The 61,162-nt window shown below is 44.4% G+C and overlaps 1 protein-coding gene across 1 annotated transcript; it reads left to right on the top strand.

Moving 5' to 3' along the window:
• The first annotated feature begins 16,044 nt into the window (after window positions 1-16,044).
• Window positions 16,045-17,320, top strand: LOC127318314 (probable carboxylesterase 8). The gene has a single exon (XM_051348782.2). It carries the CDS (start codon window positions 16,121-16,123, stop codon window positions 17,108-17,110), a length of 990 nt encoding a protein of 329 aa, XP_051204742.1. The 5' UTR covers window positions 16,045-16,120; the 3' UTR covers window positions 17,111-17,320.
• The last annotated feature ends 43,842 nt before the right edge of the window (window positions 17,321-61,162 follow it).

The raw sequence follows: 61,162 nt of genomic DNA, 5'->3' as shown, positions 1-61,162 counted from the left end.
AAAAAAGACCCATGGGTCTCTTAATGGTAAATTATCTGACCCAACGGGTCTAGCGGAGGCGGGTATGGAGGTATGAAACCCATACGCTTTAACCCGTGCACCCGTCTCAGACATGTAAAGCCCACCTGTCATTGAGTAAACAAACCCTAAGGCACCCCACCGGTCATCCCAAAAGGCCCAAACCCATCCCATTTCCCATCCCACCCCTCGCGTAGAGCCGCAGCGCGCAAATGACCCAGTCGGCCAGTCCCGACCCCATCATCCTCTCACGCCGCCGCCCGCACCTCCACCTCCCTTCTCCTCCCCGGCCGCCGCCACACGCACCTCCACCCTGCTCCTCCCCGGCCGCCGCACCCGCACCTCCACCCTGCTCCCCCACGGCCGCCGCCGCTGCCATGGAGGCCTTGCCGGTCGAGGTCGAGGAGGGGCGCGACCAAGCAGCGTCGCCGCCGCCGGTTGGAGCGGACGCCCGTGCATCTGGAGATGCCGCCGCTGGGGAGCGGGGCGAATCTGGGCTTCCTCGTCGGCGTGCCCCGTCGCGGCCAACATCCAGGGCGGTGCAAGGATCTGTGATGTCAACTATCAAGTCATTTTATTGTTGAAGCAATCTGCGAATCTGTGATGTGTATAAATTTTGAGAACGAAATTGATATGTACTGTGATGAATTTGGTTCCTACTGCTAGATCTGATTTGTATGTACTGTGAACCGCCTCGATCTGCTTTGTATCTTGCATATTATGTAGCTTTTGAATGGACAAAACTTGTATGGAATTATTCGCTGCCGCTTCTATATGAACCTCAAATTTGCTGCCAATTTTTTTTGTTGACTTGTTCTATACCGTTGTGCATGATCACGGGTCTCCACCGGGTCGCGGGTACCCGTCACGGGGCGGGTATGGTGGAGATCTTGACCCGCCAGCGGGTATGGAGGCGGGTGGTGGTGGCGGGGAGAGGTGGCCGGGGCGGGTATGGAGGTGGCATACCCGCCTCCATACCCGGCGGGTGCCATCCGGACTCATACGATTTTGCCACCAGGCTTTCGCTCTTTATCTCCAGCAGCATATCACGTCATCACCACGGTTGACCGGAGATTGTCTTAATAAATACAGTCAAATTGTTGGGCAAGATCGTTGCAGCCATGGCAGAATTACAGGCTTAAAGCAGGATGGCGGGCCATGCCTCCTGTCACATTGCCATCGTTCTCAATGTCCAGCAATAGTATCTTATGTTTTTACATATTTACTATTTATCAGTCGGATGTTTCTATTTTGTCAACACTCGAGTTTCTTGTTCCTCAGTTGCCCTGTCGATCGATTTATTTGCAAGTCGCTTTACTTGACTCTCGACGGGTATTTTTTTCGCTGGAGTTTTTATCACGAGAGAGCGCATACATGGTGTTAGATTATTAGGTAATTTCCGTGTGTGAGTTTAATTACCGAAAACAATATTACAGATGCACAAGCATACTTAACCATACACATCAGAATAAGCACATGCATCAGATTTAAACATGGAACAAGTAGCAGTGCAAGGTAGGAGAGGAAAAGCACGTACATCGTGACAGGGAAGGTCGCATCAGCAGCACCACCATGGGAATCGTTGATGTCGCCCATGGTGTAGTCTGATTTGTAGATGAAGCAGTCGAACCGGTGAAGAAGACCACGAACATCAGCGAGCAGTCGCGCCGAGACGCTCCCCAAAAACCTTATCACCCGCCTCCTGGTGCAAGATCTCAACAGACGGGGTTTCGAAGGCCTGCTCTCCTGGACGGCTGTGCACGCAGTCGCCGGGATGGGGAAGACTAGAGCGTAGCGCAGTAAAAGAAACTTTTTCGCGAGAGAGGCAGACTTGAGACTTCTGAGTATCAGAGTCCAGATCTGATCCTTCTCCTGGTATAGCCTGGGAGGAGAGCCGACCCGACAGCGTTGCCACGTATAGGAAGCCAGGGACACGCGTCGAGCATGCACATGCAGGTCGACACGTACCCAACTCAGTTGGTGCACCACGCAAAAATTTAGTCTTCCTTGAGTGTGTCTCGAACTCGAGTCACGAAACGCGATGTGCGTGCGAGGCGAGGCGGAGCGGGCGAAGGAGGAGGAGTGCGCGAAGGTTCCTTCTATTCTCACTCACTTGGAAGGACTAGAACAACAGTCCTTATATACCACTCCAACTCTCTCCCAACTAGCAATGTGAGACTAAACTTTGTCCCTCAAGGCTCTCCCACGCTGCCAACGTGATGGACCTTGAGATTTCAGGAATTGTAGACTACATGGGCTGTTTTATTGGGCTGCAGCCCATCTACATTCAACAATCCTCCACCAGATCTCATATGCACATCAGATGGCACATTAGTTCCATTCACTGTTTAATATACCTGCACTTCAGTGGAGACTGTTAAGTTGAACTTCCACCTAGACAAGGAGCTACGCTAGACTACAACTGAATAATGGACTATGCCTTGAATTGTCAATCTTTGTGCAGCAAGTTTCACTCAATGCCGGCACGGTACTAGGCTACCATAATCTTCCCCTCGGGTGGAGCTTATAAGTCATACTCCTCAGCCCTTCATGAGCTTACTAGAGATTCACCCAAATCTCCCACACTGTGACCAGCAGTGTTACTCATATATGTGTGTTCTTTAAAGATCGCCTTGTAGAAGAGCATCTTCGCTCATCAAGATCCACACAGAACACATTAAGACATTGTCAACCTGCCTTACAGTAACTATGAGAGCATTCGCATATGCAGCGGATTGGGAGTATATAAATTTTCTCTCAACTCAGTTGCTCCGGTTTGTTTTCCCAGGTCCTAGTTCACGGGATCTACGATCACAAGGTCTGTCATGTTTCTTGATAGTCATTTTGTGAAAGGATCTGCCAGATTTTTAGCACTTTGGACATAATCCAATGCTATCACTCCGGAGTTTTTCTTGGCTATGCTGCCCAATCAGGAGATGCGAGAGCTTCTGAAATGGTAGTGGGAGTATCATCCATAAGATACACAATGAAATCATTACCAAAAGACTTTGCAGTCCTTTGTCTCTTACTCCGTATGGGAACTTCATTGTCATCCTCATCAGAATATGAACTCTCATCATCAGATTCGCTAAAATCCATAGGAGTCTAATGAATTGGATCAGATTCCTAACTAGACATGTCGTACATATCTCTCATAAGAAATATATCCTCAAAGAATGTAGCATCTCTTGACTCAAAGATGGTGCCAACATTCATGCGTCCACTCCATATTTCAACACAAGAAATCTATAAGCAATGCTATGGGCAGCATAGCCAAGAAAGACAAAATCCACGGTTTTTGGTCCAAGCTTTCGTTTCTTGCTGATTGGCAAATTCACTTTAGCCAAATAACCCCAAGTTCGCAGGTAGGAGAGTGATGGTCTTTTCTTTTCCCATTCCTCATATGTGGTAATCTCTTTATTCTTTGTTGGAACACGGTTTAGGACATGACACGAAGTCAATATAGCCTCCTCCCACCATTCCTTGGATAAACCCGAAACATCTAGCATGGCGTTAGCCAAATCTATTAGAGTACGGTTTTTTCCTTTCCGCGATCCTATTGGATTGTGGGGAATTGGGAGGCGTCCACTCATGGATTATACCATGTTCCGCACAGAATAAATTGAACTCATTAGAAAAGTACTCTCCACCACGATCGGCCCGAACCATTTTTATCTTTCTTTCAAGTTGATTCTCAACTTCAGCCTTATAGATTTTAAAGAAATCAAGAGCATCATCTTTAGTTTTCAGGAGATACACATAACAGTACCTAGTGGAATCATCAATCAAAGTCATAAAGTATTTATTTCCACCTCTTGTCAACTCACCATTCATCTCACATAGATCTGAATGTATGAGCTCTAGTGGTGCCGAGTTTCTTTCCTTCGCAGGCTTGTGAGGCTTGTGGGGCTGATTTGCTTGCACACAAGCATGGCACTTAGAGCCTTTGACAAAGGTGAATTTCGGAATTAAACTCATATCAGCAAGCCGTGACATACAACCAAAATTAACATGACAAAGTCGTGAATGTCAAACATTAGTCTCATTAACACTAGTGCTTACATGGTTCACAACATTATCACAGAAGTCTTCTAGAGAGAAGTGAAACATTCCCTCACATTCATAGCCCTTTCCAACAAAAGTTCCATACTTAGACAGTACAACTTTAGTGGACTCAAACACCAACTTAAACCCATCTTTCATAAGACGGGAGCCACTAACGAGATTCTTCTTGATAGAAGGGACATGCACCACATTCTTCAATTGCACGATCTTGTCCGAAGTAAACTTCAGATCTACTGTGCCAACACCATGAACAGTAGCATGTAACCCATTTCCCACCATTACTGGGGAACCTCGGGCCTGATAAGAGGTAAACATGGAGATGTCAGCACACACATGAACATTAGCACCTGTATCAACTCACCATTCTGTGGGCTGAAACACCGAAAGAATAGTAGGTAATATATTACCATACCCTCTAGTTCCTTCAACTGTGTTGCCAATGACCATGTTGATAGAATTTGAGTTCTGTCCAGCCTGACTTTTCTTTCCTTTGCGTTGTGGACAACGATGACCCCAATGGCCCGTCTCGTCACACACCCAGCAAGGATCTTTCTTCTCTGTTTTCTCCTTCTTCTTGAAGTTGGTGGTCTGGGAGACTCCCTTGTTCTTTCTCTTGAACTTGTGGGTATTTTTCTGCACCATATTGGCAGCAGAACGTTCCTCGGTTCCTCTAGTGTGTTTGTATTTTGCCCTCGCCTTCTCCTCAACATCCAGCCAATGATATTCTCAACAGAGAAATCATGCCTCTAGTGTTTCAGAGAAGTGGAAACGTTCCCCCACAAAGGGGGGAGCTTAGTGACAATGCACCCCGCGACAAACTTGTCCGGTAGCACACACTTGAGGAGCTGAAGTTCCTTTGCCATGATCTCTATCTCGTGAGCCTGTTCTACTACAGATCTGTTCTCAACCATTATGTAGTCATTGAACTGCTCCATAGCATACAGTTCACCTCCAGCATCGGTTGCACCAAACTTAGCGTCCAGTGCATCCCACAGTTCCTTCCCATTTCGAATGTGTAGATAAGCGTCAACCAACTTGTCTCCAATTACATTTAGGACGTCACCTACAAATATTACGGTGGCATCCCCGAACGCTTTATCCTCATCAAGAGTAAGCGGACCTCTGGGAGTACCATCCGCAACTCGGTGCACGCCCATAGCAGTGAGCCATAAGAGGGTCTTATTCTGCCATCTCTTGAAATAAGAACCCGTAAATGGGCTCGGTTTGAGCGCAGCAGCAAAATAAGACGGTGAAAATTGCCTAAGCATATAAGGTTTTTGGATTGTTAGATTATTAGGCAATTTTCATGTGAGTTTAGTTACCGAAAACAACATTATAGATGCACAAGCATACATAACCACACACATCAGACTAAGCACATGCACCAGATCTGAATATGGAACAAGTAGCAGCGCGAGGTAGGAGAGGAAAAGCACATACATCTCGACCGGGAAGGTCGCACCAGCAGCACCACCATGTGAATCGTTGATGTCGCCCATGGTGTAGTCTGATTTGTCGGTGAAGCAATCGAGCCGGTGAAGAAGAGCATGAACAGCAGCGAGTAGTCGCGCCGAGACGCTCCCCAAAAACCTTATCGCCCGCCTCCCGGTGCAAGATCTCAACGGACGGGGTTTTGGAGGCCCGCTCCCGGACGGCTGTGCACGCAGTCGCCGAGATGGGGAATACTAGAGAGTAGCGCAACAAAAGAAACTTTTTCGCGAGAGAGGCAGACTTGAGAATTCTGAGTAACAGAGTCCAGATCTGATCTGTCTCCTGGTATAACCTGGGAGGAGAGCCAACCCGACCGCGTTGCCACACGTAGGAAGTTAGGGACACACGACGAGCATGCACATGCAGGTCGACACGTACCCAACTCAGTTGGTGCACCAAGCAAAGAAATTAGTCTTCCTTGAGTGTGTCTCAAACTTGAACTCGAACTCGAGTCACGAAACGCGACGTGCGAGGCGAGGCGAGGGGGCGGAGGAGGAGGAGTGCGTAAAGGCTCCTTCTATTCTCACTCACTTGGAAGGACTAGAACAGCAGTCCTTATATATCACTCCAACTCTCTCCCAACTAGCAATGTGGGACTAAACTTTGTCATCTAAGACTGTCCCAAGCTGCCAACGTGATGGGCCTTGAGATTTCAGAAATTGTAGATTACATGGGCTGCCTTACTGGACTGCAGCTCATCTACATTCAACACATGACGATCGGTTGGTCGATAGGTCGCGCATTGAGCGTTTTTTTCTTGTCATGGGCTTTTGTGTTTCTGAGGCATTTTAATGTGTTTTGGGCTGTGTTTTAGTGGGTTCTTTTCTTTTAACACAGTATATACCCATACCCGTAAATACTAACTTACTGTCAAGTATATACATTAGTTATTATCAGAAAACCAGAACTGATCCCGAGCTCAGATGAGCTCCTTTTATGGACCAACAATTTGCAGCCATTTGGTCTTGGGACCTACCTCTGTCAGGATACTTTAAGTTGCTACGGCAAGTAGAAATTAATAGAATAGGAGGATACGCCTATATTACGGTGGGCCAGGATGTGACGGCATGCGTTTCCCATCCAGCGTCGTTGTGACGGAGCCTGCGGTGGTGTGTTTCTCATCCCGCTCGCGGCGGCGGCCTCTCTCGCGCCGCCGGCCACATCCTTCTCGTTCCGGCACCAGCGTCCCCTGCTCTGTCGGCCCTCTCCTACTCCCAAGCTACTATGGGGTTTTACTCTGGCCTTGCTGGTCTCGGCCGCGGCGCAACCATCTGATCTGGATCGGGAATTGCAGACACCAGCCCCGCCGTCGGGCGGCCCCGCGCCGCTCATCTTCAACCTCTGCTTCTGCTCGAGGCCGGGCTAGGTGGCCTCCACCCCGCGCTGCAGCTGCAACCACGAGCCGTCCCTGCCGGAACGCCACTGCTGCTGCAAGGCCCGACGCTCGCCCTCCACCCCGCATGGCGCCGCCCAGGATGGGGGACCGGAGACTCGCCCGGCCGAGATCTTCTCGGTGGTTCACGCAACGCCGGAGATGCTGCACGAGAAGGCGCTCCTGGCCACCAACGCCGCCGTGGCGGCTTGACCTTGACCATGCCGTGTGCGTTGCCCGTCTTCCACATAAGGAACAGAAGACACAGATCACGGTCCAGTGGGTCAACCAAATCTGTACCAGTTTGTGCCAGCTGATGGAACCACATTGAATATGATGCACAGGTGGGCCACAATTCTGCAGCGTGTAACACACATACGAAACAGAATACTCTGTGTACCACCGATCTTGGCGCAAATAAACGGTCCAGAAAACGAGCTCAGATGAGCTCGGGACCAGAAATGCCCATGTAAGTTACTACCTACTGATCGTTGCTACAGGCATGGAACACGAATATGCAAGTTAGACCTACATGTATTCTTGATTACATGTATATACACAATGGTTCGACATGTAAATAATAATATTTTGTTAATATGTATATACAGTGGTCCTACATCTATATTACATTTTTTTGTTTATACATTTATACACAGGTCCTACTTGTAAGTTACATGTTTTTGTTAATACATATATACACTAGTCCTTCATTTAAATTACATGTTTTTTCTTGATACATATATACACTGGTTCTACTTGTAAATTAAATATTTTTTGTTAATGCGTATATACACCGGTCCAACTTGTAAATTACAAGTTTTTTGTTAATACGTATATATGCTTGTCCAACTTGTAAATTACATGCTTTTTAATATGTACTAGTGACTCGGGTCAATGGTTTCTCCCACAAATGCTTGAGGCTATGAAACATGAGAGGAGGCAGAGAAAAAGCTCAACCAATTCTTGTGTGATAAGGCAATGGCTTTTCAAGTTATGGATGTTTAAGCACTCCCTGCTCAAGGTATGGCTTTTCAAGCTATGCATGTTTAACGTATGCATGTTCAAGCTATGGTTGTTCAAGCAATGTCTCATCATCAGGCCGGGTAGACTACATTTAGAGGTTTCATCATCCTGATCCCGATGGGGGTGATCGTCAAGGCCATGTTCTTCTTATACCTACATCTATCTATGGTCGTATGTAATGTTAACCTCACCAAAGTATGAATGGGTTAACCATAGCACACTCAACTAGTTAACCAGACACCCTACTTTTGCATCATCCTTCTAGTAAACCAAGTTTGTAGGCAACCAAATAAATGGGCCAAAACTGCCCGAAAAATACAGCCAACTTCCATGTGAACAACCAGACGAAATGGATAACATAGCTTTTAGGACGTTTTCCCCGGCCATGCCCCATGAACATGCGCTCTGGGAGACAAAAATAGACCCAAGCAGCTAATCACGCCCCAAGATGCAAGGTAATAAAATTGTGAGCCTTGCGTAGCTGGTGTCTGCCAGCGTACGAGGGCCGAGTCACTAAATGTTCCTATTTTCGCACCGAGAAAGAGCAAAGCAAAATAGATTTTGGCAATGAGCTTTCATGCTATCGAAAGCTTAGGAACCTTTGCGCGCTTTCTGAAAATAATAGAAAAAACTGAAAATGGCAAGCTTTATTAGCATCCCAAAAATAGTTAGAGCAGACGCTTTGCGGTGATCTAGCATACCACTGCATGTTATAGCACGCAAGTCGACATAACAGTTGCGCAGTACCGATTCACAATATTACATTCCTCAGAGTGGTACAACATAAACATTAAGGTCTTTATTCAAGCACTTAATATTACAAGCCACATATATATACATCACACTCGAGTTCGTGACTTACGAACAACTGATAAAATTAAACTAAGTACCATGACTACTCGAGAAGCTTTATTCTATAAGGTTTGGTGCTGCCCGACTAACTATCTTAAGTGCCACTACTACTCCTCGGCCTCCTTGTTAATTTCTTCGGTGACATACTTGATCAGGTAGTTGACACCTTCGACTCCTTCGGAAAGGTCCGGTTATTCATAGCAAACATCATTGGTGCCTTCATCTCCTTCTGTTGTCTCCCTGGTGCTATTCTCACGGTCTAAGAAAGAGGTTCAAAAGAAGGATGAGTATAGTAGGAGTATACTCATCATTCATATAGAAATGAGTGTTTGATGCGCTAGCTACAATCATAGACCAGAAAATCCTAGGCAATGCATATATTCCTAAACATTTCTTCAAAAGGTTTCTTTTATTTTAAATTTTTTTACCCGCTAGCCTTCACAGGATTTCTAGAACTTCACGGAGTTCATTTCATATCGCGCTCGCAGTTCCTTCCCAAAACAAGGAGTCACAAGACACAATTTGATACACTTTGTAGAAGTGTATTATTTTTCTTATAAGAGAGCATAGGGTTGTTGCACAACCGGGCGTACTTTCATGTCCATACTTATGTTAGTATGGACCCTAGTCTAAGATCCTAGCCAACCACTGTCCTTCTGCCGACTCCACATAGCCACCCGTTATTGTAGCCATGACTGATTTTAGATCATGACTTCGGGGCTCCCACCCAGCTAGTGCTCCCGTAAGATGCAAATAACCTACCATGCAGTGTATCCATTGATATGTGAAAGGAGAAAAGGTACAACTCGCTTCTACATCTCACTCCAGACCTTACGGTTAACACGGGTATTACAACGCAAGAATCACTAAATGACATTTGTTATTAGTCCTATGTGGATATAAACCCAGTTGCAATGTAACCTCCACCATACTCATACCATGGTTTCATTGTCCACCACATAATCAAATTTATAATTGGAAAAGTAATATTTTGCTTTAGAATGCATGAGTGATAAATAGTACTTTGCAAGTAATTTGATAAAAGTAAGCAAATGACATGAGCAAGCAATGAAGTTGCCTAGATACTGCAAGGTAGTGCAGTTGGATGCTCTGGACTAACCCGACACCTCGAGTTCTGAAAATTAGCATCATTGTCTAGTAAGGGCAATGGTTAAAGATCCAGATGATGCATGCTAGAGTGAATTTTATTTTATTGATTATTTTAAGAATTTCCCATGTTTTTATTATTTTATTACTTAAGTATAATGCATTTATTTAATTCTTAAAATTATTTTAATTAATAAACTAGAGTTTTTAAAAATTATTAAAAATAACTTAAAGGATTAAATTATAATATTAAATATTTTTTTATTTTTTATTTATTCTATTTTGGGCTTTTATTTGGGTTTTATGATTTATCTAATTTCCAGGGATTTGGAAATGTCCGAATTGCCCCTTGGGCCCACTAGTTAGACCAACCCACTCGGTTAGGAATGCCTGACTCGTTCGCTTGGGCCATCGTCCTCACTCCCCTCGTGGAACCCTAATACCCTCTCCTCTCTCGCGATTCCGGTATCGTCCTCGCCGTCACCACCTTCCTCCGGCGAATTTCGGCCATCCTAGCCATCGATTGACGTCAGTCGTGTATGACACGTCGTGCAAGGCTGCTTGAGTTGATCCGCTTTTATTTGACTAGCACATCCTCGATTGTGCGTCTGCATCTTTGACCTCACCTAGGGTTCAGGGATGGTGGTGCCCCGCTCGCGAGCGTGCCACTACGGCTTAGTGCTTGGGTGGTGGCGGTGTTGTTGCTGCGCCGAGTGGCTGGCCGTTGCCTGGCGTAATCCAAGCCATCGGGCTTGCTGTGCCTCCATGGCCATCAACGCATCTAGTGCTGCTACCATGTACTGCTTCCCTTCTCCTCTTTCTGTAACTTGTTCTAGTACTGCTCTAGTAACTGTTGGTTCGGATTCTCTAGTTGATTTATGCATCAATTCATCATGGGCTTGGTGATATACATTTCGTTCTGTTGCTTGGCATCCTACTTTTATTAGCTCTAATGGCCTCCTTGGGTCATATATGATTGCTTTGGAGCTTGTCATGATTATGATTATGCAGTAGTTTTATTGGATATGGTGCAGGAGCTTGGCTTTCTGTGGGGTTGCTTATGGAATTCATAGATGGTTAAGAAATTATGCTAGGACTCCCGCAAAAAAAAAAAAGGAATTATGCTAGGTTCCGACCCATGCTATTAATAATGTGAATACTTCTAGGTACCGATTGCTCTAGTTTAACTAGAATCTTGAATCCATGTTTGTCTATGCTCAATCTACTAAGCTTGTTGTCTAAATTTATCTAGTTTGAGTTGAGTTAATTTACAGAACTCAGTGCCCTCTGTGGTGCTAGTGTGTGGCTTTCAGCTTGGCGTGCTATAGTCACTGTAGTGATTCACTTGATTTGTAGATTTACCTATTGTTGCCTGTTAATATATGGATTGAGTGGAATTAATAGTATGAACCATACTACTTCTTTCTGCTCTTCATTCTATGAGATTATGCATGGATTAAAATGTTGACTTGATGCTTATGGATGGGCTTGAGGTAGGTGATCAATATTTGATTGCGATTGCCACTTTAATGTTTGGATAAAACATGTAGACAAAATACATATGGATTCAATCATGAAGTTCTTATTTCATCGAATCCCAACTGATGGTTTCCATGGGCTAATTAAGCTAGGCGTCTTTTATAGTTCTTAGATAATCTTGTGCTAGCCTATCTCGACTCTTGCTGATTTTTGGTCAAAGATGCGTAGCAACATTAATAGGCTTGGTACTAATTATCTATTTGTTATTCTAGTTGCCAGATTAACTTGCCCCATAACCAAATGATGTTAAAATCATTTCAAACACTTTTGTTTGATTTTATAACTGGGTTTGATTCTATGATAATTTTGGAAATAGATCCTCTGGGTCTACTCTATGGTGTATGATGTGCCTCTATCAAGCTCCTAGAGTGTTGCTTGGCTTGTTGTTGATGATCCTGATACTTCACTTCTTTGAGCTTATCTGCTCCTCCTAGCTTCTGAGAGAATGTCTAACAAACCCCTCAAAACGCCGGTACCCCGTATTATTCCGGCGGGATAGGAGGTGAGGGCGAAATGGGCCATCTAGCAGGCTCTATATTCGGGCCGGCCCGTATAGGCAGAATACGGGGCCCGTGGGCTGTCTAGCAGGCTCTGTATTCGGGCCGGCCCGTATAGGCAGAATACGGGGCCCGTCAAACCCACCCCGCCGCCCCCTACAAATAGAGGGTGAAGGTGCGAATGGGGGTCCAACCCCTCACTCGCAACCCTAGCCCCGCCGTGCGCCGCCACCACTCCGGCAGGCAATTCCCACGCGCATGCCGCCATGTTTCCACCGCCACTAGCCATGAGAGCACCCCGTAGGAGCAGCCTCTCGCCCGCCGCCGGATCGAAGCGTTCCCGTGAGCCGACCACAATGAACGACACGTGGCGCCGCCACTGCAAAAACTCCTTCGCCGGGAGTCGGCGTGCGGCGTGCAAGTACGTCGGGTCCGAGTGGATGCCGCCGAAGCTCCAGGACTTCGCGGAGGGCGGCCGCTACCACAAGGTCAACCCGCCGTTGAAGCCGATGAGCGACGACGAATTCGAGAAGTGGCGGAGCGCGTGGGAGCAGCAGCGCGCGTGGAAGGCCGCGTGGGGAGCTCCAACGGAGGAGGCAGGCGAGGGGAGCTCCAGCGGAGGAGCGCCGCCAACCGGCGACGAGTAAGAGCAGGCGGAGGAGGGGAAGGACCCTCTCTTCTTGGAGGCGGTGGCCGTGTCGAAGAAGGCCGCTGCCGACAAGGCGCAGGCGGACGCGGAGGAGGTGGCGCAGGCCATCGCCGCCGTGGAGGAGCTGAAGGTTCGGGAGGCCACCGACAATGCCATCGTCATCATCCTCGACGACTAGGTGCAGGCCATGGCGCATCCCTAGCATTGTAGAAGTCGCGATCCAGTAGGATCGCGCAATTTTGTGTATCCTCTATCTATGATCTATGAAGAACTATCTATGAGAATTCTCCCGTGTTTTGCATTTTTTTAAATACGGGGTGAAATAAGGGGTCTAGTAAATGGAATGGTTCATGCGTGCCAATTTTTTTGATACAGGGCCTGTATTCGCTCGATGCGGGACGAGTGAATAGAGGGTCTGTTAGACATGCTCTGATCTTGTTGTTCTCCTTTAAGAGATCACCCTGATGCTAGTTGTTGTCTAGAAATGTTTTGAAAAATCAACTGAATATCCTAGTTAATTGGCTTGTCTTGATGATGAACTGAAATGATCTAGTGGTTCATTGGATGAACTATAGCTTATGTTCTACTGGGGTGTTGGTCGATCGATTGCTTAGCATGCTGTCCAAATTCATTTTGTAGCAACTTCTGCTGCTTAGTTGTGTGCCATGTGCCCTGTGACTCTTCACTATTCCCAGTGAGTGTGCTGTGTGTGCTGTGTGAAGGTTTGAGGTTGATGGGATCCTAAGCTACTATGGATCAGCTCGGCACAGTGAGCTTATCCAGACTTTGCATTTGATTTTGAATGCCACTTTGGCATTTCCACTTGTTTTTCTTGTTTTTGATGTGTTGTAGATTACACAAGATCAGAAAGATGAAGATGAAGATGAGAAAAAAACATTAGCTAGGGTTTTAACTTAGGGTTTATATTACTATTTTATTTTTATAACTTGTAATTTCCTCTTTCTTTATTGTTGTAATGTATATGGAGTATTGTAAAGACAATGTAACATGTGTGCATATTAATAAAGTTGTAATTTCTCTAATTTTTTTGAGGTTTAAATTATAGTTTCAAATTAATTTTTTGAATTCAAATTATTTCCTTAATTGCAATTCAAATTTGAATTCCAAAGTTTGTATTTGAATTTAATTCAAATATCTTCCCTCTCAAAACCTGAATATCAAAGAGGTCATGTCGAAATATATGGCACTCTCGCTGCGACTAACCTCTAATTCACAGCGAGAAAGAGACATATCGACTCCCTAAGTTTTAGTTTTAAACCCCCGAAAAATTTCCCTGTTTTGAAATACAGATGCACAAGCCTTGTAAAACTACTCATGGAAAAAAATAGCGCGATTCCAACGCTAATTGCACGCTATAGCATATCTGGAGAGCCGACGTTACGCTATTTCGGCGCTATAGCGCGCTATTCGCGTTAATAGCACGCTATAGCATGCTAATAGCGTATTTTTAAACCCACGCTATTTTGTTATAGCGCGCTATTTTTTTCTTGTAAAACTACCGGTATTTGTCCTAAAACTTGGGATGCTACACGCTTTGAGACTTTTAGAGCGCCTCTACGTCCATTGAAAATGTAGAGCATGCTCGCAACAACCATAGGGAAAGAAGTGAAAGAAAAACACATGGTTGGTTAATATATGGGGTCTTTTACGGTAGGGACAAAGACGCGTCAACCGTCCAACTATCCAGATCTAAGAGCTGAGATTGATCAATACTTGTTATGCAAAGGAGTAGTATTTTTTCATAAAAGAGTAAAATAGGTAAATTCCTGCCCATTAAAGGGTACTTTCAGGATATAGAAATTTGTCCACCGGTTAGGTTGGAGCCCCGATCCCATTCCATTCTGTAGACAAACGGATTCTCTTCACTTGCCATCTGTTTTCGTGTCAAAAAGGTTAGAAATGCCACGCGGCCGGCCACAGTGACTGCGCTGCATCCTTATATAGCACGTGACATCAGTTTGTTCTCCACTGGAAGTGCTAAAAAGCCACGCGCAAAGAATTGCCAAAATCGCCCTTCAGCAGGGGTGTTAAAATGCAGTGCCATAAACACGATTTTGCAAAGAAATAGCATAAAACAAGATCTAGAAAATATGATAAAGCTAGTTTAGATAGAAGAAAATAGAGATAGTTTATATTTTACAAACTAGTGTAGATAAAAATAAACCTAATCTAAAAACTCGATATCGGACGAGTCCGGTGTCGTGGTCGACACTGAAGTCGACGAGGACATGCCAGGCCAACGGGGGTTATCCTCGGAGATTGTCATCGGACCGGCCATCTACGCCTCGATGAAGGCCCGCCTCACCGCCTTGTCGGCCATCCGGGCGAGGCTGACCTCCTCGCGGCCGTCTGCGCCTCCTTGCAGTCGCAAAGTGCTTCTTCTCGGCCGCGACACCCTCAGGGAAGCCGGCCGCCACTCGAGCAACACATGCTCATCCCGCTCGGCGATGAGAAAATGGCGCTCCAGCTCTCGCTGGGGCGCTGCTCCTCTTGCGTGATAAGGCGCGCCGGCGGCGCGAGGGCCTCGGCCTACTGGCGCGTTCACACGTGATGGAAGTTCATCGTCCGACGCGGGCGCCCGAGCCGCCAGGCCAGGGCATCGTACGCGTGCGCCGCCTTGTGCGCGGTCTCGAACTTTCCGAGGCCGATGCGCTCGTCGCCGGTCCGGATCCCCACGTAGAAGGCGTCATTGGGGTGCCCGTGGATGCCGCAATACCCAGAGCTCGAATGGCGTCGCGACTACATTGTAGTGGTGCGATATCTGTGCGAAGGGGGAAGCGCGAGCTGAAATGTCAGACGGTTGGAGAACACGCATGGCACGTCTTTTATATAGCGCGCACCGGGGCATGAAAGAAAGCGTGTGCGTCACCGCTATTTCAGACGCACGGTAAATGTTTTAGCGCGCGCAATTTTACCGCGCCTGTCGGCCATGCTGCAAATTATTAATTATTTTAGCGTGCAATCCATTTAGCGTCTCCTTTAAAGTTGCTCTTAGCGAATGCATTGCACAAGATATTTTTTATACACGTGATTGATTCTCACTGAGGCAGTCGATCGATGGTTTTCACGTACGGAAAGGCACGTGCATATCAGCGGATGGACGGGCGTTTTGGAAGAATCCACCATTACCCCTAATCGTAATCTGGCCAAGTTGCCCTTACACGAAAGGAAAATACGGAAAGATTACCTGCCTAAATTACACTTGATCAATACTACTCGTCCATAGGACTAGTAATTTGTACCGTAAAAAGCCTCTAATATATGGTGTCATTTTCTTCTTTGTTTTGACGTGGCAACTGGCAAGCCGCGCACGCCAGCCCATGCAGCCGCCGCGCACGCCAGCGCATGCAACCGCCGCGCTCAGCTTATAAACGTGAGCCCTCTGCACAGCACTGCCAGTGTATCTCCAGCACCGTCGCCCTCGCTAACACTGTACCCGCGTCGAGCGTGCAGGAGGAGGTGAAGCAAAGCCTCGTCGAGCAAACCATGGCCGACGCCACCATGGCCCAAGACCTTGCCGCGGCCGCGCGGCTGCCGCCGTCCAAGTCGGAGAACATCTTCATGCAGATCGCCGTCCACCCGGACGGCACCATCACGCGGCCCTTCGTGCCCTCCGTCCCGGCCTCACTCGACGCGGCCGTGTCTAGCAGGGACGTGCCCCTGGACGCCTCCCTCGGCACGTACATCCGGCTCTACCTCCCAAACCCCGTCGACCCGCCGCCATCCGCAAAACTCCCCATCATCCTCTACTTCCACGGCGGCGGCTACGTGATCTTCTCCGCGGACACGGTCTTCTACCACGCCTCGTGCGAGGCCATGGCGGTGGCCGTCCCGGCCATCGTGGCCTCCGTCGACTACCGCCTGGCGCCCGAGCACCGGCTTCCCGCCGCCTACGACGACGGCGTGGCCGCCATGATGTGGCTTCGCGACGAGGCGCACCAGGATCCCTGGATCGCTGAGCGTGGCGATCTCTCCCAATGCTTCCTCATGGGCAGCAGCTCCGGCGGGAACCTCGTGTTCAACGCAGCAGTCCGGACCAGGGGTGTCGACCTGAGCCCCGCCACCGTGCGGGGCGTCCTGATGCACCAGCCCTACGTGGGCGGCGTGGAGCGCACGCCGTCCGAGGCCGCGTCCGAGGATGACTTCATGGTGCCGCTGGAGGCCAACGACAAGCTGATCGCCCTCGCGCTGCCCCTGGGCGCGGACCGCGACCACGAGTTCAGCAACCCGGAGAAGGCGATGGCACCCGAGGCACTGGCCGGCCTGCCGCGGTGCATGATCTCGGGGAGCGACGGTGACCCGCTGATCGACAGGCAGAGAGGGTTCACCGCCTGGCTGCGGGACGGCGGCGTGGACGTGGTCGACAAGACGGACATCTCCGGGTTTCACGCCGCTGAGCTCTTCATTCCCGAGAAGGCCGAAGAGCTCTTCGCGGCCGTGCGAGAGTTCGTCCACGGCGGCGGAGGTGACGCTTGACGCTCATCCGCTTGCTCGCCGGTCGGTCCTCGATCGGCCTGGTTGACTTGATGATCCATGTCAGGCAATGTCCTGTTTCTGAACTTAAATGTTATGTCTTGTGAGCAATAATTCGCCACTGTTCGTAGCGTGGTGCTGTCCATTATTGAAGTGTTGTTGAAAACGTTCTTATCTTGAATTTACTGATTTGTGGTGGTTTGTGGATCACAAGTTGGCGCCATAGCTTGAATTTACTGATTTGTGATTTGCGCAAGTTGTCTCCCATCTATGGTTGAAACCAGTGGTAGTATCGACAACCCAGGGTGATTAAACCGGTGCAGAGTACTTTGGAAAGATGCATGCGCGATATGCCAGCTAGTGCTATAACGAAGATGATGAGTCGATCATAACGATAACGGCTGGCTAGTAGCTTCGGCAGCGTAGTAGACTCCCGAGTCCCGATAGATCGCCATGGCTTAAAGAAAGGAACGGAGACATTGAACTTCCCTTCTATCCGTAATCATCGGGGGCTTTTTCAGAGCTGCCCACTAGTCATAGTGGGGAGTAGTAGTGTCATTGGTACGACACTACTCTATGTTACTACTATCTTCATAATGCATATACTAGTAACTTAGATGTAGTATCATGTATGGGTGTATTAATTAGCTTGTAGACTCATTCAATCTTGAAAAGTGTGATGTTATGGTAACATAGCTAGTTACCACAACCATCTCTTTCTTCATTTAATATCATGTCATGTCATCAATTTGCCTAGTTGGTAATGCATGTAGCTCTATGTTACTACCTTAGTTACTCCCACTATGAGTAGTCTAAGAGCAAGTACAATAAATCCTAGTTCAGCTGGCTATAAAGATTAAAATAGTATATTAGTGCTTAGTTGGAGGAGAGAGAGGAGGAGAGAGAAGAAGAGTGGGCTCTTAGAGCAATTCCAATAGTGTAGCCAGCTGATGGCTATAAGCCAAATGCTATGTCATCTATAGCCAACTTAGAGCCAACATATACAATAGTGAGATATAAAAATGTAGTACTTAATCAATGTGTGGCCCACCTTTCACTCTCACAAAGTGCCTAGGAGCACGTGCTAGAGCTGGCTCTTGCATAAGAGCCCACTCTCCTTCTCTCTCCTCCTATCTCTCCTCCAACTAAGCAATAATATACTATTTTAATCCTTATAGCCAGCTGACTAAAACTTATTGTACTTGCTCAAGATTCAGCTCTAGCACGTGCTCCTAGGCACTTTGTGAGAGTGAAAAGTGGGTCATACATTGATAAAGTACTACATTTTTATTGCTCACTATTGTATATATTGGCTCTAAATTAACTATAGATGACATGGCAATTGGCTTATAGCCAACAGCTGGCTACACTATTGGAATTGCTCTAAGAGCATGTACAATAAGGCTTACTCAGCTGGCTAGAAATAAAATAAGATATTCTTGTCTAGTTGGAGCAGAGAGAAGAAGAGAGAGAAGGTAAGTGAGCTCTTATGCAAGAACCAGCTCTAGCACGTGCTCCTAGGTAATTTGTGAGAGTGAACGAAGTACTACATTGTTATAGTCAACTATTGTACATGTTAGCTACAAGCTAACTATAGATGATTTGGCAACTTACTTATAGTCAACAACTGACTATACTATTGAACTTGCTCTAATCTTCGGCTTTCGGCTGAATGTCAACTCTCGTGTTCCTGTCGCGTGTCGTTATCTCGGCCCGCCTCCATTTTCAACGGCCTGCTCTTACAAGTTACAGTACAACATTGCCACCAGGTATTGAGCCCTTCGTCTCCAGCAGCATCACCCAACGGTAACTGGCCGAGATTGTCTAAAGAATATAACGAACTGTTGGGCAAATTATTGCAGCCATCGCAGAATTATATGGTGTCAACAGCACCACGCATACACGAACTTGTTCAGGAACATGCAAATACCTACAACTAGTTGCAAAATGTGTTCCACTTGCCAGTGAACTTGATGAAGCGGATGCAAAATACAACCAAAAATGTTTGAATTGGACAGCTAGACGCCACGCTGGCGACGCACCTCTGTACTTTTGCGGAAATCCCTGGAGAAAAATTGAATAGCAAGTTAGAGGTCCTCCTGGCACTCTCCAGCCGTTGTCGACACCAACAGCCAGCCCTTGGACGCGGACCGCGACCCCGAGTTCAGCAACCCGGAGAAGGCGATGGCGCCCGAGGCACTGGCCGGCCTGCCACGGTGCATGGTCTAGGGCAGCGACGGTGACCCGCTGACCGACATGCAGAGAGGGTTCGCCGCCTGGCTACGGGACGACGGCGTGGATGTGGTCGACAAGACGAACATCTCCGGGTTTCACGCTGCTGAGCTATTCATTCCCGAGAAGGCTGAGGAGCTCTTCGAGGTCGTGCGAGAGTTGGTCCACGGCGACGGAGGTGACGCTTGATGGTGATCCGTTTTTCTGCCGGTCGGCCTGGTTTATAGGATTGATGCGCTAGCCAGTTCAACCAAAAGACCAATCTGATGGAAGGAGCCTAGGCATTATATTATATTCAACATTCCCCCTCACATCAGAATCTTTTTTTGTTTTTTTATACTGCGCGAGCAGGGTCTTGAACTCAAGACCTCTTGGCTCTGATATCATATAGGATTGATGCGCTAGCCAGTTCAACCAAAAGACCGATCTAATGGAATGAAGGTAGACATTATATTTATATTCAACATGGTTGACTAGATGATCGATGTCAGGCAATGTCTAGTTTGTGAATTCATGTGGCTGTCGGTTGCGCCTATTCCCCTTCTGGATCTTGGCGCGGCGGATCCAGTCGACGTCTTTGAAGCCGCTGGTGGTAAAGCTCGCGGGTGGAATCGACGGAGGAGGGTGGAGGTTCCCAGGAGCTCGAGGCCCGAAGACTTCCCGTCTACAAGGGGACATCTCTTGATCCAAGGCTTGAGGAGAGATGCAGCAGCAGCGCGCCATCGGCACGTCTTCCTCCGCTCCGGTGACATCGAGTTGCTCAAGGACCGGGCTGTATTTTTGTTCTTTGTTGGGATCCTTTTTGTAACTGTCGTGCTTTAATATCACCGGCAGTTTCCTCGCAAAAAAAAAAGTGTTATGTCTTGTGAGAAATTTGAAAATGTTCTTAGCTTCAATATACTGATTGGTGGTGTTTATGGATCACAAACAATATATGGCCGGAAACATTCTGAATGGGCACCATAGCTCTGTCGAGGTTGCTCAAGGGTCCTCCCATCTATCGTTGAAACCAGTGGTAGTAATAACAATCCAGGGGCGATTAAACCGGTTCAGAGTAATTTGGAAAGATGTATGCACGACATGCCAGCTAGTGCTACAATGAAGACGATGAGTCGATGATAACTATGATGGCTGGCTAGTAGCTTCGGTGGCGTAGTACGCTCCCGAGTCACGACCAAATTGCCATGGCTGAAAGAATCGGAGACATTGAGCTTCTATGATATCTTTGGGTTTATTTTTTAGAGCTGCCTTAATCTTCGGGTTGATGTCAACTCTCGTGTTCCTGTCGCGCACCATCGTCGTGTCGTTATCTGTTATCTCGGCCGGCCTACATTTTCAACGATCTGCTCTTGCCGCCAGGCTTTGACCCCTTCGTCTCCAGCAGCATCACACCCAACAGTAACTGGCCGGAGATTGTTTGAATAAATATACTAGTTGAACTGTTGGGCAAAACCATAGCAGCCATCGCAGAATTAAGGCTTGCAGCAGGATGGCAGGCCATCTCGAGTCGCGTCCCCCAAAATAATTTGGGGCGCGCCAGACCAAAAAACGGTTCCAGCCGCGGCCTCCAAAGTCGAATTTTGTCCGGCGGCCCCGATACGGTGTCCAGCGCCCCGAGCCCGTCCAAGCCCCACGGGGGACGCACCGGGGACGCCGGACACACCAAAAAGCGAGGCGGGGAGTGGCGGAGCCAACCCGTCAGCGGCACAATAAATTTTAACCTAACCGTCGCCTACCTCGCGATGGAAGTTATTGACGCGCAGCGACGGTGCAGTTCCCGCAGAGGCGCAGTGACGCGTCTCGTCGCGCCTAGCTCTGCGTGCCGGCATTAATGAGCGCCACCGCTCCCCCGCCTCCCTCCGGCCTATAAAAAGGGCCGCCTCTCATCGTCCCTCTCACACACAAACCCTAGCGCCTCTCTCCCCAACCCTAGCCGCCACCATCTCAACAAGAGTCGATGCCATGTTTGGTAGAGGCGGAGGCCGAGCTCGCGGCCGTGGTCGTGGTCGTGGTCGTGGTCGTGGCCGCGGCAGAGCTGCACGCTCGCTGTCGCCTGCCACGCCGTCGTCTTAATCGTCGGAGATGGACGTGGAGCCGGGCGTGCTGTTCGAGTTCGTCCTCGTCCTCAAGGGCGACCCACGCGGCATCCAGAGGCTGCCGGACTCCTTCGCCGAGTACGTCGCCGGCGACGACCTCCCGCGCACGATGCATTTGCGGGAGGCTTCGTGCGGCTACTACCGGTGGATCGTCGACGTGATCTACAACGCGCGCGGCAAGATGTACCTGCACATCGGCTAGGAGAAGTTCGCGCGCCACCACAGCCTCGAAGCCGGCTTCATCCTCCCGTTCTCCTACTTTGGCGACAGGGACATGAGCGTGAAGGTCTTCGACGAGACACGCTGCCGCCGCGACTACCACAGCGACATCACCGACGAGGAGGACGACTGATGATGAAGAGTGTTGTTTCTTCGCAGCGAATACATGCACGGAAGTTTCTGGATGTTCGTCTCATCGGTAGAACCAACAAGGGCACCATCTCCCGCTGGATTTTCCAGTTTGGGTGACTGGGTGTGCCCTCGAATGTTCTTTCTTAGTACCGAACACAGGAAACCTTCGATGCACGGCCTAGTTAGGTTTAGTTTTTTTTGCAAAATTTTATATTTGTGTCCACCATTGTTCAAACTATGTATTAGTTTGTGGAAAACCATGTTCCAAATTTGTCTTCCTGTAAACCACGTTCCCAATTATGTATTAGTTTGTGGAAATTGAAATAAAAATACCAAAAAAAAGTATTTTTAATGTTTGGGGCGGCGTTTGGGGGACGCGGCTAGGGAGCGACGTCCCCCAAACGCGGCACGAACGAAACACGTCCCCCAAACGCTCAATCAGGCGCGGTTTGGGGTACGCTTTGGAGGGGACGCGACTAGAGATGCTCTTAATAGCCAGCAATGGTTTCCTACTATTTCTGGGCTAAAGACAGCAACTCTGTTTTCAATTTTGCAAGAGCGGTTATTCGAAGAAAAAAAAAAGTTATGCAAGAGGGGTACAAAAATACAGAATTAGATTGGTTAAGAATTCATCTAAGACTAGTCACAATGCATATAAGGATGGCAATTTTACCCACGGGTGCAGGTACCCGCGGGTACCAAACCCGCATGGGCAGGGTATGGGTACACTTTTATTCCCATGGGTAGTACCATACCCTGCCTGTTAAGTCATGGGCAGGGCACGGGCATAGCCTCGTGCCCGCGGGTATACCTATACCCTGCCCGTTTATTGTCAAATTCTTACGTGACACGTCTACTTTTGTTGACTTCTGAGTTAATATGAGAATGTGATTTTTTATTATATTAATTGTTATGTACTCAACTACATGTTATTGAGTTCAAATAATTAATTTTTTAAATCAAATTTGTTATCGATAAATATAAAATTATGATTGATTTGTGTACAATTTAACCTACCTACCGGGTACCCGCTGGGTATAGGTATGGGTAAAGTTTTATACCCATGGGTACGGGTATGGGTAGAAGTTTGTACCCATTGACTATACGGGTATGTGTATGGTATTGCTCTGCCCTGTCCATACCATGCCCATTGCCATCCTTAAATGCATAGTATCATGTAGAAGTATCATGCGTATGATACTACTACATATTACTATGTCCACAATGCATAGTATCATGTACTAATATCATAGTTTTCATATATTAATTGATTTGTAGAATCTCAATGCAAATTTATGTACAAGATATATTTGATATTAAGTTTTCTAGTGCTACGTGCTATGATACACTATACCTATGATATTAGAATCATCTCTCTCATCTTTAATTGCACTGCCACATCATCTTTTTGCATTCATGAGATTCATGATACTGCCTATGATACTCTTATTGTAAGTAGTCTAAGGCTCAGTTAATTCTTTGAATGTTAACAGGAGAGCTGCTAAATGCATTGATTAGATAGAAGTTGTGTTACACAAAAAGCGAGAACTAAGGCGTGAAGAACCCTAGTCGCCAACGCAAAAGGAAAAGAAATTGCGAAACATAAACAAGAAACAAGAGCAAACAAAACTCAGCCCGGGTCGAAGGGGATCTTCACTCCTGCCATGATCCAAAGGATCGCCTCGTCTCGTATCCGGGCAGCAACAGATAGTTCCTCGTGTTGGAAGATCCTCCGATTCCTTTCTTTCCATATTTCCCAAGCAGCCAGGAGCATAAGCAATTTCATTCCTTTTCTTTTTTTTCTGGCGACGAGTTGGCGTGGCAAAGATCAAGCCACTCTACGATCGAAGATATGCCTGCCCAGGACGCGGGTACCAAGGCCTGAGTACAAGACAAGGAGGCTAGCGCCGACCACACTTGCCTTACCCAAGTGCATTACCCAAGTACAAGACAAGGAGGCTCAGTTAATTCTCATTACAGATGACGTCAACATCTGCTAACCGCGCGACCCGCTGTTCAATTCGGTTTGTTTCTTTCGCATGTGTATTGGGCGGAGAGAGCGGCACGCATGTACCCCACATTAGAAAAAACTAGCAAAAGTGTATGTGCGTTGCATCGGGAGAAATAAACAGTCAAACTTTCCTGCGGACTCATAGCGTTAATACTTCCCTTGTGTTGTTCTTTTTTTTACTATTTATGATGAACATAACATGTCCGTGTGATGCACTGGGAGAAAAACTGTTCGGTTGAAGCACCGGTAATAGTCGGCCGCCACGCGGAGCTGATAACATAGGTGAGCGTCTACATTATGAAATCAAGCTTATCCTTCACGTAGGTACTCTCTGCACCTCGTACTACGCGATGATTATTCAATCTTTATAGTTATCATCCAAGATCGCTATAGAGTCGGCGGAGCAACAAATACAAACTGTTTTATCAATTAGCTGATCTTCTTACTCCCATATCACAAAGAGATGGTATGTCCTCCTTAGTATTTTCTGAAAATACTAATCACAATTATTAGACATATAGGAGCTTAGAAAGAAAAGGCGTGCAAGTTCCTTTAAAAAGGGTCGTACGAAGATAAATAAAACCTGTTGTATATAATGTCGAGCTTGTTAAACTCAACGTCCATTCTAGTAGTACCGGACGTTCTGATACACGGCGGTGGGAAGGGATCTCCGCGCGGCCTCGAGCTTCCGTGTGCCGGCCCAGGTGGCAGCAGTGCTGTGTCGGAGTAACCTGGCCGCACATGACAGTTGGCGGCGGGTCAGGGGCTCGAGCCGGCGTGCATGGAGGTGGTCAGCGACAACGTGAAGAGGCAGGGCGGAGGCCGACGACGACGGATGTCTTTGCGGGAATTTGCGAGTTAGGTGAGCAGCGACGAAAAAAAAGCACGGGGACGTTCGTTTGGGTGCGGGAAAAAATGCAAACCAACCGGGAGTGGCAATTTAAGTACTATGCGATTTGGTGGGATAGTAAATCGGTCAAATAAAAAATTGGATGAAAATTTTGGCAGAAATCTCCTTTATTATTAGGTATAGATTAAAATTGATGCGAGCCCTTTTTATATGCGCATTTGGCTTGTCGAAATTAGAGTTGGTCTGTTAAAATAGTAACTTGATGATTTTAAAAAGGGTGACGCTAGGAGCCGGTCGGCCGACCGGAGGACCTAAAATCGATCGTTCTCTGTGCTGTCGGATCAAGATCGGACGTCCACAATTAGTCTAAACATAGTTCTGTATTTCCCCCCTTCATGCTTAGAAATTCAACTCGCAGTACCGAGCGTCTTCACTAAAACTGGAATGATATACCACTTCGGTCCAGCCCTTCCAGATATTTACAAAAAAAATGTCACCACGATGATTTGTAGAGTGTGACAACCACCCCGCCACAAAAAACACACTATTACAAAAAAAGATATTATAATTTTTAAAAATAATAATGTTTCAATAAAGGTTAAACAACAACTATTTCTCTACAGGTTGGTTACGACAAAAATCAACAATATTTTCAACAAAAAATCAGAAAAATAAATTACAAAAAAATACATATGTGTGGCTGTGAAAATTTGGTTAAGAAATAACAAACTCACTACATATTTAATACAACAACAATCAGCTTCTATTTTAACAAATAATATATATCATTACAATAATAATCACAAACTTGTGGAAAACGTCAGGTAAACATTACAATATCTTTTAGATAATTTCACTATAAAATTTATATGCAATTGTTACAAAAGTAAAGAGCGTATGATACATTGAAAAAAGGTGTCCATGACTAAAACAATTACACCAAAAATCACAAATAATTACAACAACAAAAATCATACGTTTACAACATATTAAGAAACACACATTTTCGTAACATATAGCTTAAAAAAATCTTAAAAAATCTGTCTTGTGATTTTACAACAAATTTTTATCTAATTGTTACAATTTAGAAACAACACTGTAGGTTTCTTGAAAGAGGGCAACACTCTCCAGTGTTGGGCCGAAAAAGCAGACCCATATAGGACCGCGTGGGAGCGAGCAAGGACGACCGATCGGTCGCCGGATCCCTAGTATTTTCGTTTAAAAAATGTTTAGGTTAGAAAAGAATTATGGACATAGAATCAAAAAAACTCAAAAAATATATATCTAAATAAAATTTATAGATTTAATATTAATTTGATTTTTTTGAAGAATTATTGCACTTGGTGCTTCCCATGAGACACTTAGTGTAGGCGGAGCCCACATGCAAGTCGACAAGTAGAAGTTGCGCCAAATATGTGTTGATCCCCACGTCGTGCCAGCCAGTGCTCCTACCCAATAGTGTGGGGTGTTCTATTTGATGTTTTATAATGTTTTTTCACGTACTTATTGTTTATTCGTAAATCTAGATATTTTCCTTTCTTCTTTCCTTTTTTATTCCTTTTTTATTTCATCTTTCTAGATTGATGAACATTTTTCAAAACACGTGAGTGTATTTATCGTATGTATAAACCATTTTTCTTGTAATCAAACGGTAATTTAGAAACCGTTAAAATATTTTTATGTATTTGAACATATGTTCAGAATTGAATGAATGTTTATATTTTATACATGAGAACAATTTTTATAATTAGTCTATATGATCAAGATATAATTTTTTTCTTAAGATTGTGATATTTTCTATGTTCATACAATCAGTTTCGATTTAAAAAAATTTAGAGGATCCACTGAGATAGTGTATATATTTATAGGTAATAGAGAAAAAGAATAAAAAAACGTGTGTAATTAGGCCCGATCAAATGCAGCCGATTTACATGGATCTGAAGGCGTCAGAGGCCTATTTGACGGGGGACACTGAGCTTCCAAGAAGACTTGGGCCGAGGGTTTCTTGCAGATATGTTTTCCCTCATACAAGCAGGCTTTGCCGTCAAGAATTGTATGATAACTAGATGATACCCCGCGCGTTGCGGCGGAAATGCGTAGATCCATATTATAGAATTATAAAAATAAATTTAAACATGTATTGAGTCTCTAAGTATAAAGAGAAATATTTGTTGAGTTTCTAACAGATTGGAAATTGTGCAAAGGAAAATGACACTAAGTATATTCAGTTGAAAGTTACAACTTGTTACATGGCACCATCCTCATTAGTGTGGCATTTATTTATCTACCAAAATAACTCTATGTTATGTTACAAACTCTGTATCTATATTATAGGCCCACAACAATTTATTGGGAATTGCACTAACTACTATTAAAAAATCTGTAATGAGATTAATTAATAACCGCAGACATATATGTTTTAACAAAGCAAAGTAAAACTTGTTTCGCTCTGAAGCATGACATCTCCTAAAACATCAAATTGTTGCGCTGAACACTAAATTTGCAGAGAGCATGTCCAGCAAATGAGTGGAAAGAAACTCTCGCCTCGGTGATTTTACAAATAAATGATGGATGGACCACCTTTTGCCTCATCCGCCATCAAAATGTCAACTGCATGTGAACTACTTGTGAAGTACTGCAATAGCAGGTCCAGCAATAATAAGGTATGAAAAAAATATGAGAAAATTAGATGACAGTACATGAGGCCAGATCTATGCTAGCTTCTTGAATCGGTTCTTCTTGGATAAGTAACTAAACTCTGTTATCATATTCTGCTACACAAAAGATATTGTAACAAAGGTACCTAAGGAAGAACATGGTGATATTTTCTAATGCATAGGTGAACCATGAAAACAAATTTCTGTATACGAAAGGTCATAACACCACAACAATAACTGACCATCCTCCTTCAACTGGGCAGGATGCACCAGGCAAGAAAAGGTGTCTACATGCGCAAGATCAATATCACGTAGGACAGCTAATAACAATATGTCAACCTGTTAATAGAGAAAAAGGAATCACAAACATTTATAACGAACCTTTTGGGAATAACTCATCATCGTAAGTTTGAAAAATTGTTAGTACGAACCTGTTGGGAAGAGCATTTCCATAAAAACCTTTTTGTAATGACATAATGGGGAGAGCATGTCCATAGGAACCTGTTGGGTCTAAATGATGCCCTGCACGTTGCTGCGGAAATGTGTATCTTTGAAGAATTTGGAAATAATGTAAAACTAAACATATTTTATGCTGCTAAACACCTTGTAGAAAACTTCTAATGAATTCCATTTATATTTATGGGTTTGAGAGTTTGAAACAACACGTTATCCAAGGTACAAACCATAAATAAGTTAACCATTGGAAGAATGTGATTGTCCTTGTCAAAATGACCGCTTTTAGTCAATATCATACAATCATTTCAGATACGTAATGTTCAGATAAGTTTCTAGTTCGATAGTCACGACGAAAATACTATATAATATATATAACAAAACGTGCCATGTTGGTTGCTGTTACAAATATGGTGTACACACAATTAAAGTCTGGAATATGCTAAATCCCCATATTGATGCATCATGAAGCAAGGTCACATAATCAAGGCACAATTGGGAAGGGATACTGAAATCAAAGCATGGATTAGTAAATTAGATGAATAACTCAGTGATTTATGTCAGGAAAGAGGACAATGCATATTCTTGTAAGAAAACTGAAGGGAAACATCTACAATATGGAAATCCTGCGTTGAGCAGTGTACATGTTAATTTCCACCTGCTAAGTCATTGTACTCCCATTGATCTAGAATAGCCACTGTTTCCTTAAATAGCATGCTTGGAGTATCTCAAATTGCCTAACCTGAAGCTTAGCTTACACATATCACCTGAACGATATTGAAGCATACTTCATTCGAGTAGTACGGAAGAACAATAGGAAAAAGGAAAACAGTGCAGAAAACTGCAGTATGATTTTTCATTGGCTCAACTTTCAACACTACCTGAAACAATGATAATTCAATATTATGTTCACAAATTGCACTGAGCAGTTGGAATATATATGGTTGGACCATATCACTCTCATGTGACAAATACTTAAATTAAAAGCATCGATCTCACACCTTGACTTCATTCTTTGTGAAAAGCAAGCGATCAATAGATTTATTGATTAGTTGGCAGTCTAGAAATGCATGAAACAAATAAGAAAAAAATGACAGAAGTGGAATATTATAAATTTATGGGTCGCGATAATAATTAATTTTTTTTTGCGGGTCAATAATAATTAAATTCAGTGTTCTAGTTCACTGCATTGTCAGATATTATGGAAAAAGGGAGAAATGGCCATAGAGTATACAGTATACGACTTATCTTTCATGGTTGACACTGCAGATCGATAAAAAACGAAATCAGATCGTTGTTGCCACTGCATCCATGATCAGAATGACGCAGCATCAATAGGAACGTGTGTCGTAATTTTTTTTTTTGCAAAACATAAAATATTATTAAAAGGTCCACTGAATAATAGGCAATGCTCTTAGTACTATAGAAAGAATGCATATCTAGTAGACCTGCAGCACTGTAGGGGTTACCTCACACTTGACGCTGCATGCTAGCTAGGAATTGCCGCTTCACACGTCCAACCTAAGGAGCGCTTCAGGTCGTTGTTCTTCTGCTGGTAAGTGGCAGTGACGGAGGTGGGTTTCATGGCCCTCATCTGCCTGGATTTAGATGAGCGGGGCAGAGATCGAGGGCAGGTTAGGCGCCAATGGGTGGCAGTTTCGATCTTGAATTTTGCCGGACTGCAGATCCATTAAAAACGAAATCAGATGACGAAATAAGAGAAGAAATTCAATCGTATATTTACCAACACCCGATGAAAATTTAACGGATGTTGAAATATTGTCGAATGAGGGGAGGAAGAGAAGATTGAAGACGCTCACGTACTGGAGGATGAAGTGAGCAAGGTCGAGGACTCGAGGTGGAGCACGGCGTTTAAATGGGGGAATCGTCACGAACTCCTCATCTGCCTCCGTGTGTCGTCTCAGAAATTGATGGAGAAGTGGAAGCGTCAATGGGGGGAAGACTTGAGTAGGATCAGGTCTTAGATAGGATCTATGAGACCAATTTTTTTGCAAAGACAAAACTTGTTGAAAAAATCTGAAAAAAAATCAGAACACACATCTATGTTATATATGCAACGCCAAAAATTTGCAACTTCAAATTCGACATACATTTGGAGAGACAAAAAAGATAAATCTGAGTGTGAATAGTGTGAAATACTACTCAACCAGATCTGACACTATTCACAATACAATTTGTCTTTTTTGTTTCTCCAAGTGTAGATCAGATTTTAGGCTGAAATTTCTTGGAGTTGTAGATACAACCTATATGCATGCTGTTTATTATTTTCAGATTTTTTCGCCTGTTCAAAGTATGTTTTTTCTGGGTTGATCCTATGATCCTACCTAATGGAGAGATCCTATACAAGTCTCCCCCGCGTCAATGGCCGCGGTCACTATGTAGATGGCTGTTCAGTACTCCATGTTAATGGCGAGGAAGATGGACTAATGGGCTGCATTTATTGTGGCCTGCATTGTTGCTTCGTTGAAAATTATTTAAGGAATTAAATAGGACGAGCCTAACGCTAACAGAACAAAACGTACAAAATCAATTAGGATCGTGGCCGGGGTGAGAATGCCGAACTTGGTGACGTGGAAGGCTGTATGCCCAGGAAAATGAGATCACCTATTAAGAATGGGTACCACTAAAAAAAGATCAATCTTTACAAAGGGAAAATTCCTCCCGAACTTGCTACGATATAACGACACGTGTCCCTGCGTCAAACCACGCCCGCGTGCCCCCGCGACGAGTACTCCTGCGCCCGCGCGTCCCGTACGTCCACCTGCCACATACGTCCGCGCGCCCGCCACAGCGAGCCGAGCGCATCGCGCGATCTTTGACCCATGCATGCTGAGTATCCATGCAGCCACACACGCAATCCAGCTAGTACGTGCAAGCAGATCGGAACTACAGCTAGCTTTATCACATCAACATGTATTGTGCCAAAGTAGTATGCCTACAAAAATAATTATAAAAAAATTAAAATACAACAAAAAGACGAGTACAACTTAGTGAAGACACGAGTACAGTTGCCTACATAGCACAAGTACAGTTACAACGAATGACGAGTACAGTGCCGCACATGAGCGAGTACAGTGTTGCATAGGAGCGAGTACAGTCACCCACACGAGCGAGTACAGTCGCGCAGACGAGCAAGTACAGTCATGCACACGAGCGAGTACAGTCGCGCACATGAGCAAATACATGTACAGAAGTACAGTAACACACACTACCAACTGCAGGTACAGAAGTACAGTCGCGCACACGAGGAAGTACTGGTACATAAGCACAGGTACAGTAGCGCACACAAGTAAGTACACTTACTGAGTAAAGGGAAAAAATGTATCAAATACACTAAAAACAGAAGTACTTATCAGTTGAAGCACAAGTACAGTTAGGTACACACCACGATTACAATCATAATAGTATAGGAAGTACGGAAAAAAAAATATCCCGAAACCTATCAATATGGGATATAGTTTTGAAGATCTCGACGAGAGGGTCTCAAAAGTGGAAACGGTTCGTAATTTGGACTTACGGTTCTCAAGTTATTTCATTTTGAAAAAAACGAATCTAGGAAAAAAAGGGAAAAAAGCTGACACAACTCAGCCTCCCCTGTCTTCTCTCTCCTTCCACATCCCCACCTTGCTTCCCCTTGCGACACATGGCGAGCAGGGAGACCACTTCCCAGGGATTTTCTAGCACCACAGCGCGCCACTTGTCGCGTGCGGAGCGAGTTATCTTCCCTTCGCGAAGGTCGGCCTTTTTCTAGAGTTTTCGATTAAGAATAGAAAGATTTGCTAGGACACGTAACCAGGCCGTGCTCATCTATAACGGGTTTAGAGTCGCCTATGGGCCGGCAGTTCTGATACTTTGCTCTGTTACAGCATTTCCAACGGCCCGATGTAAACGGACTCATAGCGGACAGTTTTTATCGCACGGTCGAGATATGCGTCTGAACCCAGGTCCAGCGACGTGACGCATAGTGATTGGTCTATCCGCGGGGACGTAAATACCGAGTGACCATCGTCTCTCACGTAGAGCCCGCACGCTAGTGGCTCAGAGGCCGCTCATGTTTCCAACAGAGGCCACTTGCCGCCCCAAAAAAATAAAGTTGAGCGGCACCGACACTCCAACCCCTTGCGATGGACGTCCTCCTCTCCGCAGCCACCATGAATTCCGAACAAACCCTCGCAGCCACCGTCCCAAACACCGCCGTAGCTAGTGCCACAGCCTCGGTGGAGACCGCATCTTCGACTTGCTCAAAGCGTGCCGCCATAGGAGGCCGCGAAACAAAGACGAAGGTGCCAAAGAAGTCGATGTCGAAGGAGGAGAAAGGCGTCGATATCGCGAAGCGACGGGTAGGCGCAGGAATCTAAAGGAGAGGAAAAACACGGCAGCAGATGCACAACAGGCGCAAGTGGTCGCCGAAATGGCCTAGCAGATGTAGGGATTCGTTGCATAGAAAACAAAAAATTTCCTACCGCGAGAACGCAATCCAAGCCAAGATGCAATCTAGAAGACGGAAGCAACGAGGGGATGATCAAGACTCACCCTTAAAGATTTCCAAAGCATACAAGATGAGGCTCTTGTTGCTGCGGTAGACGATCTCTTGCCGCTTGCAAAAGCGCGTAGAAGATCTTGACGGTGCCACAATAGGGCAGCACCTCCGTACTCGGTCACACGTTCGGTGTTGATGATGACGTCCACCTCCCCGTTCCAGCGGGCAGCGGAAGTAGTAGCTCCTCCTTGAATCCAGCAGCAAGACGGCGTGGTGGCGGTGGCGATAGAGATCTCCGGCGGAGCTTCGCTAAGCGTTGCGGGAGAGGGGGAGGAGTGGGGCGGCTAGGGTTTGGGGAGAGGGGGTGGCCGGCCTCTATGGGGTGCGGCCAGCTTGAGGGCTTGTGGTGGCCGGCCCCCTCCCCTTCGAATACAAGTCTTCGAATAAGACCCTAACCCAAAACCTTCCATGTAGTAGGGAAACCTACCCAAGGTTGGACTCCCACCCAAGTGGGATTCCCACCCTTCCATGAGGGGGGAGGGGGTGGCCGGCCCCCTTGGTGGAGTCCACCTTGGACTCCGCCCCTCTAGGGTTGGCCGGCCATGGGAGGTGGAGTCCCTCCGGGACTCCTCCTTCCTTAGTGATTTCTTCCGGACTTTTCTAGAACCTTCTAGAACCTTCCATAAAATCACCGGATCATTTTCAAACTTATAAAATGACTTCCTATATATGAATCTTATTCTCCGGACCATTCCGGAACTCCTCGTGATGTCCGGGATCTCATCCGAGACTTCGAACAATACTTCGAACTCCATTCCATATTCAAGTTCTACTATTACAACATCAAACCTTAAGTGTGTCACCCTACGGTTCGCGAACTATGTGGACATGGGTGAGAACTTTCTCCGACCAATAACCAATAGCGGGATCTGGAGATCCATAATGGCTCCCACATATTCAACGATGACTTAGTGATCGAATGAACCATTCACATACGATACCAATTCCCTTTGTCACGCGATATTTTACTTGTCCGAGGTTTGATCATAGGTATCACTATATACCTTGTTCAACCTCGTCTCCTGACAAGTACTCTTTACTCGTACCGTGGTATGTGGTCTCTTATGAACTTATTCATATGCTTGCAAGACATTAGACGACATTCCACCGAGAGGGCCTAGAGTATATATATCCGTCATCGGGATGGACAAATCCCACTGTTGATCCATATGCCTCAACTCATAATTTCCGGATACTTAATCCCACCTTTATAACCACCCATTTACGCAGTGGCGTTTGATGTAATCAGAGTACCTTTCCGGTATAAGTGATTTACATGATCTCATGGTCGAAAGGACTAGGTAACTATGTATCGAAAGCTTATAGCAAATAACTTAATGACGTGATCTTATGCTACGCTTAATTGGGTGTGTCCATTACATCATTCATATAATGATATAACCTTGTTATTAATAACATCCAATGTTCATGATTATGAAACTAATCATCTATTAATCAACAAGCTAGTTAAGAGGCTTACTAGGGACTCTTTGTTGTTTACCTATCACACATGTATCAATGTTTCGGTTAATACAATTATAGCATGGTATATAAACATTTATCATAAACATAAAGATATATAATAACCACTTTTATTATTGCCTCTTGGGCATATCTCCAACAGTCTCCCACTTGCACTAGAGTCAATAATCTAGATTACATTGTAAGGTACCTAACACCCATGGCATTCTGGTGTTGGTCATGCTTTGCCCTAGGGAGAGCTTTAGTCAGTGGATCTGCTACACTCAGATCAGTGTGTACTTTGCAAATCTTTACTTCTCCATCTTCGATGTACTCGCGAATCGAGTGATAACGCAGCTTGATATGCTTCAGCCTCTTGTGTGACCTTGGTTCTTGTGCATTGGCGATGGCACCCATGTTGTCACAGTAGATGACTAGTGGGTCCAATGCACTAGGAACCACACCGAGCTCTACAATGAACCTCTTCATCCATACCGCTTCTGATGAAGCCTCTGAAGCCGCTATGTACTCGATTCTGTTGAAGACTTCGCCACCGTGCACTGCTTCGAGCTTGCCCAGCTTACTGCAGCACCATTCAATATAAACACGTACCCAGACTGAGACTTAGAGTCATCAGGATCAGTGTTTCAACTTGCATCGGTGTAACTTGTTACAACGAGCTCTTGGTCACCTCCATAACAAAGAAACATATCCTTAGTTCTTTTCAAGTACTTCAGGATATTCTTGACCGTTGTCCAGTGTTCCATCCCTGGATCACTTTGATATCTGCTAGTCAAACTAACAGCATGTGCTATATCCGGTCTAGTACATAGCATGGTATACATGATAGAGCCTACTGCCGAGGCATAGGGGATCTGACTCATCCTTTCTCTTTCTTCTGCCGTAGCCGGACCTTGAGTCTTACTCAAGACCTTGCCTGGTAACATAGGTAAGAATCTTTCGTCCATTCTAAACTTCTTTAGAATCTTGTCCAGGTATGTACTCTGTGATAGCCCTATTAGGCGTCTTGATCTATCTCTATAAATCTTGATGCCTAATATATACGATGCTTCACCAAGGTCTTTCATTGAAAAACTATTATTCAAATAACCTTTTACACTGCTTAATAGTTCTATATCATTCTCAATCAATAATATGTCATCCACATATAATATCAGGAATGCTACAGAGCTCCCACTCACTTTCTTGTAAATACAGGCCTCTCCATGACACTGTATAAACCCGAAGTCTTTGATCACCTTATCAAAGCGTCGGTTCCAACTTCTCGATGCTTGCTTCAGTCCATAAATTGAACGCTGAAGTTTGCATACTTTGTCAGCATTTTAGGATCGACAAAACCTTTGGGTTGTACCATATACAACTCTTCCTCAATGTCTCCAATAAGGAACGCTGTTTTGACATCCATCTGCCAAATCTCATAATCGAAAAATGCAGCTATTGCTAACAAAATCCTCACAGATTTTAGCTTCGCTACAGGTGAGAAAGTCTCATCGTAGTCAACTCCTTGAATTTGTCGGAAACCCTTTGCGACAAGTCGATCTTTATAGACAGTAATATTACCATCAGCATCTGTTTTTCTCTTGAAGATCCATTTATTCTCGACAGCCTTGTGGCTATCAGGTAAGTCTACCAAAGCCCACACTTGGTTATCATACATGGATCCCATTTCGGATTTCATGGCTTCTTGCCATTTGTTGGAATCTGGGCTCATCATCGCTTCTTCATACGTCACAGGGTCTTCATCATTGTTGTCCACAATCATGACATTTAGACAAGGATCATACCAATCAGGAGTGGCACGTTCCCTTGTCGATCTGCGAGGTTCAGTAGCTATCTCGTTCGAAGTTTCATGATCATTATCATTAGCTTCCTATGTTGTCGGTGTAGACGGCACATGAACAACTTCCGGTACTGCGCTACTCTGATCAACTAGTGAAGATTCATCAATCTCATCGAGTTCTACTTTTCTTCCAGTCACTTCTTTAGTGAGAAATTCTTTCTCAAGAAAGGTTCCGTTCTTAACAACAAAGATTTTGCCTTCGGATCTGTGATAGAAAGTGTACCCTATAGTTTCCTTAGGGTATCCTATGAAGACGCATTTCTCCGCTTTGGGTTCTAGCTTGTCCGGTTGTAACTTCTTTACATAGGCTTCGCAACCCCAAACTTTAAGGAACGACAGCTTAGGTTTCTTATTAAACCATAATTCATACGGTGTCGTTTCTACGGATTTTGATGGTGCTCTATTTAAAGTGAATGCGGCTGTCTCTAATGCATAACTCCAAAATGATAACGACAAATCAGTAAGAGACATCATAGAACGAACCATATCTAAGAGAGTTTGATTACGACGTTCGGACACACCGTTTCGTTGTGGTGTTCCCGGCGGTGTCAATTGTGAAAGTATTCCGCATTTCTTTAAATGCATGGAAAACTCATAACTCAGATATTCACCTCCGCGATCAGATCGTAGAAATTTAATCTTCTTGTTACGTTGATTTTCTACTTCACTTTGGAATTCCTTAAACTTCTCGAAAGTTTCGGATTTATGTTTCATGAAATAGATATACCCATATCTACTCAGATCATCTGTGAAGGTTAGAACATAACGATAACCACCGCGCGATGCTACACTCATTGATCCGCACACATCGGTATGTATGATTTCCAATAAGTCAGTAGCTCGCTCCATAACAGGCCCGGCCCTGAGCCCGTGCAACCAGTGCGACCGCACCGGGCCCTCGAGCGCTAGGGGCCCTCACCCATGTATGTTACGTATACAAATACAGGCACGGTAGCTAGCTGTTTGGCTCATTTGGAAAAAAACGATCCAGTCAAAATCAGCCCACTTTCGCGTTTGGAGGCATTGATGTGTCCCGTGCTCACGTATCAAAATCAGCCCACGTTTCACGTTTGGAGGCATTGATGTGTTCCGTGCTCACGTATCGATAAAGTAAAAACCAACTGGCCGCGTTGACTCAGTTTAGCTAAGTGTCACAGCGGAGGGGGCTCCCATAGGGCTCTCTTGTCTTGAGATTTCTAGCCGTTTTGGAGGGGTTAATGGAAGGAGATCATGATTCATTAATTTCTAAAAAAATTCCTCCAAACTTGCAACGATTAGTACATCCTTTCCTATATATTCTTCAACATTAGTATGTTCTTGCTCATCCGATTCGATCCGTTTCTTCGCTTCTTCTTCCTGGCTTCCTCATTCCTCATTCCTCAATCAGGATTCAGGGACAAACGATTGAAGAAAGAGGCAACAGGAGTGGAGGAATCAGCAGCTCCGGCGTGACGGCAGCGGCGCCCGGTGATCAGCGGCAAGCCGACGGCAGCGAGTCCAGCGGCATCCTGGCTCCAGGTTCATTTGTTTCAACTTCTACTTGCATGTCTAATTCATCTTGTGGGTCAAGATGTTATTATATTATGACTGACATTGCATCAACAAATTTTAGAAGAAAATGCTTCACATAGTTAGTGCACTTGTCTATTTTGCATGTCAATACAAGATATGAGTACAAGCTAGAGACCTGAAATGCAAGATGTGGAGAGCAAGCACAAGTTCGAGCTGAAATGTAATAAGATCATGAGTAGATGTTTTGTGAGTTGAACACTGTCACCGATAAGATCATGAGTATTTCCTTGAGAAGTTAGGAAGAATTATGTTAAATGGTTACTTTTTATTAAATTAAATAAAAAATCATCTTTATTGCTTCTGTATGGAGGGCCTTTTTTTTGTCTTGCACTGGGCCCCTAAAATGCCAGGGCCGGCCCTGCTCCATAATACCAGAAAATGGAGTCTTTGTCATTTTTCCCATTAGACATGCTTCGCATCTATCAAGTGACTCAAAGTCAAGTGATTCAAGTAATCCATCGGTATGGAGTTTCTTCATGCGTTTCACTCCAATATGACCAAGACGACAGTGCCAAATATAAGTATAATTATCATCCAATTTAATTCGCTTAGCATCAATGTTATGTATATGTGTATCACTACTATCGAGATCTAACAGAAATAAGCCATTCTTTTCAGGTGCTCGACCATAAAAGATATTATTAATAAAAATAGAACAACCATTATTGTCAGACTTAAATGAATAACCGTCTTGCATTAAACAAGATCAAGATATAATGTTCATGCTCAATGCGGGTACAAAATAACAATTATTTAGGCTTAAAACTAACCCCGAAGGTAGATGTAGAGGAAGTGTGCCGACAGCGATCACATCGACTTTGGATCCGTTTCCAACGCGCATCGTCACTTCATCTTTCAGTAGTCTTCGTTTATTCTTTAGTTCCTGTTTCGAGGTACAAATATGAGCAACCGAACCAGTATCAAATACCCAGGTACTAGAACGAGAACCAGTGAGATAAACATCTATAACATGTATATCAGATATACCTTCTTTCTTATTCTTGACAAGGCCGCTCTTCAGATCAGCCAGATACTTGGAGCAATTACGCTTCCAGTGTCCCTTCTCCTTGCAGTAATAGCACTCAGCATCAGGCTTAGGGCCGTTCTTAGGTTTCATAGGAGGTGTGGCAGCTTTCTTGCCACCCTTCTTGAATTTTCCCTTAGATTTGCCCTGTTTCTTGAAACTGGTGGTCTTGTTGACCATCAACACTTGGTGCTCTTTCTTGATCTCAATCTCAGCAGACTTTAGCATGGCGAAGAGTTCAGGTAACTCTTTGTTCATGTTATGCATATTGTAGTTCATCACAAAGTTCTTGTAACTAGGTGGCAGTGATTGAAGGACACGATTAATCCCCAGTCTGTTAGGAATCACTATTCCCAAGTCACTGAGTTTCTTCGCATGCCCGGTCATGGCGAGCATGTGCTCACTAACGGAGCTGCCTTCTTCCATCATGCATCTGAAGAAGTGTTTCGATGCTTCATAGCATTCCACGGCCGCATGAGTTTCAAATATAGCTTTCAGCTCATTGACCAACTCATGAGGATCGTGGTGCTCAAAACGTTTTTGAAGATCGGCTTCCAGACTGCACAGGATGGCACACTGAACTTGAGAGTACCGAGTTTTCCGAGTTGCGTAAACATTCTTTACTTCATCGGTTTCAGTTTCTGCAGGAGGGTCACCTAGCGGTGCATCAAGCACATATTGCAGGTTTCCACCAGCGAGGAAAATCCTCACATGATGGAACCAGTCGGTGAAGTTGCTACCATTGCTCTTAAGCTTTTCTTTCTCTAGGAACTGGTTAAAATTGATTGGGGACGCCATATCTACAACATATATTTGCAATAGTTTAGACTAAGTTTATGAAAAATTGAGTTCAAATTTTAATTCATGCTCTACCTTTCGGTATCACGTGTTCCGAGACCATGTCTGTACATGCTAGGCTCGTCAAGGCCACCTTAGTATCCGCATGTGCAAAAACTGGCTTGCACCCGTTGTATGCACTTGTTGATTCTATCACACCCGATCATCACGAGATGCTTCGAAACGACAAGTCTTGGCAACGGTGCTATTAAGGATGAACACTTTATTATCTTGATATTTCAGTGAGAGGGATCATCTTATAATGCTACCGTCGCGATCTAAGCAAAATAAGATGCATAAAAGGATTAACATCACACGCTGTTTATATGTGATATGATATGGCCCTTTTGTCTTTGCGCCTTTGATCTTCATTTCCAAAGCACGGACATGATCTCCATCATCAACAGGCATGATCTCCATCATCGTCGGTGTAGCGTCAAGGTCAATGGCGCCGTCTTCATGATTGTTCTCCATGTAGCAACTATTACAACTTCTTTGAAATACTACTCAACATGAAATTTAAAGACAACCATAAGGCTCCTGCCGGTTGCCACAATACAATAATGATCATCTCATACATATTCATCATCACATTATGGCCATATCACATCACCAAACCCTGCAAAAACAAGTTAGACATCTCTAATTTGGTTTGCATATTTTACGTGGTTTAGGGTTTTCGAGAGAGATCTAATCTACCTACGAACATGAACCACAACGGTGATACTAGTGTTGTCAATAGAAGAGTAAATTGAATCTTCACTATAGTAGGAGAGATAGACACCCGCAAAGCCTCTTATGCAATACAAGTTGCATGTCAAACGAGGAGCAAGTCTCATGAACGCGGTCATGTAAAGTTAGCCCGAGCCGCTTCATCCCACTATGCCACAAAGATGCAAAGTACTCAAACTAAAGACAACATAAGCATCAACGCCCACAAAACCATTGTGTTCTTCTCGTGCAACCATCTATGCATAGACACGGCTCTGATACCACTGTAGGGATTCGTTGCATAGAAAACAAAAAATTTCCCACCGCGAGAACGCAATCCAAGCCAAGATGCAATTTAGAAGACGGAAGCAACGAGGGGATGATCAAGACTCACCCTTGAAGATTTCCAAAGCCTACAAGACGAGGCTCTTGTTGCTGCGGTAGACGATAACTTGCCGCTTGCAAAAGCGCGTAGAAGATCTTGATGGTGCCACAATCGGGCAGCACCTCCGTACTCGGTCACACGTTCGGTGTTGACGAAGACGACGTGCACCTCCCCGTTCCAGCGGGCAGCGGAAGTAGTAGCTCCTACTTGAATCCGGAAGCACGACGGCGTGGTGGCGGTGGCGATAGAGATCTCCGGCGGAGCTTCGCTAAGCGTTGCGGGAGAGGGGGAGGAGTGGGGCGGCTAGGGTTTGGGGAGAGGGGGTGGCCGGCCTCTATGGGGTGCGGCCAGCTTGAGGGCTTGTGGTGGCCGGCCCCCTCCGCTTGGCCCCTCATTATATAGGTGGAACCCCCAAGTATTGGACTACAAGTCTTCGAATAAGACCACAACCCAAAACCTTCCATGTAGTAGGGCAACCTACCCAAGGTGGGACTCCCACCCAAGTGGGATTCCCACCCTTCCATGAGGGGGGGTGGCCGGCCCCCTTGGGGGAGTCCACCTTGGACTCCACCCCTCTAGGGTTGGCCGGCCATGGGAGGTGGAGTCCCTCCGGGACTCCTCCTTCCTTAGTGATTTCTTCCGGACTTTTCTAGAACCTTCTAGAACCTTCCATAAAATCACCGGATCATTTTCAAACTTATAAAATGACTTCCTATATATGAATCTTATTCTCCGGACCATTCCGGAACTCCTCGTGATGTCCAGGATCTCATCCGAAACTTCGAACAATACTTCGAACTCCATTCCATATTCAAGTTCTACTATTACAACATCAAACCTTAAGTGTGTCACCCTACGGTTCGCGAACTTTGTGGACATGGGTGAGAACTTTCTCCGACCAATAACCAATAGCGGGATCTGCAGATCCATAATGGCTCCCACATATTCAACGATGACTTAGTGATCGAATGAACCATTCACATACGATACCAATTCCCTTTGTCACGCGATATTTTACTTGTCCGAGGTTTGATCATCGGTATCACTCTATACCTTGTTCAACCTCGTCTCCTGACAAGTACTCTTTACTCGTACCGTGGTATGTGGTCTCTTATGAACTTATTCATATGCTTGCAAGACATTAGACGACATTCCACCGAGAGGGCCCAGAGTATATCTATCCGTCATCGGGATGGACAAATCCCACTGTTGATCCATATGCTTCAACTCATACTTTCCGGATACTTAATCCCACCTTTATAACCACCCATTTACGCAGTGGCGTTTGATGTAATCAAAGTACCTTTCCGGTATAAGTGATTTACATGATCTCATGGTCGAAAGGACTAGGTAACTATGTATCGAAAGCTTATAGCAAATAACTTAATGACGTGATCTTATGCTACGCTTAATTGGGTGTGTCCATTACATGATTCATATAATGATATAACCTTGTTATTAATAACATCCAATGTTCATGATTATGAAACTAATCATCTATTAATCAACAAGCTAGTTAAGAGGCTTACTAGGGACTCTTTGTTGTTTACATATCACACATGTATCAATGTTTCGGTTAATACAATTATAGCATGGTATATAAACATTTATCATAAACATAAAGATATATAATAACCACTTTTATTATTGCCTCTTGGGCATATCTCCAACAGCAGATGCAGGTGAAAGCCAACGCCTAGGTAGCCCTGCATACTGACCTCGCGGAGGCCATGCCCTTCGTCAAGCAAGAGAGGAACCTCGGTGTCACTCCCCGTGCCTTATCGGTGAGCTCGGAAAGTTCCCAGATGCATCCTGGAACTCCTGTACCTGTGCGCAGGTCCACGCGGCGTCCTGTTTCGCCTCCGGGCCTGCGCCAGCCCAGTTCAATGGGGCCCCAGTTCCCGACCTCAAATGGACGCCGAGAAGCAGTGACTCGTGCCCAGCCGCGACATAAAAGACTCGAGCGGTACCGGAGGAGAACATGCCGGTGCGATGGTGCCCCGCACTCTGTTTGATGAAATGCCACCATTTGCCCCGATGATGGCCGACACGATACGTACGCTCTCATTGTCTCGTCCTGGAGTGTGATTCGTAGGCCTATTGGGCAGGATACAGAGAGGGTGATATTTTGGCCATGATCTTCGCCGGCGGTTTCATCTGTGAAGGCGGCGTCGGAACAACCACGCGGCAGGATCCCTGCCTATAGATGTAGGATCAGTGGACACACATGCTTGATGGGGCAGACATCAATGGTGAACGACTGTTCTCCACCGAGCCGACGCAACCAACAACTGTCGGCATCGATGCCGATGAGGAAGCATTGGGGCTTGACCTTAACCGGGCTGATGATGCCAAGAAGAAGGGGGAGAGCCACATGACCACCGGCTTCACCGACGAGGGGGATAAATGTTTGTGCGATGCGTGGCTCGCAACCAGTCATGAATGCATAAACGGTGCCCAGCAAATGGGCAAGGTGTAATGGGCCAAGGTGGTCCAAGAGTATAATGAGAGAAAGCTCCACAAGCCCTACAAGATGTGCAGCGCTCGCACAGAAGAGTCCAAACGAAAAAGATTGACCTAAATCAAACAAGAGACCTCCAAGTTTTGCATCGCCGTCAACCATGTTGTTAGCCACCCCGAGAGCAGCACGAGCGTGATGGCACTGGTAAGTAACAGGCATCTTCATTCCATCTATATATACGCCATTTAGCATATCATAAACCTAGCTTTTAGCTATTATAGGTACCCATGGCCTTAGATAAGTTCAAGGAAACACATAAGAAGGCCTTCCATATTGTCCATTCTTGGGAGAGTCTGAATGAGGCGTCGAAGTGGAGGGGTTGGCTATACGGCCTACCATGAAGCTATCAAAAATGGGACAACCATGTTGGTCGTCGACAACGAAGAAGGCGATGGGTAGAATGCACTTCCACCCGTATAGGGCAAAGGTGGCCGATCTTTCGATGAGAGTATGATAGCGTCGATTTGTTGGTGGAGTTCGTGCTTGACGATCCGACTACACGTGCAAAGCTCGTGCGCCAATGCAATCGCTAGGAAAATCTCCGAGAGTTACTGATCTTGCGGATGCACGATCAGCCTGACCAACGAGGGCCTTAATTCCTACCTGAAATCGAGAACAACTAAGAACTAATATTGCAATCAGAATATTGCGGATGAAAGATGAAAGCTTTATTGAAAAGGTGGGATTCCGAATAGTCGGTCTTGTTCTGGGCGTTGGCCACAAAACAAGTACACGAGAGTTGCAGCAATGGCTAACTTTTAGTCTAATCAAAATCCGAGTCTAAACGTGACGGCTTTGGGGGTATTTAAAGGAGGAAAAGGTGGGGTTTCGGCCAGCCATACGTATGGTGGCCGAACCAAACCCTAGAAGGCCTTTCCCCCTTCAATACGGACTCTAAAAAGTGGCTGACTTAATTCCTGCAAAAATGACATGCGCCTGACCCAAAACTAAAGGTGATGCAGCACCCATATTATTCTATGGACGAAATTATGAAGTGTGAAACTCTATATTTTGTCTGTGTCTTCATCTGTGGCTTCAAAGTTCTGAAATCTCCACTTGTGGCGTCATCTTCAATCCTGAAGTACTTGCTGCCATCTCCTCCATGTGTGATCATGCTCCAATGCTTGTCCTCCTCATCCATGCTAGGTCCATCATTCATAAGAGTAACAAACATATCTGATTTAGGCATCATCATATTCTCATGTATGTGAGGAATAGTTCCAAGAAACGAAAGTACCTGATAGTTAAGTTGTTTGGCACGAGCTCGAGTGATTGGTTCTTGTATTTGTGTGGCTGTAGGTATAGCGTTGTATCAATAGATGGGATGTCCTCATCATGCCCCCCTTCTTGAATTGAAGTCGTCCTCGACGAAAGCTCCTCTTCTTCACCAAAGTAAGGCTTCAAATCTGCAATATTAAATGTATGACTAACCGGACCCAATTCTGCAGGAAACTCAAGTTTATATGCATTATCATTTATTTTCTCTAACACCTTAAAAGGACCAGCAGCGCGTGGCATTAGTTTAGACTTGCGCAATTCAGGAAAACGATCTTTGCGCAAATGCAACCAAACAAGATCACCAACATCAAACACAACATGCTTTCTTCCTCTATCCCCAGCAATTTTATACTTAGCATTGATGCGTGCTATGTTGTCTTTAGTAGTCTCATGCAATTGTAATATCAATTCAGCACGTTGTGTAGCATCCAAATTATTTTGCACCGAAGATGGTAAAGCCAATAAATCAATAGGTGCACGTGGAACAAAACAATAAACAATCTCAAATGGGCACATCTTAGTGGTAGAATGCAGCGAACGATTGTAAGAAAATTCAACATGAGGTTAAACATTCTTCCCACAATTTTAAGTTCTTCTTCAAAACAGCCCGCAACATAGTAGACAAAGTTCTATTGACTACTTCAGTTTGTCCATCAATTTGGGGATGACATGTAGTACTAAACAGAAATTTAGTCCCCAACTTAGCCCATAAACATCTCCAAAAGTGGCTAAGAAACTTAGTATCACGATCAGAAACAATAGTATTTGGCACACCATGTAAACGAACAATTTCGCGAAAGAACAAATCAGCAACATGTGTAGCATCATCAGTCTTGTGACATGGAATAAAATGTGCCATCTTAGAAAACCGATCCACAACAACAAAGATACTATCCCTCCCCTTCTGTGTACGAGGCAAACCCAAAACGAAATCCATAGAAATATCCTCCCAAGGTACACTAGGAACAGGAAGAGACATATATAAACCATGTGGATTAAGTCGAGACTTAGCTTTTTGACATGTAGTGCAGTGTGCCACAAATCTCTCAACATCTCGACGCATACGTGGCCAAAAGAAGAGTGCAACAAGTACATCCTCCGTCTTCTTTACACCAAAGTGACCCATCAATCCTCCTCCATGCGCCTCCTGCAACAACAAAAGACGAACGGAACTATCTGGGATGCATAGCTTGTTAGCACGGAACACAAATCCATCATTGAGGACAAATTTGTTCCATGTTCTACCATCTCTACAATTCCGCAACACATCTTTAAAATCAGCATCATGCAAGTATTGTTCCTTTATGGTTTCTAATCCAAAAATCTTGAAGTCAAGTTGAGATAGCATAGTATAACGGCGCGACAAAGCATCAGCAATAACATTATCTTTACCCTTTTGTGTTTGATAACATAAGGAAAAGACTCTATAAACTCAACCCACTTTGCATGGCGGCGATTCAACTTAGCTTGACTACGAATATGCTTCAAAGATTCATGATCAGAATGTATAACAAATTCTTTAGGCCATAAATAATGTTGCCAAGTTTCTAATCTCCGAACTAGCGCATATAATTCTTTATCATAAGTAGAATAGTTCAGACTAGGCCCACTCAATTTCTCACTAAAATATGCAACAGGTTTGCCCTCTTGTAATAACATACCTCCAAAACCAATTCCACTAGCATCACATTCAAGCTCAAAAGTCTTATTGAAATGAGGAAGTTGGAGTAATGGAGCATGTGTTAACTTATCTTTCAGAATCATGAAGGCTTCTTGTTGTTCATCGCCCCACACAAAGGGCGCATCCTTCTTGGTAAGCTCATTCAGCGGCGCAACAATGGATACAAAATCTTTCACAAGGCGCCTATAGAAACCAGCGAGGCCAAGAAAACTCCTCACTTGTATGACCGTCTTTGGCTGCGGTCAACTCTCAATTGCCTCAATCTTGGCTGGATCAACTTCAATTCCATGCGTAGTAACAACATAGCCAAGAAACGCAACTCGATTGGTGCAAAAGGTGCACTTCTCAAGATTACCACACAAACGTGCATCACGTAAAGCATTGAAAATAGCACGCAAATGATCCAAATGATTCTCGAAAGATTTGCTATAAATCAGAATATCATCAAAGTATACCACCACAAAACATCCAATAAAAGCACGTAAAACTTCGTTCATTAGTCTCATCAAAATACTAGGTGCATTAGTTAAACCAAAAGGCATTACTAACCACTCATATAAACCGAACTTAGTTTTAAACATTGTTTTCCATTCATCTCCTAATTGCATAAGAATCTGGTGGTAACCACTATGCAAATCAACTTTAGAGAACATAATAGAACCACTCAATTCATCAAGCATATCATCTAAACAAGGTATTGGATGACAGTAATGAATGGTAATATTATTAATAGCTCTATAATCAGTACACATGCGTGAAGAACCATCTTTCTTAGGTACCAAGATAATAGGGACATCACATGGGCTAAGAGACTCACGAATGTAACCTTTATCTTGGAGAACCCGAATTTGTCGCTGAATCTCTTTGGTCTCTTCAGGATTGGTACGATATGGTAAATGATGTCTACGCACGCTTCTATTCATGTAGACAGTGTTGGGCCTCCAAGAGCAGAGGTTTGTAGAACAGCAGCAAGTTTCCCTTAAGTGAATCACCCAAGGTTTATCGAACTCAGGGAGGTAGAGGTCAAAGATATCCCTCTCAAGCAACCCTGCAATTACGATACAAGAAGTCTCTTGTGTCCCCAACACACCTAATACACTTGTCAGATGTATAGGTGCACTAGTTCGGCGAAGAGATAGTAAAATGCAAGTAATATGGATGATTGTAAGTAGTAATTGCAATCTGAAATAAAGATGGCAGCAAGTAAACATGTAACAGAACTTGTTGGAAACGGTGTTACAATGCTTAGAAACAAGGCCTAGGGATCATACTTTCACTAGTGGACACTCTCAACATTGCAATCATAATTGAATATAAATATAAGCACTTCATCATACTACTCTCTTATTGGATAGAGAACTCAAATTCATTGGGCAAGTATGCAAAAGCACCCCTCAAAGGCGTATTCCCAAGTACTAATAAACACCCCACACCGTCACCGTGAGCATTCATAGGAGGTACTAACACACCACAATTCATAAGGGAGTTACACACGGCGCACACACCATCACCATTACACCGAGGTCACGGTAACCCCAAAGTTCACATAATTAAGCACTTGAATAGCATATGGCATCTAGATTACAAAGCTCATCATATGGATCTCAATCATGTAAGGCAGCTCATGAGATCATTGTATTGAAGTACATGGGAGAGAGAGATTAACCACATAGCTACCGGTAGAGCCCTCAGCCTCGGGGGAGAACTACTCCCTCCTCATCATGGGAGACAGCGATGGCGATGAAGATGGCGGTGGTGTCGATGGAGATGACTCCGGGGGCAATTCCCCGTCCCGGCAGGGTGCCGGAACAGAGACTTCTGTCCCCCGAATTGGAGTTTCGCGATGGCGGCAGCTCTGGAAGGTTTTCCGCATCGTGGCTTATCTTTTTAGGGTTTTCGCGACGGAGGCTTTAAGTAGGCGGAAGGGCAGCCTCGGAGGGGTCCTAGGGGACCCACACCATAGGGGGGCGCCCCCCTTGGCCGCGCCGCCTGGTGGGGTGGGGCCCCCTGGCTCCCCTCTGGTCCCTCTTCGGTGCTCTGGAACCTTCCGTGGAAAATAGGAAGTATGGCTTTTATTTCGTCCGATTCCGAGAATATTTCCTTTGTAGGATTTCTGAAACCAAAAACAGCAGAAAACAACAACTGGCTCTTCGGCATCTTGTCAATAGGTTAGTGCCGAAAAATGCATAATAATGACATAAAGTGTTTATAAAACATGTGAGTATCATCATAAAAGTAGCATGGAACATAAGAAATTATAGATACGTTGGAGACGTATCAAGCATATCCCCAAGCTTAGTTCCTTCTTGCCCTCGAGTAGGTAAACGAGAACAAGGATAATTTCTGAAGTGACATGCTATCATAATCTTGATCAATACTATTGTAAAGCATATGAGAAGAATGAAGTGATTCGAAGCAATGGTAAAGACAATGAATAAACAACTGAATCATGTAGCAAAGACTTTTCATGAATAGTACTTTCAAGACAAGCATCAATAAGACTTGCATAGGAGTTAACTCATAAAGCAATAGATTCTTAGTAGAAAGTTTTGAAGCAACACAAAGGAAGATATAAGTTTCAGCAGTTGCTTTCAACTTCAACATGTTTATCTCATGGATAATTGTAAACACAAAGTAATATGATGAATGCAAATAAGCAAGTATGTAGGAATTAATGCACATAGTTGAAACAAGTGTTTGCTTCCAAGATAGAAAGAAGTAGGTAAACTGACTCAACATAAAGTAAAAGATAGGCCCTTCGCAGAGGGAAGCATGGATTGCTATATTTCACTACAAGAAAAGTTGCCATGGCCGATGATGTTGAAGTCGCGCCGTGGTTGCTGGTGTACCATGGCCGACGATTTTGGGTCTGTCCGTTGTGCATGTCAAAACATTTTTTTCTCGTTTTTGAGGCCACCTAGCCCGACGAAAATGGCCAAAACGTTGCGTATGGTGGCCCGGGACGTGGTGCATCTCGAATTCTCGGGTTCGCCAGCCGAGTCAACGCAAATCCGCACCGCCGAGGGATGTAGGGCCCAGATGGCATCCTCTCTGGCATTGTTTTTTTTCTCGATCGCGCCATCTCGTTCAACGCTCTCCGATCGAGCTGTTTACGATGCAGGATCATGGGTCCCGCATGTCATCCTCTATGAACCAAAATTCTTTCTATTGTTGGATTTTTTTGACCCCCTGATTTCTGGCTACTTTCTTTTTCTTTTGATCCCTTGCCGCCTTGGAAACGTTGAGACCGCTGCTGCTAATTGGGACCCGCATGTCATCCTCTATGAGCAATCAACTTTCTTTTCTTGGAGTTTTTTTCGGCACCTCAAATTTGGTCACTTGCCTTTTTCTTTCGATCCCCTGCCGCCTCTCAAACGGTGATACCGCTGCTGCTAAATGGGACCCACATGTCATCCTCTATGTACTATAAAACTTTCTTTTCTTGGAGTTTTTTTTGGCACCTCAAATTTGGTCACTTGCCTTTTTATTTCGATCCCCTGCCGCCTCTCAAACGGTGATACCGCTGCTGCTAAATGGGACCCGCATGTCATCCTCTATGTACTATAAAACTTTCTTTTCTTGGAGTTTTTTTTTGGCACCTCAAATTTGGTCACTTGCCTTTTTCTTTCGATCCCCTGCCGCCTCTCAAACGGTGATACCGCTGCTGCTAAATGGGACCCGCATGTCATCCTCTATGTACTATAAAACTTTCTTTTCTTGGATTTTTTTGGCACCTCATATTTGGTCACTTACCTTTTTCTTTCGATCCCCTGCCGCCTCTCAAACGGTGAGACCGCTGCTGCTAAATGGGACCCGCATGTCATCCTCTATGTACTATAAAACATTCTTTTCTTGGATTTTTTTGGCACCTCATATTTGGTCACTTGCCTTTTTCTTTCTATCCCCTACCGCTTCTCAAACGGTGATACATTCTTGCTAATTGGGACCCGCATGTCATCCTCTATGTACAATCAAGTTTCTTTTCTTGAATTATTTTTGGCTCCTGATATTTGGTCACTTGCCTTTTTCTTTCGATCTCATGCCACGTTTGAAATGTTGAGGAACCTGCAGGCTCATGGGACCCGCATGTCATCCTCTATGTACTATAAAAGTTCATTTTCTTGGTTTTTTTTCACCCTCTGATTTTTGGCTATTTCCTTTTTCTTTTGATCCCCTGCCGCCTTTGAAACGTTGAGGACTCTGCTGGCTCATAGGTCCCACATGTCAGCCTCTATGTACAATCAAGTTTCTTTTCTTGAATTATTTTTGGATCCTGATATTTGGTCACTTGCATTTTTCTTTCGATCTCATGCCACGTTTGAAACGTTGAGGAACCTGCTGGCTCATGGGACCCGCATGTCATCCTCTATGTCCATCAACTTTCTTTTCTTGGATTTTTTGGACCCCCTAATTTCTGGCTACTTTCTTTTTCTTTTGATCTCAAGTCGCATTTGAAACGTTGGGACCGCTGCTGCAAAATGGGACCCGCATATCATCCTGTATGTACAATAAAAGTTTCTTTTCTTGGATTATTTTCCACCCTCTGATTTTTGGTCACTTGCCTTTTTCTTTCGATCTCATGTCGCCTTTGAAAACGTTGAGGAACCTGCTGGCTCATGGGACCCGCATGTCATCCTCTATGTACTATAAAAGTTTTTTCTTGAATTTTTTTCTTTTGATCCCCTGCCGCCTTGGAAACGTTGAGTAAGCTGCTGACTCATGGGACACGCATGTCATCCTCTATGTACAATCAACTTTCTTTTTCTTTTGATATCAAGCCGCATTTGAAACGTTGAAACCGCTGCTGCTAAATGGGACCCGCATGTCATCCTCTATGTACAATAAAGTTTCTTTTCTTGGATTATCTTTGGCTCCTGATATTTTGTCATGTGCCTTTTTCTTTCGATCTCATGCCGCCTTTGAAACGTTGACTAAGCTGCTGGCTCATGGGTCCTGCATGTCATCCTCTACGAACAATAAAAGTTTTCTTTCTTGGAGTTATTTTTTGACCCCTAATTTCTGGCTATTTGCCTTTTTCTTTTGATCCCCTGCCCCTTTGAAACGATGAGGACGCTGTTGGCAGGTCGGTCCCACATGTCATCCTCTATGAACAATAAAAGTTTCCTTTGGTGGATTTATTTTTGACCCCTAATTAATTTCTGGCTATTTCCTTTTTTTCTTTTGATCCCCTGCCGCCTTGGAATTGTTGAGGATGCTGCTGCCTCATGGGTCCCGCATGTCATCCTCTCAGAACGGTAAATATTTCTTTACTTGGATTTTGTTTACCAACTGATTTTTGTCTTATTTTTCCTTTCGATCTCCTGCCGCCTTTAAAACGTTGTCGAGAGGCTGCTGGCTCACGGGTCCCACATGTCAGCCTCTATAAACAATAAACGTTGAGGATGCTGCCTCATGGGTCCCGCATGCCATCCTCTCAGAACGATAAATGTTTTCTTTTTTTCGATTTTTTTACCAACTGGTTTTTGTTTTTTTTTCATCTCCTGCCGCCTTTAAAACGTTGACGACGCTGCTGGCTCATGGGTCCCCGATGTCAGCCTCCCCGTACAAGAAACATGTGATATCTTGGTTATTTTGCAGACAATAAACAGTGTATTTCGCTCTGAGCTATTGCAAACGGATAAATTAAATATTTATTTTTACATAAACAAACTTATATGTTGAATCTCCTTGTTTTGTGTTTTTGCGAAGCATAGGACTTTCCTGTTTTGTTTTTAGAAAATTCCAAACTTTCCTGTTTTGGAGTGGGCTGAAATTGTACGAGTCAAAAGGCCAAGCAGGATAGTTCGAAGGCCCAGATGTCCAGATGCAGCCCAATTGAAATCTTTCTTCTTGGATTTTTTCACCCCCTGATTTCTGGCTACTTCATTTTTCTTTTGGTCCTGTGCCGCCTTGGAAACGTTGAGATCGCTGCTGCAAAGTGGGACCCGCATGTCATCCTCTATGTACAATAAAATTTCTTTTCTTGGATTATTTTTGGCTTTTGATATTTGGTCACTTGCCTTTTTCTTTCGATCCCGTGCAGCCTCTCAAACGGTGATACCGCTGCTGCTAAATGGGACCCGCATGTCATCCTCTATGTACAATCAAGTTTCTTTTCTTGAATTATTTTTGGCTCCTGATATTAGGTCACTTGCCTTTTTCTTTCGATCTCATGCCACGTTTGAAACGTTGAGGAACCTGCAGGATCATGGGACCCGCATGTCATCCTCTATGTACTATAAAACTTTCTTTTCTTTAATTATTTTTGGCTCCTCATATTTGGTCACTTGCCTTTTTCTTTCGATCTCATGCCACGTTTGAAACGTTGAGGAACCTGCTGGCTCATGGGACCTGCATGTCATCCTCTATGTGCTATAAAAGTTTATTTTCTTGTATTTTTTTCACCCTCTGATTTTTGGCTATTTCCTTTTTCTTTTGATCCCCTGCCGCCTTGGAAACGTTGTGTAAGCTGCTGACTCATGGGACCCGCATGTCATCCTCTATGTAGAATCAACTTTCTTTTTCTTTTGATCTCAAGCAGCATTTGAAACATTGAGACCGCTGCTGCTAATTGGGACCCGCATGTCATCCTCTATGTAAAATAAAGTTTCTTTTCTTGGATTATTTTTGGCTCCTGATATTTGGTCACTTGCCTTTTTCTTTCGTTCTCATGCCGCCTTTGAAATGTTGAGGAAGCTGCTGGCTCATGGGTCCCGCATGTCATCCTCTATAAACAATAAAAGTTTCCTTTGTTGGAGTTATTTTTTACCCCTAATTTCTGGCTACTTCCTTTTTCTTTTGATCCCCTGCCGCCTTTGAACGTTGAGGACTCTGCTGGCTAATGGGTCCCACATGTCAGCCTCTATGAACGATAAACCTTTCTTTTCTTGGAGTTATTTTGACCCCTAATTTCTGGCTATTTTGCCTTTTTTGGATCCCGTGCCGCCTTGGAAACGTTGAGGATGCTGCTGCCACATGGGTCCCGCATGTCATCCTCTCAGAACGATAAATGTTTCTTTTCTTCGATTTTTTTACCAACTAATTTTTGATTTATTTTTTCTTTCGATCCCCTGCCGCCTTTAAAACTTTGACGACGCTGCTGGCTCATGGGTCCCGATGTCAGCCTCCCCGTACAAGAAACATGTGATATCTTGATTATTTTGCAGACAATAAACAGTGTATTTCGCTCTGAGCTATTGCAAACGGAAAAAATAAATCTTTATTTTTAAAGAAACAAACTTATTTGTTTTTGCGAAGCATAGGACTTTCCTGTTTTGGAGTGGGCTGAAAATGTACGAGTCCAAAGGCGTCCAGCAGGATAGTTCGAAGGCCCAGACGGCCAGATCCAGCCCAATTGAAATCTTTCTTTTCTTGGATTTTTTTGACCCCCTGATTTCTGGCTACTTCCTTTTTTTTGGTCCTGTGCCACCTTGGAAACGTTGAGAACGCAGCTGCATAATGGGACCCGCATGTCATCCTCTACGTACAATAATTTCTTTTCTTGGATTATTTTTGGCTCCTGATATTTGTCACCTTTTTCTTTCCATCTCATGCCGACTTCGAAACGCTGAGACCACTGCTGCAAAATGGGACCCGCATGTCATCCTCTATGTACAATAAAAATTACTTTTCTTGGATTATTATTTTGGCTCCTGATATTTGGTCACTTGCCTTTTTATTTCGATCTCATGCCACGTTTGAAACATTGAGGAACCTGCTGGCTCATGGGACCCGCATGTCATCCTCTATGTACTATAAAAGTTTTTTCTTGGATTTTTTTCACCCTCTGATTTTTGGCTATTTCCTTTTTCTTTTGATCCCCTGCTGCCTTGGAAACGTTGAGTAAGCTGCGGACTCATAGGACTCTATGTACAATCAACTTTCTTTTCGTGGAGTTCTTTTTGACCCCCTAATTTCTGGCGACTTTCTTTTTCTTTTGATCTCAAGCCGCATTTGAAACATTGGGACCGCTGCTGCAAAATGGGACCCGCATGTTATCCTCTATATACTATAAAATTTTATTTTTGGCGATTTCCTTTTTTTTTTCTTTTGATCCCTTGCTGCCTTGGAAAAGTTGAGTAAGCTGCTGACTCATGGGACCCGCATGTCATCCTCTATGTACAATCAACTTTCTTTTTTTGGAGTTTATTTTTGACCCCCTAATTTCTGGCTACTTCCTTTTTCTTTTGATCCCCTGCCGCCTTTGAAACGTTGAGGATGTTGCTGCCTCATGGTCCCGCATGTTAGCCTCTCAGAAGGATAAATGTTTCTTTTCATGGATTTTTTTGACCCCATGATTTCTGCCTACTTCCTTTTTCTTTTGGTCCTATGCCGCCTTGGCAACGTCGAGACCGCTTCTGCATAATGGGACCCGCATGTCATCCTCTATGCACAATAAAAGTTTCTTTCGTGGATTATTTTTGGCTCCTGATATTTGTCACTTGCCCTTTTCTTTCGATCTCATGCCAACTTTGAAACGTTGAGAACGCTGCTGCAAAATGGGACCCGCATGTCATCCTCTATGTACAATAAACGTTTTTTCTTGGATTATTTTTGGGACCTGATATTTGTCACTTGCTTTTTTTCTTTCAGTATCATGCCGCCTCTGAAACGTTGTTGAAGCTGCTGGCTCGTGGGTCCCGCAAGTCATCCTCTATGTAGAATAAAAGTTTCCTTTCTTGGAATTATTTTTACCCCTGATTTCTGGCTACTTCCTTTTTCTTTTGATCCGTGCCGCCTTGCAAACGTTGAGACCGCTGCTGCAAAATGGGACCCGCATGTCATCCTCTATGTACAATAAAGTTTCTTTTCTTGGATTATTTTTGGCTACTGATGTTTTAGCACTTGCCTTTTTCTTTCGATCTCATGCCGCCTTTGAAACGTTGAGACCGCTGCTGCAAAATGGGACCCATATGTCATCCTCCATGTACAATAGAAGTTTCTTTTCTTGGATTATTTTTTGTTCCTGATATTTGGTCACTTTCCTTTTTCTTTCGATCTCATGCCGCCTCTGTAACGTTGAGTAAGTAACTGGCTCATGGGACCCGCATGTCATCCTCTATGTACAATAAAGTTTCTTTTCTTGGATTTTTTTACCCCCTGATTTTTGGTCAGTTGCCTTTTTCTTTCGATCCTATGCCGCCTTTGAAATTGAGGAGGCTGCTGGCTCATGGGTCCCACATGTCAGCCTCTATGAACAATAAACCTTTCCTTTGTTGGATTTACTTTTTACCCCTAATTTCTCGCTATTTGCCTTTTTCTTTTGATCCCCTGCGGCCTTTGAAACGATGAGGACGACGCTGGCAGGTCGGTCCCACATGTCATCTTCTATGAAGAATAAAAGTTTCCTTTGTTGGATTTACTTTTGACCCCTAATTTCTGGCTATTTGCCTTTTTTTCTTTTGATCCCCTGCCGACTTTGAAATGACGAGGATGCTGCTGGCAGATCTGTCCCACATGTTAGCCTCTCTGAACTATAAATGTTTCCTTTCTATTATTTATTTTTTACCCCTATTTTCGGCATACTTGCTCTTTTTTTTGGATATCATACCGCATTTGAAATTTTGAGGACGCTGCTGGCTCATGGGTCCCACATGGCATCCTCTTTGGACGATAAACCTTCATTTCTTGTTAATGACATGTTTATCTGTATTATTTTTGTAGACTAATACAAGCTCTTTCGCTCCAAGATCTTGCAAGTTAATAGAATAAATCATGGAATTATTAGGATATGTTTTAAATGTCAAATCCACTTTATGAATTTTTGAAAATACCGTGATCCAGGTGGGTATGGAGCGATCAAGGATTTTCATATTGGCCATGAGCAGTATCAAAAATTGCAACCCAATAATTCAAAATAAATACAAACAACTTTTATGTAAAATCTCCGTGTTTTTATTTTTTGCCAATCATAGGATCTGTGGTTCTTTAGAAAAGGGCCAACATTGCATGAGCAGAAAGGCCCATTTGTAGTTATTGGGCTTCGACAGCCGGAGCAAGTAGGCCAATAGCAAATACCTTGTAGATGGCCGTTGGAACCCAAAAGTATTTGTTGCCTAGACTTAGATGCCAAACTCAGCCTTATTGACATGTACCTTGCTATGCACACGACAATTTCAGTCCGATCCGTGTACGAAACACAAGATCCAACCCTTCGCGTGAGGAAGCAGGTGGCAGCACACCTCCAGATGCTCAATCGTACATACACATATCATATAGGAGTTGTCGTATGTACATCAGTTCCGTATTGACATGTTTTTTTCTTTGGTTCACATATGGGGTCCGCACAGTCACCTAGGTCGCACATCTACTTCCTTGCTCGTAGTTGATGCATGTTTAGTGGCCTGCAGCAAGAATCACTGCCCCCAGGGATGTACTTTACCCTTTAGCGGCCAAAAAAATAGGAATTGTCCTCTCATGAGTATGATCAACAAGAGGTGGCTATATTATAAAGGACATACACACATTGTAATTATAGTGCTGAAATAAAGTCAATCCTAAAACAGCCATGCATGGGTTATAATATGAAGGCAACACGAAATACAAAAGCGGGGCAGTGTTCAAATAAACTGATTCAAACTAGTACATACTAAAAACAGTGTACTACTTCTCAACACTTCAAGCATAATAAAAAAGTGTGTCAGTGTTTTTTCAAAGGTAACACTGAACGGGCAATGTTTAATGCAGGCTTAAACCACATAGCCGCTTGTCGGACATTATCCCAACGATCTCTGGGAAGGCTGATAACTCCCACAGTCTCAGCTTCATTTGGCTAGAGGTTGCATCGCAAAATTTTAGGGTATTGATTATGAAGAATCTTCCGGTATGCTGTGTAGACGCAGTTTTTCCTCATGAATGGAACCAATGTGCCATCAGGAGCTTTGGATTCACGCTTCTTCAGGTTGGCAATGATCGGGTAATTGAGTCCGAGGAACAGAGAGTGGTCGCCGAGGCTGTTAACCTGCCTCCAAAGAAAGTCCCCTGCAAGTGCAGTAGATAAGGGATCCTGCTCAAAGACGTAGGTGGCAACAGGAGGATACTGCCGTAGCTGAAACCCATTAGCAGCATAGGGAATGTCAGGAGGTACTTCAGCATTGTCAATCCCAATGTTGTTTACTGTAAGGATGATCATCAATCGCTTGCCATCAGCAGATGGAGCGAGGAACCACGCGTACTGCTGATCATCCACCACCGGTGGCGGGATTGCAAGCGGGAGCATCAGATTTTCTGCAATATTAGAAATGGAAATGAATAGGGTGTTACTTGCAACCATATTCAAACAGCAGCATTGTTCATCGTTCATGCTCACAGTATAAATACGACTATGTAAGCTAAGGACATTGGTCATTCATGTGTTCAAATCGAGTGTCCAATATATCAGTTATACTGCATCCATCCCACGAAACTAGTCTTAACTTCGCAAAAACTAGAGTTATATACTACCTCTGTCCCACCGAAAGTGTCTGAGATTTGTCCAAATTCAGATGTATCTAGATAGTGAAAGCATATAGATACATTCAAATTTTGACAAATATATATCATCTTAAGTTTAAGTCATGTGCTGTAGTTAATTCCCTTTGTCTTAAGTGATCTATTAGAGAGCTTCCCTGTGACCACCCGAAGGGTAAGAAATGTTTAACTGTATAAGTGGATTGCCTAGACCTTTCCATCAGTTTGGACTTTTGGTTGCGTTGGCTAGTCCATGAAGCTTGACATGGTGTCAGAGCCAGGGTCTCTAGTTCGAGTCCTGGCTTTCGCAATTTATCCTAAAATTGTTGTTTCCCCCTCGGAGTCCACGTATATGCCTCTTGAGCTATACCTCTGAGTCTTTCCACGTGTTGACTTGTCTCCCATCACACGTGAGGGGGGTGTTGAATTGTATAAATGGATTGCCGCCCTTGCGATCAGTTCGGACTTTTGGTTGTGTTGGTAGTGCATGAAGCTTGACAAGAAAGAAATGCTCTTTGTAGCTAACCCCAAGTCTGGTAACATTTGCAAAATAGGTATCAGATGCAGCTATCCATTCAGTAGAAGAATTTGCATTTTAGAGTTGAAGGTTCATAATCTCTTCTCTACTATTGATAGTAAAGGGTACACATGCTATTTGTTTACCTCATTTTCGCGTTCTAAAAAAGGTACGATATATGGTTGTGCTAAGTTAAACTGATTTAAGTCTGTTCAAGTTTATCGAAAATTATACTACCAACATCTAAAACATCAATATAGGTTCATATATTACAAAAGATATTTAGAATTTCTTTTCTCGAACACATGCCTAGTCGTGCATCATTATATATTAGATCAAACAAGGTTGTAGCAAGGCTACGGAAAACTGAGAAAGCAAAAAACAAAGAACTATACAGGGGACTACAGGCAGCTAACTTTGTTAGGCCTGCAGGTGCTAAATCTTATATATATATGAGGTTGTAGATATTAGTCGTAAACTTACTCAAACTTAAATAGCATTGAATTAGGAAAAAGATAACCTGAGTTATTTTGAATGAGGGGACGTCACAATCACTAATCAAAGATAATTGTGGGAGACTGAAATCTATTCAAGAAAATGGGAGAATAATGTATCAAAAACAAAATTAATTATACCATTTTGCAGATTGTTCACCGATATAAACAAAGAACTGTTTGATCTGCATGTAGGTACATCCAATCAAGGCTTTTTCCCCGATCTCTAGAATATATAAGCTACGCATGTAATTACAAACGATTTTCTTCTATTTTTATGTTTCTACGTTAACATTTGAGATACTTGTTAATTACATCCATATTCTGCAGTTGCATAGAGTTACTAATTCAGGAATGCATACACATACGGAGTATACTCTGTTTGCTGCTGACTGACTAGTACTAATTCATTGCAAGCAACGGTTCATTCATATTCAGATAAAGGATGTGATCGTTAAGTCATATACTTATGAAAATCCTTATGCATCTCTCTGATGCAGATGGCGGGGGTCTCTCGTCCTCCTTTTGGAGGCAAAATCAATTAGTTATATATATGAAACAATGGGTGTAAAGGGTTATCAAAAAGGGTGCCTTCATAGTGCTATGTTATCTTTTGAGATACTGGTTAATTACATCCATATTCTGCAGTGGCGTAGAGTTAATAATTCAGGAATGCAATCACATACTAAGCATAGTATGTTTGTTGGTGACTAATTCGTACTAATTCATTGCAAGCAACGGTTCATTCATATTCAGTAAAAGGGGTGTGATCATTAAATCATTTATGAAAGGTAAAATATAAACAAGGTAGTTCATGAATAACTTCATTGATTAAGGCAGTGTATCATGCAATGCAACATAAGGACTGAAAAAAATACCATTTGCGATGTCCCATAAGTACGTGGAGCCATCAGTTTCGTCCACCGCAAAAACGTGACCACCGAGTTCAATGGCATCACAGTACTTTGGATAATCAGGTGCAGGTGTAAGGGCCTCTAGCATTCTCCAGTCGCCATCCCCTTCAAGGTAGAAAATCATTTTGTCAAACAAGGCGATGAGCTTGTAATCTGCGTACCTCCCACCTTTTGTGGGCACTTGGCAGATTACAACCTTCAACAAATTAATTCCTGGACAAATCTTCGAATCAGGTAGGGATGGAAGGGGGATATGTCGCTCGGTGTAGACGTTCACGAGGCACCACCCATGATAATCGGCGGCGGCGATCCAGTCGCCGTTCGCGCCAAGCCATTTTCTGTCGTGGATCAACGGCAGGGCGACAGAACGACGAGGATGGTCGAGGGGCACCAGGTTGTACACGGTATCCTGCAGACGAGATCCTGTCGCCACGTCCCAGTGTTCATCGAACCAATAAGCAGGCGGAGGCATCAGCAGGCAGGGTTCATCCCAATGGTGCATCTTACCTTCATCCTTGCTGATCAGGTCGTAGAGCTCCCTGGAACATGCGGCAAGTCGGACGGTGTAGGTAACGTCCAAATGCGCAGCGATGAGGTCGATGTTGTCGCCGGTGAGAGCCTCCAAGTGGCCGTCCCTGCCGCCCCGGCAAACCCTAGAATAATCCATCACGTGAAGATGGATTTAGGTGGATGGCGGATGCAACTGCGCTTGGGGTTTTCGGAGGAGAGGGCGAGCGCTATGGAAGGAACGATGCGGCGCGCGGCCGGCCGGGGTAAGGAGAGAAAGGTATAGTACTAGTGATGCGGCGTGGTGGGGATCGAGATCCAGCGCGTGCGCGTGATTCTGGGAGGGTGAAGAAGAAGATGATAGACATGCAAGGGGCAAAAACTAGGTAGAGTAGTACTCTAGGCTGCTGCTGCGACTGGGCGCCGATTTGACTGTTGGTATACTAGCACGCCACCCATCTATAAATTTGCGACGACGTTTGGTGCAGTGATGTCTCGTCACATCAGGTTGACCTGAGAGGGTTTTTTTTACAATTTCCATTTCGATATATTTTTCGCCAATAATCGTAGTTCTCTACATGCCAGATACACGTACCTTAACACGTGGGCAGCATGCAACCGCGCGAGCACCAAAATGGAATGAGAGATGTTTTAGTGCAGAACTTCATTTTCAATGCCTTTCCTAGCTTGGTTTGGAAACCGGACAGAGCTTCAGTGACTTGATGCTTCCAAGATACATTGTGACTATGTGCCACCATCTACCATCCATTTGAGATCCAACGTTCCAAACTATCTCTTATTTCGAAGCTAAAAAGGAAAAACTATTCAGAAAATTTTGAAAAAATCCAGTATTATGTAGATGCCTTGTTTTAAAATCTATGAAGCTTGTGATTAAAAAGCTTCTTACGTACTCGAGCACTAGTTCAAACTAAATATATATTTTCTCACAAACCTATAATTCAAATCGAATGAAACTTCACCAAAATATAAATCGAAATATGCATGATTTACTGGAAGTTTGAGATATGAACCTTAACATTAATTAAGATGGGACCCATGTAGTATGAGATGTGAACCTTACACTACAAGGAAAAGGCATATTGCCGGCGCACCTATTTGGTCTACTACCGGCGCACCAAAGCCCGCCGGTGCGAACGGGCCGGTGATAAGTGGCTACTGCTGGCGCACCACCCTGTGCGCCGGCGGAAGTTCATCAACTGTCGGCGCACCAGCATTGCTTCGCCGGCAAAGGGCTTGTTCCACCGGCGCAGTGGCACATGCGCCGGCAGTAGGGCTGCCAGCACTGGCGCGTGCGATGTGCGCCGGCAGAAGGGCATGTAGGTGCGCCGGCAGTAATATTCGAAAATTCAATTTTGGCGCTTTTTCCAGCATATTACAATTCATATTTGCATATTTATATAGCAGTATATAACAGTTCACATTTAGACAGAGTACATGCAATATGAGAAGCACATAGAGAGCCAAGTTTCATTTCGGTATCAATACACAAATACGCAAGTCTCGTTTCAGAATGTGTTGATTCATACAACACATGTACATATGCAACACCGAAAGACGAAGTTTCACAAAGTTAGAAGTCTCGGTACATAGTCGTCACAAGTATCGTCATACA

This window comes from Lolium perenne, chromosome 7, assembly GCF_019359855.2.
Source record: "Lolium perenne isolate Kyuss_39 chromosome 7, Kyuss_2.0, whole genome shotgun sequence".
Lineage (NCBI taxonomy): Eukaryota > Viridiplantae > Streptophyta > Magnoliopsida > Poales > Poaceae > Lolium > Lolium perenne.
This window is presented reverse-complemented; position numbering and strand designations above follow the sequence as displayed.

Coding starts and splice junctions, on each gene's coding strand:
- LOC127318314 (XM_051348782.2), top strand. CDS start 16,121: ATGGCCGACGCCACCATGGCCCAAGACCTTGCCGCGGCCGCGCGGCTG.